The sequence below is a fragment of the Gymnoscopelus braueri genome (genome assembly GCF_963280865.1).
Source record: "Gymnoscopelus braueri genome assembly, chromosome: 16".
In the NCBI taxonomy this organism is placed as follows: domain Eukaryota; kingdom Metazoa; phylum Chordata; class Actinopteri; order Myctophiformes; family Myctophidae; genus Gymnoscopelus; species Gymnoscopelus braueri.
Window position 1 is genome coordinate 47,376,560 of NC_137616.1, and position 72,089 is coordinate 47,448,648.

Sequence of the window (72,089 nt, forward strand, 5' to 3'; positions counted from 1 at the left end):
AAATCTACAAAGTAACTAAATTGTAGTGGAGTAAAAGAACAATATTTGCCTCTGAGATGTAGTGGAGTAGAAGTAAAAGTACTGAAAATGTAAGATAATCCAGTAAAGTGAAAATTCCTCAAATTTGTACTTAAGTACATGTACTTAGTTACATTCCACCACTGACTGTCAGATGTTCTGTCTTAAGCAGTCTGTTACACTACTAACTCACCATCAAGCAGCCTACACTGAATGTCACATGATGCAACAGCTGGATAAAAAGGAATAGATTATCTATCTATCAGCAGCATAAAAAATAATATTATATATATCTATCTATCAGCAGCATAAAAAACGAATATAATATCTACATATATCTATCTATCAGCAGCATAAACACTAATATTATATCTATATATCTATATATCTATCTATCTATCAGCAGCATAAAAACGAATATTATATTTATATCTATCTATCTATCTATCAGCAGCATAAAAACGAATATTATATCTATATCTATCTATCTATCTATCAGCAGCATAAAAACGAATATTATATTCATCTATCTATCTGTATGTAGTCTGTCTGTGAACACATTAATTAATAAGATATGATGATTCATTATATTATATAATATAATGATTATACGTGCCCCATGATCATATCTTATAAACATTTTATAATCATATAATATAATTAATCATCATATATGTTATTAATAATCATAAAATAATAATACTCCTAAAAACGAACATTAAAAAAAATATGGTGATATATATCGTCAGAATCAGAATCAGAATCAGTTTTATTGTCACATCACAGGTTTACAAGGTAAAAAAGTGGGTGAAATTCTTTTTTGTACATCGTTCCCATCGCAACGTTAGTTTCCATAGAAAGAAGAGGGGGGGGGGGGGGAGAAGAAGAGGGTGGGGGGCAGGTGGGAAGGAGATCAAAACAAGAGAGCAACAGAAGGCCAGACAAGTTATCTACATATTTACAAATTACCTGAGATAATAAAAAAACAAAAAAAACTAAACTAAGGTGCCTGAGCAATGTATTGTATACTGTGCATGTTATACTTATACTGTGCATGATAGACAATGGACGTTAAGGTGCTTAGAGGAAAAGGAGCACAATAAAAAAAAGACCCAAAAAAAAGTCAGTGCGTTATACAAGGGATTAAGGTGCAAAAGGTCAGTGCGTGTCCACCTAGAGTGGACTGACCCTAGTATAATCCGCAAGTAGCTCCATGAGGGAGTGCAACAAAAAGTCATTTGTACCTGGTGTAGTCCACAGGTGTGTCCGAGGGGGGGCTAAAGTCCAAGTCATTGTCCCTGGTATAATCCACAGGTGTGTTCAGGAAGGGCCAGAAAAGTCTGCGCCGCCTGCTGTCAGGCTGCTGAACAAGGCCCATGCCTCATCCAGGCTTATGCCCCATTCAGCATTCTGACAGCAGCTGGATTGAAACTACACCAAAACCTGGTGGTGGAATCGTCTATCGTGATATTTCTTGAAAAATATCGTGATAGTATTCTTTTCAATATCGAACACCCCTACATAGACACCAGTAGGACTACAATACATGACACAAAACTCCACCCGGTTACATTAAATTAATTTAATTAAACGAAGCACTCAGAAAACAGCCACAACTGTTCACATTATCATTTTGATCTATGGTGCGTTCGGAAATAAGCACCGGGAGCGCACTCGCATATTAGTCTGTATGGGCCAGTGCGCTCAGTGCTTAATTTCCAAACGCACCCTATATTAGGCCATTAAGAAATTTAAAGGCTTAATATAATAACGAAAATGTATTTTAAATGCAGCTGAGCACTTTGGTCAACTTCATTATGTACTTGCATAATACAACATGGTCTTTTGGTTGCAAAAAATGGCCTTAAATATGCACACTTTGCAGCTGTTGCACAGATATCTCTTGTATCCTCTCATTATGTTTTTGAGCTCGTAGACCGGCTTGTTTTAGTGAGTGACACGGCGCTCAACCAAGTATAAATCAGGCATTATTTTATAGCAGCGTGTCCCGTTCTGTTTTAACTTTACATTGTCAGATTGCTATTTATATAGCAATAGAAGTAGATATGTCATCTTTGATTACTTCTAAATGAAGTTATTGGGTCAATTAATTCATTGACATTTTCCCCTCTAGGCTGTGTCTTTGCAGTGGCACCTTTATATTCTGAATGATTACTTGAAGTTGAGATTGCTTATAGGGATATTTTACTTTCAAACATGATTGGGTTCATTTTATGGTCAACTCAGGCTTTTGTGATCACCCCAGACAGTTTTTCAGTTGCTCGATTCAGTATTTAGATATTTGATATTCATCTTATCAGTGCCTGATAAAATGAATATCAAATATCCTATACAAACCCATTGTAACTTCAAACTCTATTTTAATCATGATAGATTCATCAAAAACACCCATCCTTGGTTCTGGTGACTGATATTGTCCTTCTAATGCGTGAGGGAGCCATGTTTTTTCTTTTACTTTTTACATGTATTTTTAAAAAATATTTGTGAAAATGAAAAAATCTGCAATAGGTTTGTATTTAGATATCAAATATCTAAATACTGAATCAAGCAACTTAAAAACTGTCGGGGTGCTCACAAAAGAATTAATAAATGATAAAATTACACCAAATATCTTTGAAAGTGAAATATCTTTTACATTCCGTTTACATTCCGTTGTCTTTCTCTACATCCGTGTGAGTCAGCATCTGTTGGATATGTATACCTTTTAAAATGTAATTAAAAAAAAATATTTGAGAAAATAATATGCGACTGTCAAGAAAGGCTGTTGGATGTTTAAAAATTGTCCTGAGTGACAGACAATAAATATATTTGTTAAAAAATTACAGGTCAAGTGAATCCAGCCTTAATTTGCATAAATTGCGATTAATATCGTGAATCGCTCTTATTTTGGCCACAATAATTGTGATTTTCATATCGTCACATGTGTAGCGACTAATCTGCCTGCTGGAATGTCTGGATAGAGAAAATTACTTTGGTGTCCTTTCTTAATTTAGCTTCCTTAGTGGCGGGGCGCATCAGGTGAAAGCCGGTATTACACTCAATTTAAAGTAAACAAGGGGGGGGGAATGGGGTTCTTGCACAGAAGGGATTAAAATGCATATCAATTGAAAAATACGGACTAATACAGTGCACAAAGATTCCAAATGCCTAGTTAACATCCTTGACTACCAGGTTTTGCATTTGTAAATGTTCGGAGAAATACAGACTTTACGGGCCGATGTTCACTCCAGTGACAATTGGGGAGTAATGACCAAGACGAACATAGATTTGCAAATGTAAAAATCGATAAAATACATGTATGATCCAAGGCTAGCATGTTGCATACACACCACCAAACTACACGCTGCAGGTTTGTAAACACGTTTTACGTACGTTAGGGTGACCATATTTCGAAAAAAAAACACAAACCAGGACCAATAAAGTCACTTAAAGGAGGAGTTCACCCAAAAAAAATCTTATTTTCTATCAGTTGCACACCCGATGAAGCCTTGAATTCATGGATTTATTTTGGTTTTTGTGGCATTCCTAAGCCAATAATTTGATGACCGGGTGTGTATCCGGTAGGAGACACAAATAATCTACTTTGTGTCTCCTACCGGATACATTAGCCTGTAGGAGACGGGAATCAAATTATTGGCTTAGGAATGTGACAAAAACAAAAATAAATCCATGGATTCAAGGCTTCATGGGGTGTGCAATTGATAGAAAATAAGTCATTTTTTGGGATAACTACTCCTTTAAATAGCCGATCCACAAGCTCACAATGATGATGTTGAGATCGACAATTTTTAATTACTGAGATTTTTTTTTCCATTTATTTAAATTAATTTACATTTTCACCTGGTGTTTACATCAGGATGGGGACAATTATTTTAGCACTTACTGTAGCACAACTAGTGACTGCACCTTTCAACTGAACAGAACATGGTAAACGTCTAGTTTGATTTGATTACATGGCATAATGTAAGGTTACTGAATGATAACCAAAAGTAATTTCTACTGGTGATTTCCACAGAGCACCACAAGGAGAGGTCTACCGTATCTAGAGAGATGGCCTCCCAAACATACTCAACCTTGTCAAAGGGACAGCGAGAGACAGACCAGGGACGTGGACTGTTTGATGCAACGATGCAACCTGTATTAAAGTTGCACAGGATAGGTATGTACTGTTTAATTTACAACATTTAGTAAAGTTGTACCGGATAGTTATGTACTGTTGTATGTGCTAGTGGTTTAGACCTGTAGTGTACACGATAGGTTTGTGGTGTTTTATTGAATACAAGCCCCAAAACACGCTCGCTCCCAAATCCGCCGACCTTGGAGCGGTCGCAACTAGGTATTCCAAAGCGTAACCTCAGTAAAACAAATATAAGAATACAAGAACCGCTGGGGGCAAGCGGTCCATGAAAACAAATCGGGCGAGTCTGTTTACTTTCAGGATTTAAATACCCCGTCGGGTTTATTTTTCAACAATGACCGAATCGCCATCAATTATCCTTTGCATAAAATAAATCACTTTTGTTGTATAACCTCACAAAATATACAAAAGATCATTATGAATATGACCATACAAATCCCTGCATTAGAATGAAAAAACAAAACAAAAAATTGTCTTTCTGCCCAGAACAAAATCTCAAAATCGGACACCTAGATCTAATAATTTTAAGGATTAGTTTGATTAATTCCCCCTCATCAATTTCAGGCCTCCACCTATGGCGCAAAGAGTGAAAACTGTTAACAAAATCCCTTATACTTTCATTGTCTCCTTGGACACGATTCCACACTCTGCCTCCTAGTTCCTCTGCCATAACTCCAGTTCCCAGCATGCTAAACGCCCCAAACTTGGTAGGTGCTCTTTGGTGAGCCCCACGACTTCGGGGGCAGCGAAATCCAATCATAACCAAGCGGGGCCAGACCAAATCTGCTAAGAGCTTATTTTTTTAAAACTTTTCGCACTGTCAGATTTGTCTCATTTCCAGGCTAGTAATACTGTATGGTGGCGTATTGTTATGGTGCGCGAAAGAAGCGAGAAAGCGTGCGAGTGTGATACTCAAAATATTTTCCCAATGTTGGCAGGTCTGATTGCCAGGTGTCAACCATCATTAGTCAATTGGTGATGGCTCGTTTAATTTGAGTCAAATGCCTCAGATTGGGCTGGCCGTCACAGCCATTATTCATGTCACATCAATGTCCTTATTAATAAAGTCCTCATTGTACTTCATTGCAGACCAGTGTGCGGAGTCCAGCGTGAAGGTGAAGATGAGTTGGAGTGTTTATATTAAACAGGAACCTGAAAACCACCTGGACATCAGTACGTTTCATTTTTTCTCTCTCTCTCTCTCTCTCTCTCTCTCCTTTTTCTGTTTTATTGTAAGGCTATCCTCTTATCAACAGAGAAGTAGTATAGCATGCACATCCAAACTGGAATATGCTCTGAGCATGTGTTGGTAAATTAGAATGTTTGCAGCAAATGGCATTTTTTTAAGAATGAGAATAGACTAGAAAATGTATTTACAGCTGAATTTACAACCACCAAAGCTATAAAACAGAGGAAACACTGCATGAAATAATGTTAAGTTCAAACTTGTGTTCTTTCTCTCATCCCCCCCCCCCCCCCGCCCCCCAGACGACCTGCCCCTCCTTGTGTGTAAAGAGGAGGGTTTCCCTGAACTGCAGGAGAGGAGTCCCAGTCTGGTCCAGGAGGAACCACAACCACATATTAAAGAGGACCAAGAGGAGCTACTTCAAAGACCAGAGGCTGATGGATCAACGTTGACATTACCAGCAGTGAAAGGTGAAGATGATGATGACAACAGAAAGATAGAACCTGTAGCCAGCACCTCAACTGAACACATGAAAACACAAGCTGATGTAGAGGAGCCTGGTACATCACAACCAACTAGTGATGGACACATGAAAACACAAGCTGATGTAGAAGACTGTGGAACATCACAACCAACTAGTGGTGACCAGCTCCTCTCTCTAAACTGTTCTGAATCTGACGTCACTGAAGACAGTGATGAGTTGGAGGAGACCAGGGAAGGTCAGTCGGTTGTAAACGCACTGACTTCACCCAAGACACAAAATGCGGAAGGACAAACATCATCTTCAAGCCACAAGCTGTCCCAGGACTTGCCATCGTCAACACAAACTCACTCCATGAAGAGTCAAACATGGAAGAAAAGTTTTATTTGTACAGAGTGTGGCAAAATATTTAATCACAAGGTAAGTCTGAAAAGGCACACAGTTGTTCACACAGGGGAAAAGTACTTTACTTGTAAAGATTGTGGTAAAGGCTATGGTCGAAGTGATGAGCTAAAACAACACATGAGGACTCATACAGGGGAAAAGCCCTATGCTTGCACAGTTTGTGCTATAGGCTTTGGTCAAATGGGTCATGTGAAAACGCACATGAGGACTCATACAGGTATAAAACCCTTTACGTGTACAGTTTGTGGCAAAGCATTTTGTCAAAGTGGTTCGCTAAAAGGACACATGAATACTCATACAGTTGAAAAGCCCTTTACTTGCAAAGTTTGTGGTAAAGGCTTTAGTCAAAGGGGTGCTCTAAAAAAACACATGAGGACTCATACAGCACAGTCATAGGTTTTCAACATGCTAACACAATTGCACACTTTCACCATGATTTGTATTTACACATGAGGACTCATATAGGGGAAAAGCCCTTTGCTTGTACAGTATGTGGTAAAGGCTATGGTCGAAGTGATGAGTTAAAAAAACACATGAGGACTCATACAGGGGAAAAAACCCTTTAGTTGCAAAGTTTGTGGTAAAGATTTTAGTCGTAGTCATGATCTAAAAACACACATGAGGACTCATACAGCACAGTCATAGGTTTTCAACATGCTAACACAATTACACACTTTCAACCATAATTTTTATTTAGTTTGGATTAGAAGTTCTTACAGAGTTGCCATGTTATGGTTGAGATATATCCGCTAGCAATATTATTTAATACCTTATATATTATGTTTTTTGTAGAGTTGACAAAAATCCTCTTGGACACAACCAGATTTAATTTAAAACAAAGATGATAATAATTGTACATTCTTACACCTATGTTATCAATATACATGGTTAGTCTTTTCTTTGTTTTTTATTTTATTTTTATTTTTGCATTTAACAACAAAAAATGTTTCCAACAACAACGTTATATACACACACACACAAAAACACACACACACACACACACGTAACAAAGAATCACAAAACATCACAGACACTAATACTTAATACAACATAAAACCGGTAAACATACAAACCAATTTGTTAAAGCCTCACTATGTAACATTTTTTATTAATAAAATGTAATTTTGTCCAACCTGTGTGGTAGAGTATGTTCATACAATATAATGTATACAATTGGGGTGGTTGTATTTTGTCTCCATGCTCTTCTATTGAAACATTTAGATTGTGTCAAAGATAATATCTCACCTAGACACAGGATCTGAGACGAAGTTTGACTGATGGTCAAGATTGAATGTATCCCCTGAGCAAGCAGGCAAGGCTCTATTAGCTCAATGGTAAAAATGTCAGCACTTGCACAGGAAACCGGGCTCAAATCTGGGGTAGAGGAGTTACAGGGTGCTGCTTTAAATAACCAAGAATGAAAATACATTTTATTAAGCTAAATTGGCACAGAAAGTTAATTCAGCTCCAGCTCTTTAATAAACAGAAAATACGTTTTCTGGATGACAACATTACAACCAATCAGGAGAGTACCCATATATCAGCTTAAATGTTATATTGTTCCAGTTCCAATTGTATCTATGTATCTAGAGATGCGCGGATCGCGGTTTTAGCCGCGGTTGCCGCAGTTAACCGCAGTTTGGGTGGATTTGGGTCAATCAAATATAATTATTAATTAATATCGGATAAACCGCGGGTGAAATATTGCGGTAAATCTAAAGGCAACTCCGCACCAAACAGACTCGTCCAGACTATTGCAGACTACTCCAGACTGCAACAGACTGGTATTCGGTTGGCAAAAGTTACCATTTAAGTCTGTCAGCCGACTGGCCATTCATGTGCTAATTTGACTTTTAGCGTGCCAGCGTTGCCAGGTCTGCTTATTATAAGCGACTTTGGGCTTGTTTCCCTGCAAAGCCACTTAGGGATGTTCCCAGCGTTTTTTCTTCACTGACGTGCAGTGGTGTAAGTAACTAGTACATTTACTCAAGTACTGTACTTAAGTACAATTTTGAGGTACTTTTACTTTACTGGAGTATTTCCAATTGTCTATACTTGTACTCCACAACAATTATTTGAAATGTTTAGTTACTAGTTACTTTGCAGATATAAATCATTATGAAACATACATTAACCACTTTAGCCCTATTTTATACCTATAAGCTATTTGAAAATAGCAGATCTACAAGCTCACAACGTGTTGCGATGCACGCGTTCTGAGCTTGTAGATCTGCTATTTTCAAACATTTTTGTACTTTTACTTTTGGTACTTTAAGTACATTTTTATACCAATACTTTAGTACTTTTACTCAAGTAAATGTTGAATTCTGGACTTTTACTTGTAACAGACTCAGAGTACATCTATTGCATTCAAGCCTGGAATTTCGTCATTTTAGGGGCAAGGCCACTTGGCCTTTGGTGTTGTAATTTTTTGGAGGGCACAAAGGCCCTGCCCGGTCTTCCTGCCAGGGCAGGAAGGCCATCCAAAAAAATAATAATGATTTTTAAGTCCAAAAATGATTTTTAAGTCCACGGAAATAATGCATTTAACTTGAAGGTTAAGGATCATTGTATTTTAATATATTATAAGAATAGTATAACTATCTGTGAAATATAACCCATTTATTTCACAAAATAATGTGTTGGCAAATGACCAATATTTAGTTATATAGGTCTCAATATGTCACATTCAGCCCTGGACTTCACTGACTGAAGTAGGGGTCACATTAATCACATTAGATTCACAGAATGTATTTTACCCACAAGTTATTTTCATTCAAATGAAATGTGAATGAACTTGCACTAATAATGACTTTAGTTGATTTTTCACTCTTTAAAATATAGTATTTCTTAATTATTAATAATTACAGCTTGTAGATTGGCTATTTTCACGATTTTAAATTGTTTTTAAATAATAATAAAAAAGGAACATACAAGATTTCCACCCGACAGCCATAATATAATAGCCAATATATGGTTCTGTATCAGTATATGAGTCCGTTTTTGCGGATTTCATTCTAATTGGCTACTATGCCTGCATATGAATTTCATGAGCCTGGGTAGGTCACCCTGGCTTGGAGATATGCCCTGTAGCGCACACTCCGCCAGTGGTGTAAAGTAACTAAGTACATTTACTCAAGTACTGTACTTAAGTACACTTTTGAGGATTTTTTACTTTACTGGAGTATTTCTAATTTTCAGTACTTTTACTTCTACTCCATACATCTCTGAGGAAAATATTCTACTTTTACTCCACTACAATTATTTGAAAACTTTAGTTATTAGTTACTTTGCAGATATAAATTATTACATTATAAAACATACAGTAACCACTTTAGCTCTATTTTATACCTAGGCTATTTGAAAATAGCCGATCTACAAGCTCACAACGCGTCGCGAAGCGACGCGTTGTGAGCTTGTAGATCTGCTATTTTCAAACATTTGAGTACTTTTACTTTTGGTACTTTAAGTACATTTTGATACCAATACTTTTGTACTTTCACTCAAGTACATTTTTAATTCGGGACTTTTACTTGTAACGGAGTACTTCTACATTGCAGTATTGATGCTTTTACTTAAGTAAAACATTTGAGTACTTTTTCCACCACTGCGCTCCACACAGCAGCAGCAGGTGAAAGCAATTCACTTAAACGAGGGTTGTGTTGCGCACCAAAACTGCGCAAAACTAGGTCAAATCAATCAATCTCTCTCTCTCTCTCTGGGAGCAACAACGAGAAACAGTGAATGTAGGTTTTCATAGACATGGTCGCTTGTTTCTCTCACATAATCTGGCAACACCGACAGCCCTTTGTTGTCACTGCCACTGCTCTGCCAGTCGGCTAAAAAGCTGAACATGTTCGGTCGGCTCTGGGTCGGCAGAAAAGGTCCCGACGGACCCCTAACCGACTGGCCGACGGACCCCTAACCGACTGGCCGACGCTTCCCGAAGCCAAATCGGCCCAAAGTCGGGCCGATTTGGATTGGTCTGGAGCCAGCTTAATATATCTATCCATAAAATAGCTAAATCTCTGCGTGCTTGTGTCTGTGTGAGTGTGCAGAGCAGCCTCTGTGCGATCACAAAATGCATTGATTTAGCCTATGGAATGTATTTTTTATTTTTCTTTAACCGGTGCTGCTGTGCTGCGCTGAAGAGCAGTGCGCTCTGTATGTTGGATGCCGCACAGTTGGATGCCGCACCGACATTCCATAGGCTAAATCAATGCATTTTCTGATCGCATCGCACAACTAATACTAAAACTAACGGGGAATACCAGAAAATAATAATATTTTGACATACGGGAAAAACGGTTGATGCGGATATTAAAATTGGATAATATAATTATTGCGGTTGGATAACGGATGGATAATTAATTTGTACCGCGGATTCGGATGACCATGAGAGGCCATCCGCGCATCTCTACTATCTATGTATGTAATATCCTGTCTGATTTATCTATCCTGTTTGGAGAAAATTGGCATCCCGCTCTAAATTACTTTTTTTAATAAAGCGCTAAGAGACGGGGAGACTCCTGTTAATGAACAAACACTCTATATAGCAATGATTATTATCAGAATATAGAGCAATTTAACACTTATCTTAACGAAATAAAATCACTTAGGCCTACCCCACCTTTAAACATTATTGGAGTAAGTATTACTTTTACACTCTGAATACTATTACTATGACAAAGTTTAAACTGCAAAACAATTGTATACAACATAATGGGGTCCCTACTTCATCCTCATGCAGCTAAAGGGTCTTTCTTGGGCATGAAAAACATTTAAGTCCCCTGACTTGGTGAAATTATGTGAAATGTAATGTCAACAGGTTGGGGTTGTGTTGGCAAGATTTGTAGTCAAATGTGTATTTATTCTATTTGTATTCAACCTTGTAGAACACAGTCTAAATTAATTATCTCACACCAAAGTGCTCATTTAAATTTGACCACAGCTGTCAATCTAACAGCTGACTTCCCCCTATGGAATGTGACTTCTACTTCTGCTCTCTGCGTCAGCATATAATCTGTCCCAGCAAAAGTAGTTAACATAGCATCACGATCATTTAACCACTTTATCCATTTATACGTTGGCTATTCAAAAATATTTGAACAATATTGCAAATGTTTTTACATAAATCTTCTCTTCCCCTGGCACAAAGCATTTTCAGATGGGGGTCCGTGGGCTAATATGTGTCAGTTTGGGGGCCCTGGACATGTTTTTTTGAGAACCACTGGTTTAGTTGACGAAATTAACACTGCGCTGGTCTACACTCACTTTTGAAGAGGAAGTAAGCCCTTCATTGGCACCTTGCCATTAAATTAACATAAACATATTACAACAGGAGTGTGTTGTAATCTTCATACACATCAAGATCTCAGAGCAGACAATAATTCCATCATTCTGGTTCAGGTGTTTATATTAGAGAAGCTGTAAAACACCCATAATTCAGTTGATCATGATGAGTATTGGAAAAAGTTAAATCTAATATTGTTTATCCCATTAAGACCTGAGGCCAATTCTTCAAATGCCATCAGTAGTCTTCGAACTTTTCCGTGCCAAGGAGGACCTACAAATTGATATATATTTGGCCGCGGAGACCCCCATCTGAATATGTTTTGTGCCAGGCACCCCCAGAAGAGAAGATTTGTGTTAAAAAATGATTCAACATTTTCAAGATGTAATTTGTTTTGAATAACAAAAGATTAGTGGGAAAATGGGCAGCAATTCATCTACAAGCTCACAAACGACTCGCGTTGTGAGCTTGAAGATCGGCTATTTTCAAAATGTTTACCTCTTTCTTATGCTATTTGACAATTTGGCCAATGTTTGATCAGTTAGTTTGTTGATTACTTTTTATGCTGTAATGGTATTTTTCTTTGTTGTCTTTCTTCTTTTTATTTGGTATTAAAAAGGTCTTAAAGGTCCTTAAATTATCCCTTCACTGTCATCTGGGGACAGCCCCCCAAAATCACACACATGTAACAAAGACCCTGGGGGTGCCGACCCACAGGATGAGAACCACTGTACATAGCATACCGTATGAGAGAGATTTAATTACAGGTTTGATTAAATATTGTGACGCTGTAGTATGTATGTGTATGTTTAAGCATTATTTGAATTTTTAACTTTGCTGTTGTTTTAAATGACTCAATAATGTGAGCAGGTCGTCATGTTTCCCTCTGAAAAATTAAAAACCATATTGATTATACTTGCATATTGTAGGCTATTTTATTCACGTTTCTTTCTACACTTGTCTTTTCTTTTCTACAACATTAGCAGAAGCAGATCTACAAGCTCGACACGTACATTGTGAGCTTCCAGATCGGCTATTTTCGTAGATGGATGTAGGCTATTGTATGCATATATATATTTTTAACAACAGTCTGTCTGTCTGTCTGTCTGTCTGTATCATTGTGACAGTTACATATCTCCTCCCAGTGATGAGCTGTGGATTTTTGAACTAGGGGGGCTATATTTTCTGACGTCACGTGCACGCGCACGTGCACGCATGTGCACATAGCCAATCAGCTCAGTGCTAGTTGAAATACTGTATTCAACATGTGATTTTTAATGTAATTATATCTTATTATTTAGTTGCATTGTTAATTTGTTGTTTTTATTTTTGTTTCAATTAATTAATTATTTTATTTTCCTTTTAGTTTTATATAAAAGCCCTTTATATAGACTCACCCACACATAAGTACTTCAAATAATCAGACAACTTGTCTTTGTCTTGCCTCAGAGGACTGTGTCCTCTTCTAAGGATCCCCTTCACACTCTGCAGTGCAGAGACTGTTGTCTCTCATTGTGAGAGGAATGTACACATTCAATTCAAGTCCATGGCTTTTTTCGAGTAGCCTAATGTTATGCAAAGCAGCCAGGTAGACGCTATTGAGAACGGCTCGCCGCTGACGGCACGAACCTTGAGAGGCTATTGTTTAAACTTTAAGGTGTTAAGACCGCAGCTGACGGTGCGTGCTCGCACGTGCATGTGGAGCTCCCAGCCCCCCAGCCAGCGCCAGAACTAAGGGGTCGCCGACCCCCCATAGCACCCCCCTACAGCTCCTCCACCAGGTGGCGAAAGGCATTAAAGCAACAGTGCCTGGATACATTATTGCGCATGCGTTAAACACGTTGATCCGGAACTTCCGCAAGCAGAGCGTGTCGTTTTTCACAACAAAGGAAAGTTTGGTTCTTCATTGCATTGGAACATCATAGCGCCTGATGAAAACCGTCTCACAAAGGAGGTGAAAACCGTCTCATAATGGAGGTTTAAACCGTCTCACAAAGGAGGTGAAAACCGTCTCACAAAGGAGGTGAAAACCGTCTCATAATGGAGGTTTAAACCGTCTCATAAAGGAGGTGAAAACCGTCTCATAATGGAGGTTTAAACCGTCTCATAAAGGAGGTGAAAACCGTCTCATAATGGAGGTAAAAACAATGGAGTCTGTACGGCTGAAGATAAATGAACACATGACGTCGGTGGGAGAGGAGATATTGTGTGTTTTGGACAAACAGCAGCGTGGTGCTGATGTTTGTTGTGTGAAGCTTGTCAGAGTGTTTGTGTTGGAGCGCCTCAGTGCGGCTGCAGAGTTCATGTGCAACCTCTTCCAGAGAGAGATAGAGACACTACACAACACCGAACTACACACTGCAGGTATGTCTGTTACACACACAGCATCACACTACACACTGCATGTATGTGTGTTACACACACAGCATCACACTACACACTGCATGTATGTGTGTTACATACACAGCATCACACTACACACTGCATGTATGTGTGAGCGGGCCGACCCGTAACCCGCGGGTCAACCCGCGGCGCTGGTGGTCGAGTAAGGATTTCAGAGGCAATTATGCGGGCTGCGGGTGAGCGGGTCAGCCGCTCTCACATGCAAAAAAATTGTAATAATCACATGCTCTTGTTTTTTCTTTATTCCTAATAAGAATAAGAATAATAACAATAAAACAGTTTGAATACACTTGGGGTGTATACTTGAAGATTATTTTCTAACCTTCATGATTTTACAGAATTAAAGGTACAACCCGCGGGGCTGGGGCGGGTTGAGGCATAGATTTATTTATGGGTTCGCGGGGCGGGTTGAGGCGGGTTGGGTTCCGTGGCGTGGCGTGGCGGGGCGGGTCATGAAAACACCCAACCCGAACATCACTAATACACAGCATCACACTACACACTGCAGTTTTGTAAATACATTTGCAAACATTACGTTAGGTAGCTCTTTCGGAACCCTGTATACCAGTGGCGTAGAAGACCGACTTTATTTGCCGTGGGTTTTTGTATCAATTGGGCCCTTGATATGGATGCATCATATGCAGCAATTTCACTGGTTTAAACAACATTTACAGTAACCGACTAAGAAGTCTAAAATTAAGGACACACTCAGAAAACAGCCACAACCGTTCACATTATGATTTTGATCTAATGGTGCGTTCGGAAATGCGCACCGGGAGCGCACTCGCATATTAGTCTGGGCCAGTCAGTGCTTACTTTCCAAACGCACCCTATATTAGGCCATTAAGAAATTTTAAGGCTTAATATAATAACGAAAATGTCTTTTAAATGCAGCTGAGAAACTTTGGTCAACTTCATTATGTACTTGCATAATACATGGTCTTTTGGTTGCAAAAAAATTACCTCAAATATGCACACTTTGCAGCTGTTGCACAGATATCTCTTGTATCCTCTCATTATGTTTTTGAGCTCGTAGATCGGCTTGTTTTAGTGAGTGACACAGCGCTCAACCAAGTATAAATTAGGCTTTATTTTATAGCTGCGTGTCCCGTTCCATTTTAACTTTACATTGTCAGATTGCTATTTATATAGCAATAGAAGTAGAGATGTCATCTTTGATTACTTCTGAATGAAGTTATTGGGTCAATTAATTCATTGACATTTTCCCCTCTAGGCTGTGTCTTTGCAGTGGCACCTTATATTGTGAATGATTACTTGAAGTTGAGATTGCTTATAGGGATATTTTACTTTCAAACATGATTGGGTTCATTTTAACGTCAACTCAGGCTTTTGTGATCACCCCAGACAGTTTTTCAGTTGCTTGATTCAGTATTTAGATATTTGATATTCATCTTATCAGTGCCTGATAAAATGAATATCAAATATCCTATACAAACCCATTGTAACTTCAAACTCTATTTCAATCATGATAGATTCATCAAAAACACCCATCCTTGGTTCTGGCATCCTTCTAATGTGTGAGGGAGCCATGTTTTTTCTTTTACTTTTTACATGTATTTTAAAAAAATGTTTGTGAAAATGAAAACATCGGTATTTACATCTGTTGGATATTTATACCTTTTTAAAATGTTATTAAAAACATTTTTTTTAGCAAATAATATGCGACTGTCAAGAAAGGCTGTTGGATGTTTAAAAATTGTCCTGAGTGACAGACAATAAATATATTTGTTAAAAAATTACAGGTCAAGTGAATCCAGTCCGTTTTCTATCAATCGTGAATTGCTCTTATTTTGGCCACAATAATTGTGATTTTCATATCGTCACATGTGTAGCGACGAATCTGCCTGCTGGAATGTCTGGATAGAGAAAATTACTTTGGTGTCCTTTCCTTAATTTAGCTTCCTTAGTGGCGGGGCGCATCAGGTGAAAGCCGGTATTACACTCAATGTAAAGTAAAGGGGGGGGGGGAATGGGGTTCTTGCACAGATGGGATTAAAATGCATATCAATTGAAAAATACGGACTAATACAGTGCACAAAGATTCCAAATTCCTAGTTAACATCCTTGACTACCAGGTTTTGCATTTGTAAATGTTCGGAGAAATACAGACTTTACAGGCCGATGTTCACTCCAGTGACAATTGGGGAGTAATGACCAAGACGAACATAGATTTGCAAATGTAAAAATCGATAGAATACATGTATGATCCAAGGCTAGAATGTTGCATACACACCACCAAACTACACGCTGCAGGTTTGTAAACACGTTTTACGTACGTTAGGGTGACCATATTTCGAAAAACACAAACCAGGACCAATAAAGTCACTTAAATAGCCGATCCACAAGCTCACGATGATGATGTTGAGATCGACAATTTTTTGTTACTTGTATCAATTACTGGGATTTTTTTCTCCATTTATTTAAATTAATTTACATTTTCACCTGTTGTTTACATCAGGATGGGGACAATTATTTTAGCACTTACTGTAGCACACCTAGTGACTGCACCTTTCAACTGAACAGAACATGGTAAACGTCTAGTGTGATTTGATTACATGGCATAATGTAAGGTTACTGAATGATAACCAAAAGTAATTTCTACTGATGATTTCCACAGAGCACCACAAGGAGAGGTCTACCGTATCTAGAGAGATGGCCTCCCAAACATACTCGACGTTGTCAAAGGGACAGCGAGAGACAGACCAGGGACGTGGACTGTTTGATGCAACGATGCAACCTGTATTAAAGTTGCACAGGATAGGTATGTACTGTTTAATTTACAACATTTAGTAAAGTTGTACCGGATAGGTATGTACTGTTGTATGTGCTAGTGGTTTAAACCTGTAGTGTACACGATAGGTTTGTAGTGTTTTATTGAATACAAGCCCCAAAACACGGTCGCTCCCGAATCCGCCGACCTCGGAGCGGTCGCCACTAGGTATTCCTAAGCGTAACCTCAGTAAAACCAATATAAGAATACAAGAACCGCTGGGGGCAAGCGGTCCGTGAAAACAAATCGGGCGAGTGTGTTTACTTTCAGGATTTAATTACCCCGTCGGGTTTATTTTTCAACAATGACCGAATAGCCGTCAATTATCCTTTGCATAAAATAAATCATTTTGTTGTATAACCTCACAAAACATACAAAAGACCATTATGAATATGACCATGCAAATCCCAGCATTAGAACAAGTAAGACGCGCGAACGCGGGAAGCGAACGAAAAAAAAAATAATAATAATGAAAAAAAAATATTAAATAAAGTAACAAATAAAAAAACAACAAAAAAAAACAAAGAATTCTGCGTTAAAAGGATTATCTTAGAAAAATACAAATTCACAAAAAAAGAAAATTGAAAGTTTTTGAACAATTCAACAAAGTGTTTGAAGTGCCTGTTTCACCCACTTCCGGGGCGCGGAGCCAAAATCCGAGGCCGAAGTATTTGTTCGTAGACCCCCACTTAGGGGGGGTAGAAAAAGTTTGGGAGCGATTTGGGCACTTTTCTATATTGGACATTTACTTGGCTGCACACAGGCAGTGCAGACATACTGCACACAGAGACACACACAGAGACACAACCCAAGCACGGTTTCATAGTAGGCTCCACTTGCGCGGAGGCGCGCCTCCTTCCGCTGCGTTCGCGATGAAAAAACAAAACAATTTTTTTTCTTTCTGCCCAGAACAAAATCTCTAAATCGGACACCTAGATCTAATATTTTTAAGGATTAGTTTGATTAATTCCCCCTCATCAATTTCAGGCCTCCACCTATGGCGCAAAGAGTGAAAACAGTTAACAAAATCCCTTATACTTTCATTGTCTCTTTGGACACGATTCCACACTCTGTCTCCCAGTTCCTCTGCCATAACTCCAGTTCCCAGCATGCTAAACGCTCTTTGGTGAGCCCCACGACTTCGGGGGCAGCGAAATCCAATCATAACCGAGCGGGGCCAGACCAAATCTGCCAAGAGCTTCTTTTCTTTTCTTTTTCGCACTGGCAGATTCGTCTGATTTCCAGGCTAGTAATACTGTATGGTGGCGTATTGTTATGGTGAGCGAAAGCGGCGAGAAAGCGTGCAAGTGTGATACTCAAAACATTTTCCCAATGTTGGCAGGTCTGATTGCCAGGTGTCAACCATCATTAGTCAATTGGCGATGGCTCGTTTAATTTGAGTCAAATGCCTCAGATTGGGCTAGCTGTCACAGCCCTTATTTATGTCACATCAATGTCCTTATTAATAAAGTCCTCATTGTACTTCATTGCAGACCAGTGTGCGGAGTCCAGCCTGAAGGTGAAGATGAGTTGGAGTGTTTCTATTAAACAGGAACTTAAAAACCACCTGGACATCAGTAAGTTTCATTCGCGCTCTCTCTCTCTCACTCTCACTCTCACTCTCTCTCACTCTCTCCTCTTTTCTGTTTTATTGTAAGGCTATCCTCTTATCAACAGAGAAGTAGAAGAGCATGCACATCCAAACTGGAATATGCTCTGAGCATGTGTTGGTAAATTAGAATGTTTGCAGCAAATGGCATTTTTTAAGAATGAGAATAGACTTATGGTTTGGAAATGGAAAATTTATTTACAGCTGAATTTACAACCACCAAAGCTATAAAACAGAGGAAACACTGCATGAAATAATGTTAAGGTCAAACCTTTAATGTTTTTTCTCTCATCACCCCCCCCCCCCCCTCAGACGACCTGCCCCCCGCTGCGTGTAAAGAGGAGGGTTTCCCTGAACTGCAGGAGAGGAGCCCCAGTCTGGTCCAGGAGGAACCACAACCTCCAAAACATGAGGAGAGGAGCCCCAGTCTGGTCCAGGAGGAACCACAACCTCCACGTATTAAAGAGGAACAGGAGGAGCTACTTCAAAGACCAGAGGCTGATGGGTCAACGTTGACATTACCAGCAGTGAAAGGTGAAGATGATGATGACACCGGAAAGATAGAACCTGTAGCCAGCACCTCAACTGAACACATGAAAACACAAGCTGCTCTAGAAGACTGTGGAACATCACAACCAACTAGTGGTGACCAGCTCCTCTCTCTAAACTGTTCTGAATCTGACGTCACTGAAGACAGTGATGAGTTGGAGGAGACCAGGGATGGTCAGTCGGTTTTAAAGACACTGACTTCACCCAAGACACAAAATGTGAAAGGACAAACATCGTCTTCAAGCCACAAGCTGTCCCAGCACCTGCCATCGTCAACACAAACTCACTCCATGAAGAGTCGCACAGGGAAGAAAAGTCTTACTTGTACAGAGTGTGGCAAAATATTTAATCACAAGGTAAGTCTGAAAAGACACACGGCTGTTCACACAGGGGAAAAGTACTTTACTTGTAAAGATTGTGGTAAAGGTTTTTGTTGCAACTGTGATTTAAAAACACACATGAGGGCTCATACAGGGGAAAAACCCTTTACTTGCAAAGTTTGTGGTAAAGACTGTAGTCAAATGAGTAATCTGAAATCACACATGAAGACTCATACAGGGGAAAGACCCTTTAGTTGCAAAGTTTGTGGTAAAGATTTTGTTTACAATTCGGTTTTAAAAAAACACATGAGAACTCATACAGGGGAAAAACCCTATACTTGCAAAGTTTGTGGTAAAGGCTTTAGTCAAATGAGTAATCTGAAATCACATATGAGGATTCATACAGGGGAAAAGCCCTTTAATTGCAAAGTTTGTGGTAAAGGCTTTAGTCAAATGAGTAATCTGAATTCACATATGAGGATTCATACAGGGGAAAGACCCTTTAGTTGCAAAGTTTGTGGTAAAGGTTTCGGTTATAACTGTGATTTAAAAACACACATGAGGACTCATACAGGGGGGAAACCCTTTACTTGCAAAGTTTATGGTAAAGGCTGTGGTCAAATGAGTAATCTGAAATCACACATGAAGACTCATACAGGGGAAAGACCCTTTAGTTGCAAAGTTTGTGGTAAAGATTTTGTTTACAATTGGGTTTTAAAAAAACACATGAGAACTCATACAGGGGAAAAACCCTATACTTGCAAAGTTTGTGGTAAAGGCTTGAGTCAAATGAGTAATCTGAAATCACATATGAGGATTCATACAGGGGAAAAGCCCTTTAAATGCAAAGTTTGTGGTAAAGATTTTGGTCATAGTAGCGATCTAAAAACACACATGAGGACTCATACAGGGGAAAAGCCCTATGCTTGCACAGTTTGTGCTAAAGACTTTGGTCAAATGGGTCATCTGAAAAAACACATGAGGACTCATACAGGCGAAAAGCCCTTTGCTTGCATGGTTTGTGCTAAAGGCTTTAGTGAAACAGGTAATCTGAAAAAACACATGAGGACTCATACAGCGCAGTCATAGTTTGTCAACATTGCTCAGAGTTCTCTAAATATTGATACAATTACACATTTTTAACCATAATTTGTATTACGTTTAGATTTAGAAGGACTGACAGAGTTGACATGTTATGGTTGAGACACATCTGATAGCAATATTACTTTAACCTAATAACCTTTTTATAAACCAGGAAGTGAGACAGGGGACATTAGGAAATAGCAATCACTTTTTAAATAATGTTTTTGTAGAAATCTAAGGAGTTGAGAAAGATCTTCTCGGACACAACTTTAAAGGTTCTATGACATGCATTTTCACTTTTCTTATTTTTTATGTTTTTTGGGGGGGTTTATGACCTCAATTACACCCACAAAATCTGAACTTTGAACATTCAGTGGATTTTCTGTGGTCTGGGGTTTTCTGAATAATTAGGCTGAAAAGTAATCTGAGCTTGGCCCTTCGACAGTCGATTAATCCCACCCACTCTCCTCCTCGCCCCTCCCCTCGCCTATCCTTTCCTTTGGGGGGGGGGGGCGGAGCAGAGGCGATGATTGACAGGCAAAATCCCTCACCAGCGACACCCGCAGGCAAAGATTTCTTTTTTCATTGCAGTTGAAAAGGCTTTAGAAATGTGAGAGAAAAACACCTGCCATGGATCAATGGAGTGGAATTTTGTTAAAACTTTCTATACACGTTTGAAGGACCATGACAAAGACTTTTAATGTGTGGTAAAACTGAACGTCATGAAACCTTTAAAGTGCCAACATTATTACAAAAAATATATTTTTAAACAAAGATGATAATATAGTACATTCTTACACCTATGTTATCAATACGCATGGTTAGTCTTTTATTTGGGTTCTTTATTTTTTATTTTTTATTTAACAACAACAAATGTGTTTGAAGTTGTGATCCTTGTCTGAGACAAGGGTTTTTTCTGGTAGAGTGCAAGTTAAGATGGAAAAAAAAGGAAACCAGACCAAAACATTGTACAAATCATTATGTAATTCATATATATATATATATATATATATATATATATATATAAATGTTATAAGAATATATTTTCACCCAACATTTTGTGTTAATAAGTAATACATTTAGATGTTTTGGTACAAAATGATATTTCCCAATTCTTAAGAATGGGTGATAAACTGTTTCTCTGTTGATTATCTTTTTTTTTAAATATTTTTTTCTTTACTTTTCCCCCCTTTTTTATCCTTCAAGTCGATATTTGGTTGGTGTGAGAAAGACAGACGACATCATCACTGTTACGGCCCCTTTAACCTTGGCTCGAACACCCAAGGGACCACAACATAATAAAGGACATAGTCAGGTTTACTATCACTACAGGATACATTATTGGAGTAGGTATTACATTTACAGCCTACATACCTTGTACCCAAAGGTAGGATAAGGGATGTTTTGGTTAAAACAAAACGCTTTTTTTGTTAAAAGGTTAAAGCACCATATTCTGACAAGCAGGCAGGCTCTATTAGCTCAATGATAAAAATGTCAGCACTTGCACAGGAAACCGGGCTCAAATCTGGGGTAGAGGAGTTACAGGGTGCTGCTTTAAATAAACCAAGAATGAAAATACATTTTATTATGCTAAATTGGCACAGAAAGTTAATTCAGCTCCAGCTCTTTAATAAACAGAAAATACGTTTTCAGGTGGATGACAACATTACAACCAATCAGGAGAGTACCCATATATCAGCTTAAATGTTATATTGTTCCAGTTCCAATTGTGTCTGCTCATTTCTTTGTCATCACTTCCAATGTCACCTGTCTAATATGTATCTATGTATCTATCTATGTATGTAATATCCTGTCTGATTTATCTATCCTGTTTGGAGAAAATTGGCATCCCGCCCCGAAAAAAAAAAATATTTTTTAATAAAGCGGTGGAGAGACGGGGAGACTCCTGTTACTGAACAAACACTCTATATAGCAATTATTACTATCAGAATATAGAGCATTTTAACACTTATCTTAACTAAATAAAATCACATACCCCACCTTTAACCCTGTAAGACCCGGATATATTTGTACTTGCAAAAAAAAATTAAAAACCTTTCAGATGGTCTTGTAGGAGTATTTAGAAGAGGAAAATATAATGTTTTTAAAAAATATATGTTTTGGTAAGTTTTATGCAAATGTTGACATTTAGCAACGTTGGGTCCATCAGGTAGCAAAATTTCCTATAGGCCATTTTTATGGATAACATGGCAAATGTGTAAATACTTCACTAAAACAACTTAATGATTCATTTATATGGTTTATTATTTGGCCTCAGATCAATTATGAATAATATTTGGCCTCAGAACAGTATACATTATGAATAATAACACCAATAAGCCATATTTTTTTAGGCCTGCCCTTGTATTTTTTTGCAACCAAGAGGGCCCAACGTTGACCAAAAGCAACAAGTATGAATCATGCTATAATTTAAATTTGGGACATATATTTCACAATAATAACATATGTACATGTTCTAGACATTGTAATGTTCACCAAAACAAATATTACAGGCATATTACTTACGTTTTTGTGAGGAATATCTTCCAGAGAAAAAAGAGATCTGTTCCAACAGAGATTTTTCAAGTTGTGATGATTCCTGGCTCTGTGGGGGGTATTTATATGCAAATATCCTGGCCAATGTCATTGTAAGACTAAACAATAGGACCCAATGAGGATTTAGAGGTGAAAAAATTACAGAAAAACAAATTATTTAAACTCCTTTCTTTATAAAATATAATTGTTACTCTAAAGCGACGCTGGGTCTTAGAGGGTTAAACTATTACTACCGGGTACATTATTGGAGTAAGTATTATTTTTACACTCTGAATACTATTACTATGAAAAAGTTTAAACTGCAAAACAATTGTATACAACATATCTTGGGCATGAAAAACATTGAAGTCCCCTGACTTGGTGAAATTATGTGAAATGTAATGTCAACAGGCTGGGGTTGTGTTGGCAAGGTTTGTAGTCAAATGTGTATTTATTCTACTTGTAGGCCTATTCAACCTTGTGGAACAAGGTTGAATACAAGTAGAATAAATACACATTTGATTAAATTCTCTCACACCAAAGTGCTCATTTAAATTTGACCACAGCTGTCAATCTAACAGCTGACTTCACCCCTATGGAATAAGACTTCTACTTCTACTCTTTGCGTCAGCATATAATCTGTCCCAGCAAAAGTAGTTAACATACAGTAGCATCACGATCATTTTAACCACTTTATCCATTTATACGTTGGCTATTCAAAAATATTTGAAAAATATGACGAAATGAACACTGAAATGCTCTGGTCCACACTCACTTTTGAAGAGGAAGTAAGCCCTTCATTGGCACCTTGCCATTAAATTAACATAAACATATGACAACAGGAGTGTGTTGTAATCTTCATACACATCAAGATCTCAGAGCAGACAATAATGCCATCATTCTGGTTCAGGTGTTTACAGCAGAGAAGCTGTGAAACACCCATAATTCAGTTGATCATGATGATTATTGGAAAAAGTTAAATCTAATATTGTTTATCCCATTAAGACCTGAGGCCAATTCTTCAAATGCCATCAGTTTAGTCTTCAGACTTTTCCGTTCCAAGGAGGACCTACAAATTGATATATATTTGGCCGTGGAGACCCCCATCTGAATATGTTTTCTGCCAGGCACCCCCAGAAGAGAAGATTTGTGTTAAAACAAAATCATTTTCAAGATTTTTTTTTGAAAAAATAGCAGATATACAAGCTTGAAGTGCGGCACAAAGTGCCACGCTGTGAGCTTGTACATCTGCTATTTTTGAATAGCCAACAACGCTAAAGTCTAAAATGGCACGGATGCTTTCCCGGTTGTAATGGATTATTCACAGAGTGAATAGCAAGAAATTAAGACCACTGAGCAAATAAATATCTCATATACATTTAGGCGGTTTGTTCAGATAAGCAGACAGACATTAATCATTAATTATGAATATTTACATCAGCCCAGGTGTGTTTTCTATATGTGTTGCAGATGGGAGACTGGTCTTGGTCATGGTGTTGTTGTGTGCGGCTCCCTCTATTGGATTAAACACATATTGATTGTGTTGATTCATTTCAGGTCAGAAGCCTATAGCCACCACCCACCATTAAGGCAGACCGTTGCCTGCCCATGTGAGCTCTTGCCTGCCCCTGAAAGACTGACCGGAATAAAATTAAATAAAATCGTCTCTGCTTAACGATGGATGGACAGGAAGCAAATCACTGTGTTCCCCCCAACACCTCCAAAGGTGTTCATACTGTCGGAGCGTCACAAACTGCATGCACATTTATGTTTAAGAAGAGTGATTAAGAGTGATTAAGGAGCCATTGTATAACAAAAGATTAGACTACTGGGAAAATGGGCAGCAATTCATCTACAAGCTCACAACGCCTCGCGTTGTGATCTTGAAGATCGGCTGTTTTCAAAATGTTTGCCTCTTTTTTATGCTATTTGACAATTTGGCCAATGTTTGATCAGTTAGTTTGTTGATTACTTTTTATGCTGTAATGGTCTTTTTCTTTGTTGTCTTTCTTCTTTTTATTTGGTATTAATCTGGGGACAGCCCCCCAAAATCACACACATGTAACAAAGACCCTGGGGGTGCCGACCCATAGGTTGAGATTGAGAACCACTGTACATAGCCTACCTTATGAGAGAGATGTAATTACAGGTTTGATTAAATATTGTGACGCTGTAGTATGTTGATATGTTTGAGCATTATTTGATTTGTTAACTTTGCTGTTGTTCGCAATTTTGAAATAACTCAATAATGTGAGCAGGTCGTCATGTTTCCCTCTGAAAAATTAAAAACCATATTGATTATACTTGCATATTGTAGGCTATTTTATTCACGTTTCTTTCTACACTTTTCTTTTCTACAACATTAGCAGAAGCAGATCTACAAGCTCGTCACGTTGATAGCTTCCAGATTGGCTATTTTCGTAGATGGATGTAGGCTATTGTATGCATAGATGATATATTTTTTTTAAACAACAGTATACAGTATGTCTGTCTGTCTGTCTGTGTCTGTCTGTCTCTGTCTATCATTGTGACAGTTACACATCTCCTCCACCAGGTGGCGAAAGGCATTAAAGCAACAGTGCCTGGATCCATTATTGCGCATGCGTTAAACACGTTGATCCGGAACTTCCGGAAGTAGAGCGTGTCGTTTTTCACAACAAAGGAAAGTTTGGTTCTTCGTTGCGTTGGAACATCATAGCGCCTGATGAAAACCGTCTCAAAGGAGATGAAAACCGTCTCATAAAGGAGGTGAAAACCGTCTCAAAGGAGGTGAAAACCGTCTCATAAAGGAGGTGAAAACCGTCTCAAAGGAGATGAAAAACGTGTCATAAAGGAGGTAAAACGTGTCATAAAGGAGGTGCAAACCGTCTCATAAAGGAGGTGAAAAACGTGTCATAAAGGAGGTGAAAAACATGTCTTAAAGGAGGTGAAAACCGTCTCATAAAGGAGGTTTAAACTGTCTCATAATGGAGGTAAAAACAATGGAGTCTGTACGGCTGAAGATAAATGAACACATGACGTCGGTGGGAGAGGAGATCATTGTGTGTTTTGGACAAACAGCAGCGTGGTGCTGATGTTTGTTGTGTGAAGCTTGTCAGAGTGTTTGTGTTGGAGCGCCTCAGTGCGGCTGCAGAGTTCATGTGCAACCTCTTCCAGAGAGAGATAGAGACACTACACAACACCGAACTACACACTGCAGGTATGTGTGTTACATACACAACATCAAAATACACACTGCAGGTATGACACAGCGTTTGCATGATGAGGTGTTGTTTGGTTGTATATCTGTTTTTGGGGATCAATAGACCGGCCAGTAGGCTCCGTTTTGATGACTGAGATTAACTCCTCGTCTCACTGCTGTCACACACACACACACACACACACACACACACACACACACACACACACACACACACACACACACACACACACACACACACACAGAGTTATGGAATCTAATTGATGTAAATATGTCTCCACAATGTAGAATCTTAATCCATGTGGTCACATGAAGTCAGAGATCATCATTGGAGCCACATCGTTCCCATGTGAATCCTGAGATCTACATGATTCTCACTGTTCTATTACAGCAGCTGTGTTTCCTTTTTTGCATATGGTCGGGCAGATACCTTGTATCTCCATATTTTAACCCAGTTTTTTGGGGTAAATGAATGCCCTAATTCATCATACTACAATGTCACAAAAGTAGCAAAATCAGCTATTCTGAATTTGAATCCTGAAAAGTTACAGTTTGGACATGATAGATTTCCACCTCACAGCAACAATATTATTATACCTACTGATAAAGTAAATAAATATGTATAGTGTAGCCAGTTGCACAAGGATAACGGCTTTTAGTATAGACTAGGTTCGGTGGAGAGCTCAATGTGTGTAAAACCCAAGGAATGAGACAGAGACAAAGGTTCAACTTAAAGATTGTATTAGAACAGAATAATAATTCAGAGCATACATTGAATTTATAAGGAAAAAAAAATGGGGGCCCTTTAAAGTCTGAAGTGTCAGTGGATCTTTCAGGGGGGGTTTTCTCCTTTGGCTCGCCATCAACATTGGATCGGATCTCCAGCCGAATAAAAAAAACCTGACCTAAAAGGCCAGGTGAAATAAAGTAATCAGTAATCTATCGTTGTACAACAGGGTCAAGTTTCAACAAATTATTATTTCATGACTTTCATTAAATAATAAATTAGTGTAATTATTTCATGAAGTAATTATAGTTAGGGATGTCCAGATCACGTTTTTTGGCTCCCGATCCGATTCCGATCATTTGATTTTGAGAATCTGCCGATCCCGATTTTTCCCGATCCGATCTTAACGCTATGCAAAAAAAGGAAAAAAAAGCATTCAAGTTGTCCCTTAGGGTTATTTTTTTTATTTGAATGACAGTATCCAGTCTATCCAACATGGATATAGCTTCTTTTTTTCACAGCAGCATTGGATCAGTTGTGCAACATTGGATCAAAACTAAATAAAGCTTATCAGTGGTGCACCACAAAATAACCATGTAAGCAAATTGAGTGCATATAGTGCAGTAACATAACACAAATAACTACTGGAAAGAGGTAGCTTGACAGTCAGTGACAGTCACAAATAAGAAAAGAAAATAAAAATTCGGCTTAGTGCAGAATTCTAGGTTTAAGACTAGTCTAGAATTAACACATTGGGTGCCAGAGGTTTATTAAAATATTATACGTTGAGTGCCAGCATTTCTTCCATCCACTTGCGTTATACATTTCGTGCTGTGAGAAGCCCCGACGCGGAAATGCATGTAAACAAAGCGTGCGTGCGAGACGGCGGAGGGTCCCGACTAACGCCTGGAACAATAATATTTCCAACGCGACCCTCCATTGCAGCGTGATCGCCGATCGAAAACGGCTCGTTTCCACCACATTAAAAAGAAATGGAGATATTAAGCTTTTAATCAAGGAGATAACATTGAAAACGCCGACCGGAAGGATTTTTGACATGGAGCCAGATCCAGCCTCTTCTTCTCAGAAACTCCTTGGGTGATGTCAAAGTTTCGTTTTAGCGCCCCACGTGGCCCACATGTATAAAAATAGAATTGGGTCAAAAACGGTCCGGACCGTTTTCGGCACTTCTCGTTTGGACCCTCAAAAACGGTCCGGACCGTTTTTGGCATTCAATGTGTTAAATGAACAACAGCAGCTTAAAAGCAACATGAATAAACAAAGTATTATATTTCCATCTTACTGGAGTAACACAATTAAAATATAAAATGTAAACATGGACATAAAACTTCAAGGCACTGTTTTTCTTTTTTAATCAAGGGACGGTCAGCCCTTGAATGTGAGCTGCACTCTTACTTCTTAGTTCTTACTCACTCTCACTCTCCTGCTTCACAATGAAGTGGAGTTTTTTTTTAAGGAAAATCAGCATCTCTACCTTGTCAGGCAAGAGCCGGTTCCTTTTCTCATCAAGGACGTTGGACACTGCACTAAAGAGTCTCTCACTGTCCACAGAGGTGCAGGGGGCACAGAGGAACCTGGTTGCAACAGCAGCCAGTGAGGGGAACCGTGAAGCATTATCTTTCCAGTACTGTAGAGGATTGCTTTTCCTAGGGCTGGTTTGCTCTGAGAGATAGGTTTGTACCTGGACATCAGCTGATGTACTCACGGACCGGGTCTCTAGCTGATTCTCCTCCAAAATCTCGTCCAAGATGCAGCCCAGGCTGCTGCTTGCTTCCTGGCGTGGTGTCTTGCTAATAGGCTCTGCTGCCTCTGGCTCTACACTAGCAGCCCTCTCCCTCTCTATCTTCGCCACCTCCAGGATGAGGTTATCCTTGGCAAGCCTCAGGTTGTCACCGTCACCGGTGTCTGACTTTGTGAAGAATCTGAAAATAGATAAATGTAAGAATTACCCACAACAAAGAAAAACATAAGACAAGAGACATCACACAGAATAACAGTTAAGTCAGGCAACTGCCTTACTTTAAAAATCTAACCATTAACAGACCGAAATTTAAAGGACAGAAAAATAGAAATTGGCTTGAATAATGAATAGAATACTGGTTGGTTTGATATACATAATTCATAACATAATAGATACGATTATAGCATTCAAATTGTACATTAATTTACTGTACTTGCCTGTCTTTGTATCTTGGATCCACTAGAGTGGCAATGCTGTACAGTGGCTCCTCCTCTACCTCAGCAAAGCGGGTCTCCACTGCCTCTAGGAGCGTGCTCTTCATTGTCCTGACCCCCTGGTCAGTGGTCTTCTCCCGAGAGAGTAGACGCTTGAGGGCTGTTTGAATGAATTAAATTAATGGATGGATGGATGAATGGTTTATTTAGAACAGGGGTCTTCAACGTTTTCAGGCCAAGAACCCCCTAGCTGATTGAGAGATGAAGCAGGGACCCCCACTACACATTGTATACAAGAATTGCGTTGCAGATTAAACCTTTTCATAGATTTCATATAGCTTCATAGACTATCAGTGTTGTGTGAATAAATGGATTTAGTTGATTTCAGACATTTAAACACTGAAACCCTCAATACTTAGTCAACTTCACCGTTGGCTCTGTACTTGATCTGCTCTTTTTCCCTCTACACACAACCTCTTTGCCGAAAATAGCCGATCTACAATTGCCGATCTACAAGCACACAAGGCCTTGCAGCGCGAGGCCTTGTGAGCTTGACGCTTGACGTCCATCTTCAGATCCATCTGGATATCTGCCAGACGGGAATAGGCCAACGGGGAATGTTTGAAATGGCCTACAATTTTCCTCGCAGTGGCCAGTGCGTCTATGACGCTGCGCTGAGACAGTAGACCCTCATGGACAGCAAGTTGGAGCGTGTGCGCGACACAGCCCACACTCATTACTTCCATATCATCCATGGCTTTCACCATATTTCGCGCGTTATCCCGCAAAATTACATGGACCCGTGACTTATCTATTCCCCAACGGTTAAGCATCCCCTCGATCGCCTCTCTGACACGATCTGCCGTGTGAGATCCTCGAAAGTTCTGGGTATGCAAGGTCGCATGTTGTAAATTAAACTCGGAGTCGATCCACTGTGCAGTGAAGCTAAGGAGTGACATTGGACACACAGAAGAACTCCATATGTCTGTGGTAAATCCAAATGCAGGAACGTCTGTTAACAGGGCTTGCAGGTGGCCTCGAAGCTTGTTGTGAAGGGCAGGCAGAGCTTTCTCTGTAAAGTAGTGACGAGAAGGCAGTTCATAACGTGGCTCCAATTGCTCCATGAGACCCCGAAACCCCACGTTCGCCACCACAGATAACGGCTGGTCATCAAGCGCGATGAATTCTTCTATCTTGGCTGTTATCTTTTTGGCCTTTTCACTGTCCTGGGGCATTTTCTCTTTTCTTTTAAAAGTCTCTGAAAGTGTCAGCTGTTTCAGTGCCGTTACCTGAGTGGCCGCTGTGTACTCGTCGTGTTGTGGTTTGTGTTTGTTTTTCAGATGGCGAATTAGATTTGTCGTGTTGAACGTAGCTCTGTTCTTTCCACCGTGCGGAACGTCTGCCTTGCAAACATTGCATTTGGCTGTTAGACTGCCTTTACTTTCAACTTTATAAAACTTCCAAACTTCCAAAACTGACATTTTCTCTGTCCCGACTCCCGAGTCACCAGCTGGACGTAGCCTCCACATTAGCCTACTGCTTCTAGTACCGCGTTGCCAGATTGTGAGAGAGAAGTAAGAAACCAGGCCTATGAAAACACAGACGCAACACATATGCTGTCTAATTTTAAACCAAAACTAAGGCTCCAGGATGACTTTAAGACGTGAGCATGGTTATTTTTGTTTTGTAACATTAAATACAAATAAAAAAACATTATTAAAAAAATGTATATATAAAAAAAAAATGCATTAAATTAATTCCCGATCCTTATTCATGTGACATCATAGTCCTAATTATGAAAGTCCTTATTCATGTCACATCAAAGTTCTTATCATGAAAGTCCTTATTTATATCACATCAAAGTCCTATATCACATTAAAGTGCATATTGTATTCCTTCATTCCAGACCAGTGTGTGGAGTCCAGTCTGCAGGTGAAGATCAGTTCTCCAGCCAGGACTGTTTCTATTAAACAGGAACCTGAAGACCACCTTAAACAGGAACCTGAAGACCACCTGGATCTCAGTAAGTTTTAAGCACTTTCTCTTGATTTATTTTATTGGTGAAAGTGGGCCGGTACTTATGGGTGTAAAGATTTTTTCGATTTAAGCATTAACAATGTGACTACATCGATGCTTTGACCCCTGCATCTATCTAAATATACCATGAATAGGACGATGGTTCGGTTGTAATTTGTAAAAGTATTAATGGGTTCACTGAAGCTGTGCAGTTAATTCTACTTCAGTATTAACTAACCAGCTGCAGAAGACTCACTGATCTAACATTTACAAGTATTTACTTTAAAGATAATAGGGACTGCCTCTCATTCACCTCTCATTCAGCTTGTCTCGCATCTTCTATGAGAGCTGCAATGTAAACAAAAAACGGCCACTATTTGCAGTACAGATTGCAGTCAGCGCACCATTACATTACAGTCATTTAGCAGACGCTTTTATCCAAAGCGACTTACAATAAGTGCATTCCACATAGGTAGGGAACGAAACTACTAATCACCAGAAGCATTAAGTTCATTCTCTTATAAAACAAGCAACCAAGAGTATACCTAGCGCTAAAGTAAAAGTGCAATATATCAGCTACCTAATTTCATAAACAGATGAGACAAAATAGCTCAAAAGAGCAAGAGCTAAAATAAATACGTGTATCGAATAAACAAGATCCAATAAAACAATAAAACAAGAGTTTTTTACAACCATCACATAAAATATTTGTAAGATGTGGGCAAAGAGTAATCTTGTTGATACTTTTTCCAGCCACAACTGGTCACTGAGGTACTGCAGTGGAGGTCAAACCTTTTACAGAGTCTCATTTTATCTTTTTCCTAGACCTCCTGCATGTACTTGTGTGTAAAGAGGAGGTTTCACGTGAAGAGGAGCGGAGCCCCAATCTGGTTCAGGAGGAACCAGAACCTCCACAGATTAAAGAAGAACAGGAGGAGTTACATGAAAGACCAGAAGAGGCTGGTGGGTCAACATGACATTACTAGCAGTGAAAAGTGAAAACTAGCCGCCATTAATTCCGAAACACCGGGACTCACAAATCACTTAATTTGTTTTTTTTTAATAGCTAAATTAGTTGATCTACAAGCTCACAACGCATCACAAGGCGACACATTTTGACTATGCAGGATGGAGGCAATTATTCTAGCACTTAGCATACCTAGTGACTGCACCTTTCAACTGAACAGAACATGGTAAACATCTATAGTTTGATTCGATTACATGGTATATGTAAGGTAAAAGTTCTTTCTACTGGTTATTTCCACAGAGAACCACAGGGAGAGGTCTACAGTACCTAGAGAGATTGCCTCCCAAACATCTTCAACATTTCTAGAGGAACAGCGAGAGACGGACGAGGGACGTGGACTGTTTGATGCAACGATGCAACCTGTTGTAAAGTTGTATAGGATAGGTATATAATGTTCTATTTACTTTACAACCTGTAGTTGTATAGGATAGGTATATAATGTTCTATTTACTTTACAACCTGTAGTAAAGTTGTACGGGATAGGTATATACGGTTTTATTAGCTTTACAACCTGTAGTAAAGTTGTATGGGATAGGTATATACGGTTTTATTTACGGGTAGTTTAAACCTGTAGTAAAGTTGTACAGGATAGTTATTAAGGTTGGACGATATGCCAAAACATTCCTATTGGCCAATATATAATACATTGTCGGCCCAAAAAATCACAGATTGACGTCATTTTTGCTCTAGAAAAGCAATATTGTGAGATCATTGTGAGAAGATCCCCAGTCCTTTTAAGCATGAGTTATACTTCGCCGTACAGTGGGTCGCGTGTCGAAAATAGCAGATATACAAGCTCACAAGGTGTCGGGGATGCGACGCATTGTGAGCTTGTAGATCTGCCATTTTTCGTACGACAAAGTATACATTTGGCTGTGACATGTAACTGCCATCACACAGCTTGTGTACAATATAAGAAGCAAGGCAGAAACGTGTTTTAACAAAAGTACAAAAATGTTGTATTTAATTAACAGGTTATTTCATTCATAGGGTCTCATCATCAACATCGTTATCAATAAAAAGAGAATGCATCCAATCGGATGAATAATAACAACAGTGGGTTAACGATACAATATACTGGGCATATATGGGCCAGTGCTGGGGGAAGGGGGAAGATGGGCAGGCTGACGGGCCCAGGGTAGTGGCACCCCAATAGATCACAGCAAACCAAAGCAAAATAAACAAAATGAATTAAACGATAGCAAACACCACAGAAAAGGGGCATTACCACAACCATTAGGCGGCCGTCACCTGTTCCCAACGTGGTTCCCCAGTACCAGGCATGTAATGTAAATGGTCATTAATAACCCACAGTGAAATATATGAAGCACTCTCTCTTTATTGGGTGCTGAGGGTGTAAAGTCCGATATGAATCAGGTGATCGATTTAAGCGTTAACAATATGACTACATCGATGCATGGACCTCTGCATCTATCTAAACATACCATTACACACTGCGCAAAAAACCCAAGAATCCCTAGATATCGTTGCCCGAATATTACCAGATATGATGCAAATATGATGATATCCAAATGGGATACTCTCCGAACAGTATTTGAAATATATTTCATGGTCGGAGCATATCAACTACGGATGTGGGACCACTTTTATTCTTGATAGAATATGGAGTGTATCATCCCAGATACTGTATATTACCACATGCCATATTCGGGAAATAATTCTAATCAGTGTCTAAAATATCTCATCAGAAATGGACAGCTGTCATATGTGGAGATGATTAGTTACTCATATCCAATGTCAAGATATGACCACTATCCATATTTGAAGTCCAAACACCAGTTGCAGCTTATGTCAGGATATTGCATTGATACGATCGGTAACCATATTTGAAGTCCAAACACCACTTTCATTTTATGTCAGGATATTGTATCGATACGACCTGTAACCATATTTGAAGTACGACCTGTAACCATATTTGAAGTCCAAACACCACTTGCATTTTATGTCAGGATATTGTATCGATACGACCTGTAACCATATTTGAAGTACGACCTGTAACCATATTTGAAGTCCAAACACCACTTGCATTTTATGTCAGGATATTATATCGATATGACCTGTAACCATATTTGAAGTCCAAACACCACTTGCATTTTATGTCAGGATATTGTATCGATACGACCTGGAACCATATTTGAAGTCCTAACACCACTTGCATTTTATGTCAGGATATTGTATCGATACGACCTGTAACCATATTTGAAGTCCAAACACCACTTGCATATTATGTCAGGTTATTGTATTGATACGGCCTGTAACCATGGCCGATCTACTTTGAAGATAAATATTAAGCTAAAAATGACAACAAAAAATCACTTTCAAATGAGCAATATTTATTTTTTAACAGAGCTGGGGCCAAGACCTCCAAAACACACACACACCTCAAAACTCTTCTCCACACACACACCTCAAACTCTCCCTCTCTCCACACACGCACTTCCAAACTCCCTCTCCACACAACTAGGAACAAGGTAGGAACGACGGGTCAAGATTGGGCAGAAGTCTCTGGAGAACTGAACTGACTTTTTAAACGGAACGGGGTGTGAGTGATGCTAAAAAAATATTAAAATAAACATCCACACACACACACACACACACACACACACACACACACACACACACACACACACACACTACCCTAAACTGTTCACAACTGTACTCCTAAAAACAGTATTAAAATAAAAACATCCACACACACCACCGTTAACTGTGCACAACTGTACTCCGAAGCTTTTGAAAGGGTGCATAAATGTTTCGTGTTCCAGTTCAGTTCCCCATAGCTTTGTTTGATTGGCTCAGCATCAGATTTGAACCAGAAACATAATGACACCTTCACGTGTTTCCAGTCCAAATCTGCCGCTAAGCCAATCAAACAAAGTAAACTGAACTGGAACCATTTATACTCCCTTCCAAAAGCTTAGGAGTCCAGTAGCCTATACACAAATCCACAGAGCGCTGCCCTGTAGGTGGCGCAGCCATTGCTGCGGTGTCAGACTCGGTGTCAGTCAGCTGCAGTCACTGACGTTACTCTTGAGTCTTTTACCTGCTTTTTACTAACTTTTACTAACTTTTACTAACACTAACTTTACAAAGATGTATAGTTATTTAGTAATTAAACCAAGCAGGTAAAGAGTAACGTCAACAGACGGACAGAACCGCAACAGCTGCTGACTGAGTCTGACACCGCAGCAATGGCGCGCTACCTACAGGGCAGCGCTCCGTGGATTAGTGTATAACTAAAAGGCTTTACACTCCAGTGTCGCCTTCTTCCTTCTCACTCTCCTGCAGATAGTGATGCTTGCCCTCTGCAGCAGGGGGGTTTGTCTGGTGAAGAGTTCGTAGTTTGTGCGAACACGGTTGGACTTCGGCTCCACACACTTCCTTCGGTTTTCATCCAGGGCAGTTTGACATGAAGCCATTATTTTGGACAGCCGTCCGGCGCGCCACTTTGGTGAAGTTATTTTAAAGGCAGTCTTGTCTTCATCACTCTCGACAAAGTTCGCGTCCGCACCACTGAGGTAGTCCAAGTCCTCTCTCTCTCCTCCCTTCTGCCCAATCTTGACCCGTTTCTTGAAAAGCTGTGTAACAGATGAGAAGAGGAGGTTAGACTTTTAAAGCGATCAACAAAACTAAATAAGTAAATACAGTATGAGGGTTATATTATGGCTAGCTCTAGTCCCGAGCATTAGAAAGTTCTCGCTAACCTCTGGACCAGGAACAGTGCATTTTCCATTGACTGTAAAATGAACAGGTGTACATTATGACAAGGGCTCCCAAGCTTTTCAGGCTGTGACCCCCCTTCATAATATTTGAACTGGGGACCCCCCACCCTGACAAGCACTTGGAATTTTAGGAGTTGAGGCATTACATTTAGTTGACACGGTTCCACAGATAAATGTTGTGAAAATAGCTGATCTACAAACTCACAACTTGAGGACGTCCTCAGAGTTACTACAGGGGGTCCGCCAAATCTTTGTTTGATATGATTTTTTTTTTTTACATTAACCACTTGAACCCTAGCATCCCTTTTCTGAGGAGAACTTTAGCCAGAAAAAAGATCAGCAAAAGTTTATCTGAAACACAATTTTATACAATATAGAGGGGGTCCCTGCTTCAACTCTCTCTCAGCTTGGCCTGAAAACGTTGAAGACCCCTGCGTTAAACAGTATGTTGGTTTGTTTACTGTCGAATGAGAAAACAATGTTGCACTAAAGTAATTAAAAGGTCCCCGACCCCCAGTTTGGGAACCATTGAGAGTAGGATCACTACACTTGAGAAAACCTAAGTATGATTTTGATATTCACTGAAACAAGGCAGTTTTATGATGCTGAAAGCCTATTGTCTATGGTGGGAAGCCTTTTATAACCCCACCTTTTGTGTAAAATGCACTTTTTGGCCAGGAAATAAAACGTCCTGACAGAAAAGCTTTGATTCACTCAAGTGTGCCACCGATCTGGACTGGACAATAAAAAAATGCTATGACAGATCTGTAGAATAGGCTTAAAGGTAGGGTAAGTGATTTGCTTTGGTTAAAATAAGTGTTAAATAGCTCTATATTGTGATAGTACTCATTGCTATAGAGTGTTTGTTCAGTAACAGGAGTCTCCTTGTCTCTCCACCTCTTTATTAAACAGAAAATACATTTTCGTTTCAGTTCAATTTTATCCAACCAGGACAGAGAACTCAATCAGGATACAGATTAGGATACAGATTAAACAAGTGAAATGTGAAATGGAAGTGATGACACTAAGAAATGAGCAGACAAAATTGGAACTGGAACACTATACAAATTAAGCTAAAAAATTTGTACTTTCTCCTGATTGGCTGAGATTTTGACACCTACCGAAAAATGTATTTTCTGTTTATTAAAGAGCTGGAGAGACAGGGAGACATCTGTTACTGAAAAAACACTCTATAGCAATGATTACTATCAGAATATAGTATTTTAACCTTTTAACAAAATACTTTTAGTTTTAACCAAAAAATATCACTTACCCTACCTTTAAGATCAGAAACCCATGTTTTTGTTTTGGCGAGTAGTGAAACTAGTATATTGTTTATTTTTTACTACTAATATAGCTCTGGACCAGAGCTATATTATGGCAGCTACACAACCCAAGCTATAAACATTTGGACTGTATGACCCCTCTGCTTTGTCTCCTCCAGTGTATTTCTCAGTAATTACCACCTCACTGTTATATCCCTTACATAAAAAAGGTAATTGATAATTCACGTGATCAATAAAATGCAACAGTAATAGAGCAGGGCAATAACTCACCCGATCTTTCCTGCTGGTAAGGGTCTTTATCCAGTTCCATCTTCTGAGCGGCTTTGATGTTCTCATAAGCCCTGTTGCAGGCTCCTAGTGAATGAAAATTACAACACAAATACCAAGTTATGAACTCTAAATGTATTATAGTAAGGCATCTCAAAAGGATAGTGATCACAGATAGTTTACATTTTGTCTGCTCAAAGAAATGAGCAGACAAAATGTAAACTGGCAAACAAAATGGGGGTACTCTCCTGATGAACATTTATTTTCTGTTTATTTGAGAGCAAGAAGAGACCCCTGTTATTTAGCAAACACTATAGAAATTACCATTTGAATAGAAAACTTACCTTTTTAACAAAAACAACAATATAACATTTTGCAATATTAGATGGTTAGTGTGCCATCTGTTATCTTTAACAGTGTCAAATCAACACTAATCTACAATGTAGGTATTTAGCAGACGCTTTTTATCCAGAGCGACTTGCAGTAAGCAAGGTAACGCATACATAGAAAATACCTCACGATCACAGGTAAGCAGCAGGTCATCCAATTGTTAAAATTACAAGCAATTTAAGGACATAAGTCCCCAAATTAACGTGATATCAGACTTACTTCTGACTAGGCTGGTGGTCCACTGGGGCTCTGAGTCGTGAATAGCCTGCATCACAGCCTGGGTCACCACCTCATTGTGAGCAGTACGGAAGCTGTGGAAAATCACACTTTTAAGATACCCCTCATTAAGCATAATATTATTTTTTTCCTAAAATGTTTATCCCACGATTTTGTAACCCCATTCTTTACACCCAGTGCCAATTGTCTATGTAATCCTGGGCACTACCTTCCCTCTGCCAACCTAGGGAGGCCAGGGCCGAGCTCATGCCTCCTTCAATGCATGAGAGCCAACTGACCTTCTTATCACCTGACAGGGGAGAGTTTCCCTGGTTGGACGTAGCGCGTGGAAGGAACACGTTATTCCAACCAGTTCCTTTCCCCTCCATCAGGCGCCCCTGGCCAGGGGGAGGCAGTATAGTGACCAGGATTACTGCATGTTTTTGTGAGGGTATCTACCCTAGGAGACACGGGGAGAACATGCAAACTCCACACAGAGAGGCCCTTTCGCCAACCCCACCTAGGGTATGGGCACTGATATTTTCAGCATAACATGATACAAAAGTGTTATGTTATTTCACAAACAGAGGCATTTCAGAGGTGGGGGGGGGGGGGGGGTGGGAACATACCTGTCCTCCGGCTGGACCTGCCATCTCTCTCCGAGGCTTCTATAGATTTAACGGACGGTGGTCTGTAGGGACATTAATACAGTGGTGTCAGTCTAACTGTACTTTTCAGCCCTGACCCCCCAAAATAATCATATTTGAACTGGGGACCCCCACCCTGACAAGCACTTGGAATTGTAGGCATTACATTTAGTTTGACTCGGTTCCACAGATAAATATTGTGAAAATATCCGAACTACAAGCTCACAACGCCTAGCACTGCTAGGCGTGAGCTTGTAGATCGGCTGATTTCACAATATTTGCCTATTTTTTACATAATATTTGGCCAATTTGGTATTAAAAGGTCTTAAATTCCTTAAATTGTAACTTTATAAATGTGCAGATACCCTGTATACACTGTATGTTGGTGTGTTTACTGTTGAGTGAGAAAACAATGTTGCACATTAAGCTAATCATTTTAGATCGGCTATCGAGGTATTAAAAGGTCTTAAAAGTCCTTAAATTGTAACTTTATAAATGTGCAGGTACCCTGTATACAATTTTACTGTATGTTGGTTTCTTTACTGTCGAGTGAGAAAACAATGTTGCACTAAGGTAATCATCTGGGGACCCTCCAAATCATTTGGGGACCCCCAGTTTGGGAACCATTGCAAGTATGATCACTACACTTGAGTAAACATAAGTATGATTTTGATATTCGCTTAAACAAAGGCAGTTTCATGATGCTGAAAGCCTATTGTCTATGGTGGGAAGCCTCTCAGACCCCCACATTTTGTGTAAAATCCACTTTTTGGGAAGGAAATAAAATATGTCCACCAGACAGAGAATCTTTGATTCACTCAAGTGTGTTTATTCAAGTCCTGCATCACCCTGTTAGCGTATTTCTCAGTAATGACCACCTCACTGTTAATTATCCCTTACATAAAAAGCCAATTGATAATACACGTGATCAATCAAATGCAACAGTAATAGAGCAGGGCAATAACTCACCCGATCTGTCCTGCTGGTAAGGGTCTTCGTCTTTTTTATGTCCTCCGGTCCCGTCCAGCTCCATCTTTTCACTGCCTCCTAGTGAATGAAAATTACAACACAAATACCATGTTATGAACTCTAAGTGTATTATATTAAGACATCACATACATGCAGAGAGACAGTGTAGTGCCTCAGTAAAGTAGGATCACAGGTAAGCCAGGTCATCAAATTGTTAAAATCACAACCAATTTAAGGTCATATTACTACTCAGATTAACAGCCTGATATAAAACTTACTTTGGAGTTGGTGGAGGCTCAACTTTGGTGTCTGAAATCCTCTATTGTCTGGATCACAGCAGTTGTAACCTCCTCCTTATGAAGCGTTCGGAAGCTGAAGACAGACACACACACACACACACACACACACACACACACACACACACACACACACACACACACACGCGCGCGCACACACACACACACACACACACACACACACACACACACACACACACACACACACACACACACACACACACACACACACACACACACACACACACACACACACACACACACACACACACACAACAGATGCATTTAAAAACCAAGACCAGACCAAGGTCAGTGGACAGTGGTGTCCAAGGCAATTATGTGCTGTGGAAGGCAGATAATGTTAATTATAATTGGATGCTTGGTCAAACATATCAATAATAATTTAGAAACAAATATAGTCTGGGAAAGCCAGACGATCAGAGATCTCTGCCTACTGACATGTCTGTGGTCATCTAAATTCAAAATGGTCACCATTATGTTAAATATATGGACTCAAGGCAGACTGTCTCACGATTATAAACATTTTGATATTGACCATTTGAGTACATACTGTACAGCTACCTTCACCAGTGGAATGCAAGTATGGATTAAAATTGTAAATACTAGTAGCCCACCAATTTGGAATGAGTAAAATGATTTTTCTCAAAATCTGCTGCCTTTTAAAATTGACATGTTTGGGGGGTCTTTTTTGGATTGAGATGGTCCAGGGGCTGGGTCTGGCCCCCAGGCCCATGTAAAGACTACGCAATAAAGAGTGTATGAATGGTACCAATAAATGGACTCAATTACGCCCCATCATAGGTGTGCGCTGGTGTCACACAAAAATAGCTGATCTACAAGTGATGCAACACATTGTGAGCTTGTAGACCAGCCATTTTTAATACAGGCACCTTGTGCAACAAAGTATAAACCAGGCTTTATGGTTCATTTGTATCTCTGAGTTAAATTGTGTATCAACGCGTTAATCTTTGTATACAGTCAAATAAATTATTATGACATGACATCACAGAAATGTAACAGATGCCTGTTAAGTTGCACTGACAAGACTATTCATTCATATTCACACTTGATAGTGTAAATATACTCATAGTACTGAGTCATTATATTCACTGCTGATGGTTTAACACAGCCACAATTGGCACAGTGTACAGTAGGCTACAATAATTTAGATTACATTAGTAAAGGTCAATGGTATTTGCCTTATTTTCTCACTGTTTGCATTTGCCCAGATTATTACTATCTCTATTAATTACCTGTCTCTGCACCAAAAGGTAGACACAAACAAGAAATAGCATAAGAGATTGGATGACAGCTCATTTTGGTTAAAGGTAGGGTAAGTGATATTTTTGGGTTAAAACAAACAATTTGTAAGGTTAAAGTACTATATTGTGATAGTAATCATTGGTACTGTATAGCAGGGGTCTTCAACAGGGGGTCCTCAGAGTTACTACAGGGGGGCCAACACATGTTTGTGTGATAGGAACTTTTTTTTTTTAACCTGTTGAAACCTAGAATTCCTTTTCTGAGGGGAACATTAGCCAAAAATAGCAGATCTACAAGCTTGTAGATCGGCATTTCGGTTTGGTTAACAGTTACTGAACAAAATCTCTATAGCAATGATTACTGTCACACAATATAGAGCTACTTAACACTGTTACTGAACAAACACTATAGCTACTATCACAATATAGAGCTATTTAACACTGTTACTGAACAAACACTCTATAGCAATGAGTACTATCACAATATAGAGCTATTTAACACTTATTTTAACCAAAGAAAATCACTTCCCCTATGCCTTTAATTAAGTAAAAATACACACAGTAGATTATCAAAGTGGGGTCCAGGGAGGGACCACCAGAGCTTTCTGAGGGGGTTCCCTAGCTATATTAGTTAATATAGCATGAAAAAAACAGTTTAACCACCCTATTACATCAGCTATTTGAAAATAGCAGATCTACAAGCTCAGGTTGCAAATATTTTCAGAAGGGGGTCTGCAGCCAAATAGCCTCTATTTTGGATTTGGGGGTCCTTGACATGAAGGACCACTGCATTTTCATGAGAAAATATAAAAGCTGTGCATTACCTGTAATATTATCTCACTGCTCCAACCTCTGTGACTGTGCATGCCAAAAGTCTCCAAAAGTCTCCACAAATATATCAGCAGCTTGTAGAAACTTACTTTCTTGTCCAACAGTCTTTTAGTGCCTTTATTTCAGTTCGTTTGAACCTAAATCACTTCAGCTATCATAGAGCCTGCATCCTGCATGAGAGTTACTGACTGCGCGCACTCAGAGTTCATTCAAGGTTCACTGCTGCTCCAATGAGTCAAGAGCCAATAGCTGCCTGCAACGTCATGGCACTTTAGCACACAGCCAATCGCATTTGGTTTTTTCAAACTGAAATTTGGCGGGCATGCACCCACAAAGCAACAGACGTCTGCAATGCATTGTGGGACTTGTAGTTAATTTTGGAAGTGCTTTCCATTGACACGCTGTATGTGTCGTTTTTTTCAGAAACTACAACATGGCGTCTACATTCATTCACTGTTGATATGCAATATATTCAGTTAGTTTGGGCATTAAAATGTGTTTAAATCAGATTTCATTACAGCTGATCATTTGCTTATATAACCTGTCAATGAATATATGATGTATGTTGTATGATGTCGTTTTTTTTAACTTATTTCAAGCATGATTATTTGTGTTAGGCATTGATGAATACAGTAAATTATGTTTAATATCTGGTTGCCATATATTGTTCCAATTTTTTAAGTATTTTACCCATATTTGCATATTTATTTAAAAGGATTTTTTTTTTTTTTTCTGTGCCACTTTTCCCCAAAACAAGTGTATGTTGGGCTGATATATACACTGTAGCAAGTTCTGTCACATCTATAATGTGAATTGTAGTTTTTTCATTACATTAATATATTCCGCATGTGTGTGCGTGTGCGTGCGTGCGTTTATCATTAAATGGGTGATAATTGCCCCCATTTCCATAGTCCCCCATAGATGTTTAACAATGACCATACCTGACAGCTGAGGTCAAGACCTTTGCATAGTCAACAGTTTGCCATATGTATACAAGCCTTTAATCATGGAGTCTGGGTTCAAGACCCGAGGTCATTATTTCAAAGCAGTATGCTGCTGTATACTTTGTGCAACAAAATAACACCTTGTACAAGCGGCATGCACCTATTTTGTATGTTTGAAAAGCATCATACTGTGTACTCAACCACTGTATGTGTTTTGTTTACACACACTGTCTGTCTGTCTGTCTGTCTGTCTGTCTGTCTGTCTGTCTGTCTGTCTGTCTGTCTGTCTGTCTGTCTGTCTCGCCATTGCAGTCCCGAGTTTAGGCCTGCATTGGGGATTGTGTTCCATTACTCCCCCCACTAGAGGAATATAGGCCTATCCCTACTTGTCCTCTCAGTTTCTATCATTTCAGAATAGATACACTAGCCCTCCTATTTAGGATACAAAGCTAGTGTCCTCATGGAACTTATCAAGGAACTTTGATGTTCTTGCTAGAGGCCTTGATCACTTAGCATGGTCCTTACCAAGAGAGGGCCATAGACTCACTGATTATACACTGGTCTCGTTCACGTCCAAGATGATTAACTGAATGCTTACACTTACCTAATACCTACCATTAAATTCAAGAGAAACGCTGATAGAGTCCAATGTATGCCTTGATCAACATTCAGACTTCCCTAAATATAATGACAGCTTGCTGTCCCATAGCCAATTCAACTGCATACTTTCTGGGGGTCTTTAGTCTTTACCCAGAGATGTTCTGTTTTTATCCAGTTACCAGCAAAGCAGAATCATTTGCAATGCATACAGAAATAAGGACATGTACAAGCTTGCTGCCTCTGTGTTGTTTATGAAAGGTAAAAACAACAGATCTGCATGCTTAGCTTCCCTGGTAAGGATCCTTGGGCTCTGTGAGCCCCATCCCATTTTGACCCTACCTGTGAGACAGACTGTATCCACTTAAAGCTCTTGAGCTCGACCCATTGCATAACTTATACATCAGTTAAATATTTTACATAATATGAACCCAAGATAATTGTGACACACAAAGATATGCCATAGATGTAATCAGTACAGTACTAGTCCATACCCGGGGATGTGAGCACTGAAAGTATTTGCAGACTTTGGGTTATGCACTGCGTACACAGTATGCTTAGATCAACTAGGAGAGGAGGTTTCTCATTTGATCATGGCTGTGTGTAACAACTTGTCATTTACCTGACATTGAGTAGTCTTTACCATAACCTGACATTTCCAGACCAAAGGTCATATTTGGAACGCATATATGACACAAATAAGATGTAGCTGGAATCCTAGTATAATATACTATGTCCTCTGTAGGATACTGGGTCTATATTTGACTAGATATCATATGGCACATATCAACAAAACTCATTTGCATCAGCATTGGTCCGTATTCTGTAGAGAATCCAAGGAAATATACATTGTTATAAGTTAAGGATTCTGGACCTTTTCACTTAGTGATATGCTATGGATACTGTCAGTATTCTACACAAATTAATACGAATATCTTAATATTTTTGTATCAAAACATAATATGACAAGAATAACATATGTGTCATATGAAAAGGTTTTATATACCTCCCAAAGTCATATATTGAGTCAATATTTTATCAAATGTGGAGCCTACCGACAAAACTTCAAATATGTTCCAGAAATTATCCATATTCTCAAGATAATCAAGAAAATAGAAATCACCAGATTAAGATGTAGCTGGTATTTTGACATAATATATGTCCTCATGATGTATGTTGGGTTCACATTTGACCAGATACTCAGGATAAGTATCGGAAATGGTCCGTATTCTACAGAAAATCTAATGATATTTCTGGATAAATATTTTGGGATTTCACCTGGTAAAAATTACCAGATTCTGTCCATTTTCATGACCTATCAATATCAGGTAAAACTCTCACCCAAAACAGGCCCAATGGCAACATCTTTGGTATTATGTTATGACAAAGGGTGATGATATATGCTACAGATATTGCCATTATTCTACTCAAAATAGGGTATCAATATATTCCGGTATACTTAATTCTCTAGTGGCTCCAGAGTCAAGATATGACTTTAAGTGATATGAGCTTAACATAGACTGTATTTGTGACACATTCAGATATGCCATAGATTTGATCCGTATTCTAGAAAAAAAATTGTGCTCAGATATGTCCAGATAGGATATAAGGTGATATTTGGAACACACAGATGACACAAATAAGATGTAGCTGGTATCCTTATATAATATATGTCCTCATGAGGTATCTTGGGTTCATATTTGGCCAAATATGGCATATCAATAAACTCAGGATATGTATCAGAAATGTTCTGTATTCTACATAAAATCCAGTGACGTAGCCAATGAGATATTTTCGGATTCTGGCTCAATTTCCCCAGTATAAATCACCAGATTCTGTCAATTTTCATGACCTATCAATATCAGGTAAATATCTCACCCAAAACAGGCCCAATGGCAAAATCTTTGGTATTATGTTATATATGACAAAGGGTGATGATATATGCTACAGATATTGCCATTATTCTACTCAAAATAGGGTATCAATATATTCCGGTATACTTAATTCTCTAGTGGCTCCAGAGTCAAGATATGACTTTAAGTGATATGAGCTTAACATAGACTGTATTTGTGACACATTCAGATATGCCATAGATTTGATCCGTATTCTAGAAAAAAAATTGTGCTCAGATATGTCCAGATAGGATATAAGGTGATATTTGGAACACACAGATGACACAAATAAGATGTAGCTGGTATCCTTATATAATATATGTCCTCATGATGTATATTGGGTTCATATTTGACCAAATATGGCATATCAATAAACTCAGGATATGTATCAGAAATGTTCTGTATTCTACATAAAATCCAGTGACGTATCCAATGAGATATTTTCGGATTCAGGCCCTTTTTGCCCAGTATAAATCACCAGATTCTGTCCATTTTCATGACCTATCTATATCAGTTAAATATCTCACCCAAAACAGGTCCAATGGCAATATCTGTAGTAAATATGTTTTATATGACAAAAGATGATGATATATGCTACAGATATTGCCATTATTCTACTCGAAATAGGGTGTCATTATATTCCTATATACTGCGTTACGTCATATTCATACATTGTGTATGACAAGCAGATGAATATTTCATCCATATTTGTATGAATATGGCTTATGTCAACAAAACTTTCAATATGCATCGGAAATGGTCTGTATTCTTTAGTGGTTCCAGAGTAAAGATATGACTTTAAGTGATATATGAACTCAATATCTGACACATCCAGATATGCCATAGACTTAATCAGTATTCTAGAAGAATATTGTGAACAGATATATCCAGATATGATCTAAGGTCATTTACGGAACACATACATGACAAAATTAAAGTGTTGCTCATATCCTAGTACAATATATTATCTTCATGATGTATATTAGGTTAATATTTGCCCAGATATGTTGCATATCAACAAAACTCAGGATATGCATCAGAAATTTCCGTATTCTAGCGAGAATCAAAAAACTGATATTTGGGGATTCTGGCTCTTTTCGCCCAGTGAATATGGTTCTGTTGTAAAGGTATTAATGGGTTCACTGAAGCTGTGCCGTTAACTCTACTTCAGTATTAACTAACCAGCTGCAGAAGACTCACTGATGTAACATTTACCAGTAATTACTTTCAAAATAATAGGGACGGCGTCTTATTCAGCTTGTCTCTCCTCTTCTATGAGAGCTGCAATGTAATAAAACAACGGCCACACTATTTTCAGCACAAAGTGCAGTCAGCACACCATCAAATTAAACTGTTGGAAGATGTGGGCAAAGAGTAATCTTGTTGGTACTTTTTCCAGCCACAACTGGTCACTGAGGTACTGCAGTGGAGGTACAAGATTCAAAACCTTTATAGAGTCTCATTGAATATTTTTCCTAGACTTCCTGCACGTACCTGTGTGTAAAGAGAAGGTTTCACCTGAAGAGGAGCGGAGCCCAAATCTGGTCCAGGAGGAACCAGAACCTCCACAGATTAAAGAAGAACAGGAGGAGCTAATTGAAAGACCAGAAGAGGCTGGTGGGTCAACGTTGACATTACTAGCAGTGAAAAGTGAAGATGATGATGAAAACAGAGAGACAGAGCCTGTAGCCAGCACCTCAACTGAACACATGAAAACACATGCCGATGTAGAGGACTGTGGAACATCACAACCAACGAGTGATGGCCAACTCCTCTCTTCACACTGTTCTGAATCAGACACCGAAGACAGTGATGAGTTGGAGGAGACTAGGGGAGATCAGTCAGCTTTAAACACACTGAAAACACACAAGACACAGAATGTGGGAGAACAGCGCAAGCTGTCCCAGGACCTGAAATCATCGAAACAAACTCACTCCAAGATGAGTCTCACAGGGAAGAAAAGTTTTAGTTGTACAGAATGTGGCAAAATGTTTAATAGAAAAGAAAATCTGAGGATTCACACAATGATTCACACAGGGGAAACGCCCTTTGCTTGTACAGTTTGTGGTAAAGGCTTTTGTCAAATCGTTCATCTAAAAACACACATGAGGACTCATACAGGGGAAAAGCCCTTTAGTTGCACAGTTTGTGGTAAAGGCTTTGCTCTGAAAAGTCATCTAAAATCACACATGAGGACTCATACAGGCGAAAAGCCCTTTTCCTGTACAGTTTGTGGTAAAAGCTTTGTTAGCACAAGTCATCTCAAAACACACATGAGGACTCATACAGGCGAATATGCTTGTACAGTATGTGGTAAAAGCTGTTTTAGTGCAAGTCATCTAAAAACACACATGAGGACTCATACAGGTGAAAAGCCCTATACTTGTTCAGTTTGTGGTAAAGGGTTTGCTCTGAAAAATGGCCTAAAAAACCACATGATGACTCATACAGGTGAAAAGCCTTTTTTTTGTAAAGTTTGTGGTAAAGGCTTTGCTCAGAAAATGCATCTAAGAACACACATGAGGACTCATACAGGGGAAAAGCCCTTTTCTTGTGCAGTTTGTGGCAAAGGATGTAGTCAAAGTGGTGAGCTAAAAACACACATGAGGACTCATACAGGTGAAAAGCCCTTTTCTTGTATAGTATGTGGTAAAGGCTGTGCTCGCAAGGGTAATCTAAAAAGACACATGAGGACTCATACAGGGGAAAAGCCCTTTTCTTGTGCAGTTTGTGGCAAAGGATGTAGTCAAAGTGGTGATCTAAAAACACACTTGAGGACTCATACAGGTGAAAAGCCCTTTTCTTGTACAGTATGTGGTAAAGGCTTTGCTCAGAAAAACAATCTAAAAACACATATAAGGACTCATGCAGGGGGAATGCCTTTAGTTTAAAACACGATCATTCAGTCTAATCCAGGATGACGATGACAAGGATACTAAAGCAGAGGAATCACATAATCTGACAATATCAAAATGACTGAATAAAATAAACATTTATAGTTTCTTGTGATGGACTTTAGTTTTATCTTGTGTATGGATCTTATTTTCTATTCAACATGATGGAATGTCTTCCTTTTTTCAATGTATTAACTTTATAGCATTATTCCCTCCAGCTCATTTACTTACTCAGTTACTAGTAGTACAATATGAGCATCTCCTAATTGAAAAGGATCATGCTGTTCACTCCCCTTTTAGTATAATGGCCTAACTCGTGTGACTTAGGCCAAATTATTTACTGATTTAGGCCATTTTTTTGGGGGCCTAAGTCAGATGTAATCCTATTTAAACCTATTTAAATCTCTTATGTTACATAACTGACAGACAGTGTTATTTCTATTTAAATAGTCATAATTTGTTGTAAACATTTTGGGTGAAATGATTAAGAAATATCATATAGTTTTGTTTTGGATCAGTTTTAATGTTTCTGTAAAGTGCTGACACGCTGCTGGGTTTGTGTAGCTGTTCACTGTTTGTTGATGTGTGTTGTTTAGATTGTTACAATATCATAGTATATAATATGGTAGATACCAGGGAGACAGTGTACATTTTCACTTAGTTTGATTACATGTTTATTCTACAGAGTGTTGTGTCTTTATAGAGGTGTTTTAATAGACTCAGATCCCCTTTTATCCCTTGGGGGATCCCTTGATGTTTTTTTTTGTTTAATAAAGGTTTCACCATTACAGTTCCTCTGTGTGTGCTATATCGTTCAAATATTCAACTTGTTTATGCCCAGAATGACATGGATATCCACAGGTTCTAGCAATTGTAGTGTAGCGGTTACCACCATAAAAGGTCACATAATAAAGGTGTTAAATGCAATGAGTTTTGGTTAAAGAAAAAAACTCAGAACAATGTGTTGTAAGCTTGTAGATATTTTAAATGTTCACTATTACATAGTTTGTTCATAATGGATTCCAAGGGACCACAACATAATAAAGGACATAGTCAGGTTTACTATCACCACAGGATACATTATTGGAGTAGGTATTACATTTACAGCCTACATACCTTGTACCCAAAGGTAGGATAAGTGATGTTTTGGTTCAAACAAAACGCTTTTTTGTTAAAAGATTAAAGCACCATATTCTGACAAGCAGCTCAATGGTAAAAATGTCAGCACTTGCACAGGAAACCGGGCTCAAATCTGGGGTAGAGAAGTTACAGGGTGCTGCTTTAAATAAACCAAGAATGAAAATACATTTTATTAAGCTAAATTGGCACAGAAAGTTAATTCAGCTCCAGCTCTTTAAACAGAAAATACGTTTTCAGGTGGATGAAAACATTTCAACCAATCAGGAGAGTACCCATATATCAGCTTAAATGTTATATTGTTCTAGTTCCAATTGTGTCTGCTCATTTCTTTGTCATCACTTCCAATGTCACCTGTCTAATATGTATCTATGTATCTATCTATGTATGTAATATCCTGTCTGATTTATCTATCCTGTTTGGAGAAAATTGGCATCCCGCCCGAAAAATGTATAATTTTTTTAATAAAGCGCTGGAGAGACGGGGAGACTCCTGTTACTGAACAAACACTCTATATAGCAATGATTACTATCAGAATAAAGAGCAATTTAACACTTATCTTAACAAAATAAAATCACTTACCCACCTTTAAACTATTACTACCGGGTACATTATTGGAGTAAGTATTATTTTTACACTCTGAATACTATTTCTATGAAAAAGTACATATGTTGGGCATGAAAAACATTGAAGTCCCCTGACTTGGTGAAATTGTGTGAAATGATGTCAACAGGTTGGGGTTGTGTTGGCAAGATTTGTATTCATATTTTGAAAAATATTTCAAATGTTTTTACATAAATCTTGGCACAAAGCATTTGCAGATGGGGGTCCGCGGGCTAATATGTGTCAGTTTGGGGGCCCTGGACATGATTTTTTGAGAACCACTGGTTTAGTCGACGAAATTAACACTGCTCTGGTCCACACTCACGTTTGAAGAGGAAGTAAGCCCTTCATTGGCACCTTGCCATTAAATTAACATAAATATATTACAACAGTAGTGTGTTGTAATCTTCATACACATCAAGATCTCAGAGCAGACAATAATTCCATCATTCTGGTTCAGGTGTTTACAGCAGAGAAGCTGTGAAACACCCATAATTCAGTTGATCATGATGATTAATGGAAAAAGTTAAATCTAATATTTTTTATCCCACCTGACCTGAGGCCAATTCTTCAAATGCCATCAGTATAGTCTTCAAACCTTTCCGTGCCAAGGAGGACCTACAAATTGATATATATTTGGCCATGGAGACCCCCATCTGAATATGTTTTGTGCCAGGCACCCCCAGAAGAGAAGATTTGTGTTAAAAAATGATTCAACATTTTCAAGATGTAGGAAAAAAATGTTGAAAAATAGCAGATATACAAGCTTGCAGTGCGGCACGAAGTGCCACGCTGCGAGCTTGTACATCTGCTATTTTTGAATAGCCAACGCTAAAGTCGTCCCGGTTTTAATGGATTATTCACTGAGTGAATAGCAAGAAATTAACACCACTGAGCAAATAAATATCTCATATACGTTTAGGCGGTTTGTTCAGATAAGCAGACAGACATTAATCATTAATTTATGAATATTTACATCAGCCCAGGTGTGTTTTCTATATGTGTTGCAGATGGGAGACTGGTCTTGGTCATGGTGTTGTTGTGTGTGGCTCCCTCTATTGGATTAAACACATATTGATTGTGTTGATTCATTTCAGGTCAGAAGCCTATAGCCACCACCCACCATTAAGGCAGACCGTTGCCTGCCCATGTGAGCTCTTGCCTGCCCCTGAAAGACTGACCGGAATAAAATAAAATAAAAACGTCTCTGCTTAACGATGGATGGACAGTCAGCAAATCACCGTGTTCCCCCCAACAACACCTCCAAAGGTGTTCATACTGTCGGAGCGTAACAAACTGCATGCACATTTATGTTTAAGAAGAGTGATTAAGAGTGATTAAGGAGCTGGGGACAGCCCCCCAAAATCACACACATGTAACAAAGACTCAGGGGGTGCCGACCCATAGGTTGAGAACCACTGTACATAGCCTACGTACATAGCCAACGTTGCTGTTGTTCGCAATTTTGAAATGACTCAATAATGTGAGCAGGTTGTCATGTTCGCCTCTGAAAAATGAAAAACCATATTGATTATACTTGCATATTGTAGGCTATTTTATTCACGTTTCTTACTACACTTTTCTTTTCTACAACATTAGCAGAAGCAGATCTACAAGCTCGACACCTTGTGAGCTTCCAGATCGGCTATTTTCGTAGATGGATGTACTGTAGGCTATTGTATGCATAGATATATATATATTCACAGCGTGAAATAGACTACGCCACCCTTTAGTTAGGCTGAGTTAAAGGGAACTCAATAAACACCATATAAGGTTTCCCAGTCAGGCTGTCAAATGAACGACAAACACAGAGTGTATAAAATCATAGTACAATAGTACTGATCTTTATTTAGAAAAGCTATGAGGTTAGAAGAGCAATAGATAAAATAGCAAGACAATTATTGAGCAACACTAGGAACCTGGGCAGTCCAGTGAACCCTTTATAATATACACAGAACCCAGTTGGGTCACAGCAAGCTGCACATAGTAGTATACATAGGCTACTGATGTAATATGACTGAATGCTCTGTCATGATAAAACTGTGCTCAGATGGGAAGCAGCCAGATTAAACAAAACACAATAACTAAAAAAAACACAAAACCATATAAACTAATAGGGACAATAAACTATAGGGCAGCGGCAGACAACGCCTCGGCAATCTGTAAAATATCATATATCAGTTTCAATAACATACCATCATTATTAATAAGAATTAGAATATTGCCATGGCGTGTGCCTACCTACTACTATGGTCCACTGATCATAACCACAGCAGCTCAGCTCACAGCCTTTGCCAAGTCCTATATAAACAAATGCAATTTAAAATACACCACTATAAAATCAATAACTGTTACAAAATCGCACATATGTAAATGTTTGCCTACCACAGTTCCTCCCCAGCTCAGCGTACTGCGGTCACGCTGGCCGCACTTCAGAGAGAGACAGTCGCACTAGCCGTGCTTCAAAAATTGCTGCGCAACTACGTGGCCTTTTACGGTTAGGCGAACTGATGGTGCGTTCAATGAAATCGTAAATCCCATCCACTTCAATATATACATGTAAAAATGTAATAAAACTATCTAAAAACATTGTTTGTGTCTAATGTTCTCGTCTGTGATTATTACCAAAATGTTTTACTGCACAAATTATTAATAATAAAATATTGAAATATACCCTGGGGTGTCGGACCCACAGGTTGCGAACCACTGTACATAGCATACCGTATGAGAGAGATGTAATTTACAGGTTTGATTAAATATTGTGACGCTGTAGTATGTATGTGTATGTTTGAGCATTATTTGATTTGTTAACTTTGCTGTTGTTCGCAATTTTTAAATGACTCAATAATGTGAGCAGGTCGTCATGTTCGCCTCTGAAAAATTAAAAAACATATTGATTATCTTTGCATATTGTAGGCTATTTTATTCACGTTTCTTTCTACACTTGTCTTTTCTTTTCTACAACATTAGCAGAAGCAGATCTACAAGCTCGACACGTACATTGTGAGCTTCCAGATCGGCTATTTTCGTAGATGGATGTAGGCTATTGTATGCATAGATATATTTTGAACAACAGTCTGTCTGTCTGTCTGTCTGTCTGTCTGTCTCTGTCTATCATTGTGACAGTTACACATCTCCTCCACCAGGTGGCGAAAGGCATTAAAGCAACAGTGCCTGGCTGGATACATTATTGCGCATGCGTTAAACACGTTGATCCGGAACTTCCGCAAGCAGAGCGTGTTGTTTTTCACAACAAAGGAAAGTTTGGTTCTTCATTGCGTTGGAACATCATAGCGCCTGATGAAAACCGTATCATAAAGGAGGTGAAAACTGTCGCATAATGGAGGTTTAAACCGTCTAATAATGGAGGTAAAAACAATGGAGTCTGTACAGCTGAAGATAAATGAACACATGACGTCGGTGGGAGAGGAGATATTGTGTGTTTTGGACAAACAGCAGCGTGGTGCTGATGTTTGTTGTGTGAAGCTTGTCAGAGTGTTTGTGTTGGAGCGCCTCAGTGCGGCTGCAGAGTTCATGTGCAACCTCTTCCAGAGAGAGATAGAGACACTACACAACACCGAACTACACACTGCAGGTATGTCTGTTACACACACAGCATCACACTACACACTGCATGTATAATGTGTGTTACATACACACCATCACACTACACACTGCATGTATGTGTGAGCGGGCCGACCCGTAACCCGCGGGTCAACCCGCGGCGCTGGTGGTCGAGTAAGGATTTCAGAGGCAATTATGCGGGCTGCGGGTGAGCGGGTCAGCCGCTCTCACATGCAAAAAAATGATAATAATCACATGCTCTTGTTTTTTCTTTATTCCTAATAAGAATAATAACAATAAAACAGTTTGAATACACTTGGGGTGTATACTTGAAGATTATTTTCTAACCTTCATGATTTTACAGAATTAAAGGTACGACCCGCGGGGCTGGGGCGGGTTGAGCCATAGATTTATATATGGGTTCGCGGGGCGGGTTGAGGCGGGTTGGGTTCCGTGGCGTGGCGGGGCGGGGCGGGTCATGAAAACACTCGACCCGAACATCACTAATACACAGCATCACACTACACACTGCAGTTTTGTAAATACATTTGCAAACGTTACGTTAGGTAACTCTTTCGTAACCCTGTATACCAGTGGCGTAGAAGACCGACTTTATTTGCCGTGGGTTTTTGTATCAATTGGGCCCTTGATATGGATGCATCATATGCAGCAATTTCACTGGTTTAAACAACATTTACAGTAACCGACTAAGAAGTCTAGAATTAAGGAAACACTCAGAAAACAGTCACAACTGTTCACATTATCATTTTGATCTAATGGTGCGTTCGGAAATGTGCACCGGGAGCGCACTCGCATATTAGTCTGGGCCAGTGCGCTCAGTGCTTAATTTCCAAACGCACCCTATATTAGGCCATTAAGAAATTTTAAGGCTTAATATAGTAACGAAAATGTCTTTTAAATGCAGCTGAGAAACTTTGGTCAACTTCATTATGTACTTGCATAATACATGGTCTTTTGGTTGCAAAAAAATGACTTTAAATATGCACACTTTGCATCTGTTGCACAGATATCTCTTGTATCCTTATAAAAAAAAGGAATTAAAAATGCTATGAGCCTTCCTCAGAGCATGCTCTGAGGAAGGCTCATAGCCGAAACGCGTACTGTAAGCGTTCATTTTATTGGTGTGCCAATAAAAAAAGTGGAAATGTGAGTAATTTGTCCTCCATTTAATTGAAATTTTTGGATGTGCTACCTTTTTGGAATTTTTTTAATTCCTTTTTTTTGTATGTATACTGAATTTGGGTCTAGCACTCCACTGAGAACCCATTGTTGATGCGCAACCTCTATTTCTTATTTAATCTCTTGTATCCTTATGTTTTTGAGCTCGTAGATCGGCTTGTTTTAGTGAGTGACACAGCGCTCAACCAAGTATAAATTAGGCATTATTTTATAGCAGCATGTCCCGTTCCATTTTAATTTTACATTGTCAGATTGCTATTTATATAGCAATAGAAGTAGAGATGTCATCTTTGATTACTTCTGAATGAAGTTATTGAGTCAATTAATTCATTGACATTTTCCCCTCTAGGCTCTGTCTTTGCAGTGGCACCTTATATTGTGAAAGATTACTTGAAGTTGAGATTGCTTATAGGGATATTTTACTTTCAAACATGATTGGGTTCATTTTAACGTCAACTCAGGCTTTTGTGATCACCCCAGACAGTTTTTCAGTTGCTTGATTCAGTATTTAGATATTTGATATTCATCTTATCAGTGCCTGATAAAATGAATATCAAATATCCTATACAAACCCATTGTAACTTCAAACTCTATTTCAATCTTGATAGATTCATCAAAAACACCCATCCTTGGTTCTGGCATCCTTCTAATGCGTGAGGGAGCCATGTTTTTTCTTTTACTTTTTACATGTATTTTAAAAAAATGTTTGTGAAAATGAAAACATCTGTATTTAGATATCAAATATCTAAATACTGAATCAAGCAACTTAAAAACTGTCGGGGGTGCTCACAAAATAATAAATAGATGATAAAATTACCCCAAATATCTTTGAAAATGAAATATCTTTTACATTCCGTTTACATTCCGTTGTCTTTCTCTACATCCGTGTGAGTCAGCATCTGTTGGATATTTATACCTTTTAAAAAAAAAATTAGCAAATAATATGCGACTGTCAAGAAAGGCTGTTGGATCTTTAAAAATTGTCCTGAGTGACAGACAATAAATATATTTGTAAAAAAATTACAGGTCAAGTGAATCCAGTCCGTTTTCTATCAATCGTGAATCGCTCTTATTTTGGCCACAATAATTGTGATTTTCATATCGTCACATGTGTAGCGACGAATCTGCCTGCTGGAATGTCTGGATAGAGAAAATGACTTTGGTGTCCTTTCCTTAATTTAGCTTCCTTAGTGGCGGGGCGCATCAGGTGAAAGCCCGTATTACACTCAATGTAAAGTAAACGGGGGGGGGGGGGGGGAATGGGGTTCTTGCACAGATGGGATTAAAATGCATATCAATTGAAAAATACGGACTTATACAGTGCACAAAGATTCCAAATGCCTAGTTAACATCCTTGACTACCAGGTTTTGCATTTGTAATTGTTCGGAGAAATACAGACTTTACAGGCCGATGTTCACTCCAGTGACAATTGGGGACCAAGACGAACATAGATTTGCAAATGTAAAAATCGATAGAATACATGTATGATCCAAGGCTAGCATGTTGCATACACACCACCAAACTACACGCTGCAGGTTTGTAAACACGTTTTATGTACGTTAGGGTGACCATATTTCGAAAAACACAAACCAGAACCAATAAAGTCACTTAAATAGCCGATCCACAAGCTCACGATGATGATGTTGAGATCGACAATTTTTTGTTACTTGTATCAATTACTGGGATTTTTTTCTCCATTTATTTAAATTAATTTACATTTTCACCTGGTGTTTACATCAGGATGGGGACAATTATTTTAGCACTTACTGTAGCACACCTAGTGACTGCACCTTTCAACTGAACAGAACATGGTAAACGTCTAGTGTGATTTGATTACATGGCATAATGTAAAGTTACTGAATGATAACCAAAATTCATTTCTACTGGTGATCTCCACAGAGCACCACAAGGAGAGGTCTACCGTATCTAGAGAGATGGCCTCCCAAACATACTCAACGTTGTCAAAGGGACAGCGAGAGACAGACCAGGGACGTGGACTGTTTGATGCAACGATGCAACCTGTATTAAAGTTGCACAGGATAGGTATGTACTGTTTAATTTACAACATTTAGTAAAGTTGTACCGGATAGGTATGTACTGTTGTATGTGCTAGTGGTTTAAACCTGTAGTGTACACGATAGGGGTTGTAGTGTTTTATTGAATACAAGCCCCAAAACACGCTCGCTCCCAAATCCGCCAACCTCGGAGCAGTCGCCACTAGGTATTCCCAAGCGTAACCTCAGTAAAGCGGTCCATGAAAACAAATCGGGCGAGTCTGTTTACTTTCAGGATTTAATTACCCCGTCGGGTTTATTTTTCAACAATGACCGAATCGCCGTCAATTATCCTTTGCATAAAATAAATCACTTTTGTTGTATAACCTCACAAAACATACAAAAGACCATTATGAATATGACCATGCAAATCCCAGCATTAGAACAAGTAAGACGCGCGAACGCGGGAAGCGAACGCAAAAAAAATAAAAAATAATGAAAAAAATATATTAAAAAAAAGTAACCAAAAAAAAGAAAAAGAATTCTGCGTTAAATGGAGCATCTTAGAAAAATATAAATTCACAAAAAAAGAAAATAGAATGTTTTTGAACAATTCAACAAAGTGTTTGAAGTGCCTGTTTTACCCACTTCCGGGGGGCGGAGCCAAAATCCGAGGCCGAAGTATTTGTTCGTAGACCCCCACTTAGGGGGGGTAGAAAAAGTTTGGGAGCGATTCGGGCACCTTTCATTTAACATGGGGTTTCAATGGGGAGTTTTTAGGAGCCTTCTCCGGGGCGTGGCTTCCGGGGGAAGGGGCGGGCTTAAACACAACCTTGACAGGTGTGTTCAGTTTTCAAAGACCTTTCATTTGATGTATGGTACGTCTATATTGGACATTTACTTGGCTGCACACAGGCAGTGCAGACATACTGCACACAGAGACACACACAGAGACACAGAGACACAACCCGAGCACGGTTTCATAGTAGGCTCCACTTGCGCGGAGGCGCGCCTCCTTCCGCTGCGTTCGCAATGAAAAAAACAAAAAATTGTCTTTCTGCCCAGAACAAAATCTCTAAATCGGACACCTAGATCTAATATTTTTAAGGATTAGTTTGATTAATTCCCCCTCATCAATTTCAGGCCTCCACCTATGGCGCAAAGAGTGTAACAAAATCCCTTATCATTTCATTGTCTCCTTGGACACGATTCCACACTCTTGTCTCCCAGTTCCTCTGCCATAACTCCAGTTCCCAGCATGCTAAACGCCCCAAACTTGGTAGGTGCTCTTTGGTGAGCCCCACGACTTCGGGGGCAGCGAAATCCAATCATAACCGAGCGGGGCCAGATCAAATCTGCTAAGAGCTTTTTTTGTTTTTTTTCTCGCACTGGCAGATTCGTCTGATTTCCAGGCTAGTAATACTGTATGGTGGCGTATTGTTATGGTGCGCGAAAGCGGCGAGAAAGCGTGCAAGTGTGATACTCAAAACATTTTCCCTATGTTGGCAGGTCTGATTGCCAGGTGTCGACCATCATTAGTCAATTGGCGATGGCTCGTTTAATTTGAGTCAAATTCCTCAGATTGGGCCGGCCGTCACAGCCCTTATTCATGTCACATCAATGTCCTTATTAATAAAGTCCTCATTGTACTTCATTGCAGACCAGTGTGCGGAGTCCAGCCTGAAGGTGAAGATGAGTTGGAGTGTTTCTATTAAACAGGAACTTAAAAACCACCTGGACATCAGTACGTTTCATTCGCGCTCGCGCTCTCTCTCTCTCACTCTCACTCTCACTCTCTCTCACTCTCACTCTCTCCTCTTTTCTGTTTTATTGTAAGGCTATCCTCTTATCAACAGAGAAGTAGAAGACCATGCACATCCAAACTGGAATATGCTCTGACTCTGAGCATGTGTTGGTAAATTAGAATGTTTGCAGCAAATGGTATTTTTTAAGAATGAGAATAGACTTATGGTTTGGAAATGGAAAATGTATTTACAGCTGAATTTACAACCACCAAAGCTATAAAACAGAGGAAACACTGCATGAAATAATGTTAATGTTTTTTCTCTCATCACCCCCCCCCCCCTCAGACGACCTGCCCCCCCTTGCGTGTAAAGAGGAGGGTTTCCCTGAACTGCAGGAGAGGAGCCCCAGTCTGGTCCAGGAGGAACCACAACCTCCACAACATGAGGAGAGGAGCCCCAGTCTGGTCCAGGAGGAACCACAACCTCCACGTATTAAAGAGGAACAGGAGGAGCTACTTCAAAGGCCAGAGGCTGATGGGTCAACGTTGACATTACCAGCAGTGAAAGGTGAAGATGATGATGACAACGGAAAGATAGAACCTGTAGCCAGCACCTCAACTGAACACATGAAAACAGAAGCTGATGTAGAGGACTGTGGAACATCACAACCAACGAGTGATGAACACATAAAAACACAAGCTGATGTAGAGGACCCTGGTACATCACAACCAACTAGACATGGACACATAAAAACACAAGCTGCTCTAGAAGACTGTGGAACATCACAACCAACTAGTGATGACCAGCTTCCCTCTCCACACTCTTCTGAATCTGACGTCACTGGAGACAGTGATGAGTTGGAGGAGACCAGGGATGGTCAGTCGGTTTTAAACACACTGACTTCACCCAAGACACAAAATGTGGAAGGACAAACATCGTCTTCAAGCCACAAGCTGTCCCAGCACCTGCCATCGTCAACACAAACTCACTCCATGAAGAGTCGCACAGGGAAGAATAGATACATACATACAGGGGAAAGACCCTTTAGTTGCAAAGTTTGTGGTAAAGATTTTGTTTACAACTGTGATTTTAAAATACACTTGAGGACTCATACAGGGGAAAAGCCCTTTACTTGCAAAGTTTGTGGTAAAGGCTGTAGTCAAATGAGTAATCTGAAATCACACATGAAGACTCATACAGGGGAAAAGCCCTTTAATTGCAAAGTTTGTGCTAAAGGCTTTGGTGAAATAGGTAATCTAAAAAAACACATGAGGACTCATACAGGGGAAAAGCCCTTTGCTTGCACAGTTTGTGGTAAAGCCTGTGGTCGAAGTGATGAGCTAAAACAACACATGAGGATTCATACAGGGGAAAAGCCCTTTACTTGTAAAGTGTGTGTTAAAGGCTTTAGTCAAACGAGTAATCTGAAAAGACACATGAGGACTCACCACAGGCAAAAAAAACTTTAGTTGCACAGATTGTGGTTTGTGGTACATATTTTAGTCAAATGTATCCTCTAAAAACACACATGAGGACTCATACAGCGCAGTCATAGTTTGTCAACATTGCTAAGAGTTCTCTAAATATTGATACAATTACACATTTTCAACCATAGTTTTTTATTAAGTTTAGATTTAGAAGGACTGACAGAGTTGACTAGTTATGGTTGAGACACATCTGTTATATTTTTAAACAAAGATGATAATATAGTACATCTTACACCTATGTTATCAATACGTTTGTTAGTCTTTTATTTAGGTTCTTTATTTAATTTTTTATTTTTGTATTTAACAACAAATACTTTGTTTGAAGTTGTGATCCTTGTCTGAGACGAGGATGCTTTCTGGTAGAGTGCAAGTTAAGATGTAAAATAAAAAGGAAACCAGACCAAAACATTGTACAAATCATTATGTAATTCATATATATATATAAACGTTATAAGAATATATTTTCACCCAACATTTTGTGTTAGTAAGTAATAATTTTAGATGTTTTGGTACAAAATGATACTTCCCAATTATTAAGAATGGGTGATAAACTGTTTCTCTGTTGATTATCTTTTATTTTAGATATTTACGGGGCCAGAGCTCAGCTCTGGACCTGTTTTAATATTGCCTGTATTCTGTTTCTTCTGCCACTTTTCGCAGTTCTGGCTGAACCGTGCTGTCGCTTTTTACGAAACTCGGCCATATGGTAGATGGTCATGAAAAACTATCAAGAAATACATCTCACAATCTTTCGTCAAAAGGTGGCGCTATAGCACTCAATTGAAAATGCCAACTTTGAACAGGTACAACTCATGCCCTGTTTGACCTACAGCCATGAAACTTGGATACGCATATGCGTCTCTTCATGCTGAACAACTTTCATCCTCTGACTTTTGACCTCTGACCTTTAGATCTCCCACCATTTTGAATTATATGAAAAACAGTTAAAACCTATCTCCTCCTGGGATTTTTGAGTAATCTGCACGAAACGTTTTACACATGAACTTTGGACCTATGCTGACAAACAAGCTGCAAAGATTTTCCATAAGTGAAAAAATGAAGCTTTAATGAGCCAATGAATATTGCAGTTTTATGACAATTATTCATCTGCCCCTAACACATACATGCAGACTCACATTTCTTTGAAACTTTGCGTTAATGTTGAGGGTCATTCCAAATATTACTGAAACCAATCTTACTCCAATTGGTCAAAGGGGGGCGCTATAGCGATTTTTTGAAAGTGCAAACTTTAAACAGGCAAAAGTCATGCCTCGTTTGGCCGACAGCCATTAAACCTGCTTACACATGTGCCTTGACTCATGAGGAACACATGTATCACGTTGACCAGTAAGCTCCGCCCTTAGATTGTCCGCAATTTTGAGCAGTTTGAAAAACACTTAAACCCAGGATTTTTCAGCTATTTCCGTGAAACTGTATCATCTGTGTGATCTCCTTTTTCACAGGTTCTTGTCTGTTGGTCCAATGGCTTCTCCCTTAAACGTGTGCCTCACAACCTGAAGGTTGCCAGTTCAAGCCTCACTTGATGCGGACTTCATTAAAGTTGCATTGCGCACAACATGATTGTGTCAATTAATACATGTGCAATTGTTAAACATAACCTGAAATACTTATTTGAGAGGGTATGTTTTTGCAATGTATGACATACTTCATTCTGAAAATAGCCGATCTACAATCTCAAAACTTTTCAGATAGCAACGTGTTTCTGAGCTTGTAGATCGGCTGCTTTCACTGGTTCACTTTTATCTTCAACAGACAACCTCAGCCTGGTCAAAGCTATAGCACTATAGGTAGTGTTGCAGCCTGTCAATCCAAAGGTTGAGGGTTCGATTCCTGTTAATGGCAATAGGTTGACACGTCCAATCAATCCATTCTGCTTCCATCTTCAATCTATTGTTTCCATGTCTCTCTCTCTCTTCAATCTATTCCGTTTCCATGTCTCTCTCTCCGCCCTTAGATTGTCCGCAATTTTGAGCAGTTTGAAAAACACTTAAACCCAGGATTTTTCAGTTATTTGCGTGAAATGGTATCATCTGTCTGACCTCCGTTTTCACTGGATCAGGTCTGTTGGTCCAATGGCTTCCCGCTTAAGTGAATGTTTCATAACAACAAGGTTGCCGGTTCAAGCCTTACTTGGTGGAGACTTCATTTAAAGTGCATTGCAAACAACAAGACTGTATTAATGAATACATATGCAATTGATAAAGATAACATGAAATGCTTATCTGAGAAGGTATGTTTTTGCAATGTATGACATACTTCATTCTGAAAATAGCCGATCTACAATCTCAAAACTTTTCAGATAGCAACGTGTTTCTGAGCTTGTAGATCGGCTGCTTTCACTGGTTCACTTTTATCTTCAACAGACAACCTCAGCCTGGTCAAAGCTATAGCACTATAGGTAGTGTTGCAGCCTGTCAATCCGAAGGTTGAGGTTCGATTCCTGTTAATGGCAATAGGTTGAGATGTCCAATCAATCCATTCTGCTTCCATCTCTCTCTCTCTTCAATCTATTATGTTTCCATGTCTCTCTCTCTCAATTAATGCATGTGCAACTGTTAAAGGTAACATGAAATGCTTCTTGGAGAGAGTATGTTTTTGCAATGTATGACAAACTTCATTGTGAAAATAGCCGATCTACAATCTCACAACTTTACAGATAGCAACGTTTTGTGAGCTTGTAGATCGGCTACTTTCACTAGTTTTCGTTCCGAGGAGACACAAAAATGCCTTTATTGGTAAATGGTTTGTGAACCAGTGATCTAGAGTAGTTCGGGACACAGAGGCTTGGTTCATAATGGACGGAAATACTTATAAATATCAACGGACACTACCAGTAATTGTGTCAATTAATACATATGCAATTGATAAAGATAACCTGAAATGCTTATTTGAGAGGGTATGAAGTATGTATGACATACTTCATTCTGAAAATAGCCGATCTACAATCTCAAAACCTTTCAGATAGCAACGTTCTTTCTGAGCTTGTAGATCGGCTGCTTTCACTGGTTCACTTTTATCTTCAACAGACAACCTCAGCCTGGTCAAAGCTATAGCACTATAGGTAGTGTTGCAGCCTGTCAATCCAAAGGTTGAGGGTTCGATTCCTGTTAATGGCAATAGGTTGACACGTCCAATCAATCCATTCTGCTTCCATCTTCAATCTATTGTTTCCATGTCTCTCTCTCTCTTCAATCTATTCCGTTTCCATGTCTCTCTCTCCGCCCTTAGATTGTCCGCAATTTTGAGCAGTTTGAAAAACACTTAAACCCAGGATTTTTCAGTTATTTGCGTGAAATGGTATCATCTGTCTGACCTCCGTTTTCACTGGATCAGGTCTGTTGGTCCAATGGCTTCCCGCTTAAGTGAATGTTTCATAACAACAAGGTTGCCGGTTCAAGCCTTACTTGGTGGAGACTTCATTTAAAGTGCATTGCAAACAACAAGACTGTATTAATGAATACATATGCAATTGATAAAGATAACATGAAATGCTTATCTGAGAAGGTATGTTTTTGCAATGTATGACATACTTCATTCTGAAAATAGCCGATCTACAATCTCAAAACCTTTCAGATAGCAACGTTCTTTCTGAGCTTGTAGATCGGCTGCTTTCACTGGTTCACTTTTATCTTCAACAGACAACCTCAGCCTGGACAAAGCTATAGCACTATAGGTAGTGTTGCAGCCTGTCAATTCGAAGATTGATGGTTCGATTCCTGTTAATGGCAATAGGTTGAGATGTCCAATCAATCCATTCTGCTTCCATCTCTCTCTCTCTTCAATCTATTATGTTTCCGTGTGTCTCTCTCTCTTCAATCTATTCCGTTTCCATGTCTCTCTCTCTCCCTCTCTTCAATCTATTCCGTTTCCATGGCTCTCTCGCTCTCTCTCTCTCTCTTCAATCTATTCCGTTTCCATGTCTCTCTCTCTCTCTTTCTCTTCAATCTATTCCGTTTTTCCGTTTCTCTCTCTCTCTCTCTCTCTCTCTCTCTCTCTCTCTCTCTCTCTCTCTCTCTCATCATCATGTAGATCAGCTACTTTCACTGGTTTCTGTTCCGAGGAGACTTACAATTTCGGTAGATGGTTAGGGAACCAGTGATCTAGAGTAGTCAGCAAAACAGAGGCCTGGTCCATCAGGGACGGAAAGACATATATATCAACAGACACTAACAGGGTTATCATATCTATAGCTCAATGAGAAGAAAGGCAGCCCATGAGTCCGGAGGTCACTAGTTCGATCCCTGTCCCCGACGATGTGCTGAGGTGATCATGATTTGGCATTCTTGGGTTTACACATAGTGTTTCTTGAGGATAGGCTTAGGCGTTGTTTTACTGAGGTTAGGGTTAGTGATGGTTTAAAATGCTCATTTGTTAATTGCATGGTCTTCTTTCTCTCAAGTTCATTCTTCTATGTTTCTATGGCTTATTGTGCATATTACTTATCATTGCTTCTTTCTTTTTTCTTTCTGCATTCCCTGGCCCCGCTTATCGCTGCTTGCAGCTATATATTTTTTCTTAACTTTTCCCCCCTTTTTTATCCTTCAAGTCCATATTTGGTTGATGTGAGAAAGACAGACGACATTATCACTTTTACGGCCCCTTTAACCTTGGCTCGAACACCCAAGGGACCACAACATAATAAAGGACATAGTCAGGATTACTATCACTACAGGATACATTATTGGAGTAGGTATTACATTTACAGCCTACATACCTGTCAAAACGGTGAGACTGATGTACAGTTTCAGTACTCCACAGGAGCACCGGTTTATTTAGAACAACTCAATAGGATGGATAGTAGCATGAATGAATACAACAACACATGCGATCCGGGTCTACCAAGCTTGACTAGCCCCGGATGCCGGCTCTTGTTAGTGACGTCACATCTGGTTGAGGGAGCCTTGCTATTGGTTAACACGTCTGTCGTTCAACCAGTATAATCCAATACCTTGACATCTCCCTTTCAACTTATCATCCCTCTCAATAACAGGGTTACCATCAATCAACAAGAACTCTTATACAAAAGCATGTGACATCTGAACATCAATATTACTTTAGCAACTTGCCAAAATCAACTCAAGTCAAATCAACAGTTTAACTCTTCTGTCTTTCACCTTTTCCCCTTCTCCTTTTTTTTTCTCCAGGGAAACAAAATCAATAACAATGCATTTACCATAAATCTCACATTTCCTTCTTTAACATGCAATGTGTATCACAGTTTTTTTTTCATATTTTTTTTCTTTTCCACAAATCACATTTTGGCCTACAAATCCATTCTCAAAACGGGTTTGCACACTCTACCCGACCTCGTCACCACAAAACCTTCTGGTGTGTTTCTTTCAGGTCCATTGTTTTCACACTGTCCCTGGGAAGAGCTCTGGTTGTGTGTGTCAGCTCTCTCTGACTCTATGTTCAGTGACAGTCCAATAGTCTCTGTATTCCCTGTCGTTGCTTGCGGCACACGTTGTAGATGCCGTCTGTTCCTTCGCATTTCTCCTCCCCCAGGTGTGCTCACCTGATATGAGCGCTGCGTACAACTCTCACGGATGACAGATGCTGGTCCCTTCCATGTCTTTTCCCCGTCTAACTTCAGCAAGACATGGTCTCCAGGTTGTAGCTGTGGCAAGTCTTTTACTCCATGTCTCTTATTGAAGTAGAATGCCTGTTGCTGTTTGGCCTCTGCGTCTCTGCGTCTGATGGTCTTTATCAGGCCACTTGGGGACCAGATTGCTCTTGAGTGATGGCAGTGTAGTTCTGATTTTACGTCCCATGAGTAACTCCGCTGGGCTTACCCCTGTCGAAGCCGTTGGTGTCGCCCTGTAGCACATCAACGCTAAAACTGGGTCATCTTGTTTGAGTATGCGCTTAGCAGCTTGCACAGCGCGCTCCGCATGACCATTACCCTGTGGGTTGTGGGGACTGGATGTGATGTGCTCAATATCGTATTGTCTGCAAAAGTCCTTCCAGGCCTCACTAGTGTAACAAGGGCCATTATCACTCTGGATCTGTTCTGGGGCCCCAAATCTGGCAAAGGTAGCTTTCAGTACCCTAACAACCTGGTCTGTTGTGGTAGAGGTCAACTGTAAGATCTCCAGGTACCTTGAGTAATAGTCTGATACAACACAGTAGTGCTTGCCGTTATATTCACACAAGTCTGTACCTAACTTTTGCCACGGACGTTCAGGTAAGGGTGTAGGTTGCAGTGGCTCTTTACGCTGTGTACGCTTGTTTATCTGACAAAAGTGGCATGTTTCCACTCTCTGTTTAATATCCGCCGATATTTTGGGCCACCACACCGTTTCTTGGGCTCTTTCCCTACATTTTGACAGGCTTTGGTGTCCGTCATATATGCGCTCTAGCATTTCCTGTCTCATGGACTATGGAATCACAATGCGACATCCTAATGTCACAAGGCCCTCACATATTGACAATGAGTCTTTCACTGCATAATAGTCTTTTACACTGAGTGGTGTGCTACTCACTTTTTTAGGCCATCCTTCTGTGGTCAGCTTCCATACATTTTGTAGCTGCTCATCCTCCTGTGTAGCAGATCTGATCCTATCCAGTTTCTGCTGTGACACTGGCCAACTGTGAGTAACAGCATTAACATGACACTCGACGATCTTCTCTGTGGTGTTGTCCCTGTTCTCCACAGGAATGCGTGACAGGGTATCTGCAATGACCAGAGTTTTCCCTGGCGCATATTCAGCTCTGGCGTTGAACCTCATCAACCGCATCAGGAGTCGCTGACACCTCACTGGCACCGTATCTAGGTCCTTGCTGTTTATCAGTGGCACCAGTGGCTTGTGGTCTGTGATGAGTCGGAATTTGTCCATGCCGACTAGGTACTTTTGGAACCTCTCACAGGCCCACACTCCTGCTAAGCACTCCTTCTCGATCTGTGCGTATCGAGTCTCTGCATCCGACAGCCTCCTGGAGCAGTACGCTACAGGTTTCCATCTTTCACCACTGTGCAGCTGCAGAAGGACGCCCCCTATCCCATAGCTGCTCGCATCCGCTGAAACAGCTGTCTGTCTTTGTGGGTCATAGTGAGCCAAGACGGGTGAGGTGATAAGGTTTTCCTTCAGCCTCTGGAACGCTTGCTGTTGTGGCTGATCCCATGTCCAAATGTTTTTCTCTTTCAGTAGTTCATACAGAGGACTTGCTGCTGTTGCCAGGTCCGGAATATATTTGCTCATGTAGTTGATCATGCCTAACACACGTTTTAACTCATGCACATTTGTGGGCTCTTTTAGCTCACTGATGGCACTGACCTTTCTTGGGTCTGCCCTCACTCCACTGGCATCCACAATGTGCCCCAGGAACCGCAGCTCTGCTTGTCTGTAAACACATTTTTCCTTGTTGAGTTTAAGACCCGCCTGCTCCATTCTCTCTAGTGTGCTCTGCAGGTGTTGGTCGTGTGTAGTCATGTCCTTGCCATGGACAATTACATCGTCCATGTACACTTCCACGCCCTCAAGTCCCTCCAACAGTTCATTCATTTTCTGCTGGAAAATCTCTGGTGCAATATTTATCCCAAACGGCAGGCGCTTGAAACAGTACCTCCCACAAGGTGTCATGAAGGTTGTTAGGAGGCTACTGTCTTCATGCAGCGGTATCTGCCAGAAGCCGGATGCTGCATCCAGAGATGTGAAGACTGTGGAACCTGATAGCTTGGCCAGAGTCTCCTCTGTTGTTGGCAGTTGATATCTCTCTCTTCTGAGGTTCTCGTTGAGCTTTTGGAGTGCTACGCAGATCCTCACTGCGCCTGTTGGTTTCATGACTGGCACCATGGGTGCGCACCAGTCAGTAGGTTGCGTGACTTTCACTATCACGCCCTGCTCCTCCATTCGCTGTAGCTCCGCCTGTACTTTAGGTAGAAGTGGTAGAGGGACCCTTCTGGCAGTGTGTACAGCATATGGTACAGCTCCATCTTTCAGGTGGATCCTAACAGGGTCTGTTTTCAATGTCCCCTGAAGACCTGCTGCTGCTCTGACCTGCTGTACTCTTTTAACCAGCCCCATTTCTACCGCTGTCTCTCTGCCTAGTAGGTTGCTGACCGTAGTCCCTCTTGCTACGTATATATTGAAAATGTACTTCCTCTGCTTGTGAAGCGTACTGGCCGTAAACTGTGCCATTATATCCAGTGCCCCACCCGGACTGTTTAGTAGCCCCCTAGACTCTACTAGCTGTCTTTCCGGTCTGAGTGCGCTGAATGTCTCTTGGTTCATTACAGTAACATCAGCACCTGTGTCAATCCTGAACTTAACTGGAGTGTGTCCTATAGTTATCTGTTCTGACCAGTGATCTGCACTGCCCTGGTTTACTTTGTTCACTGCCCCCAGATAAAAGCTTTCCTCATCCTCTTTACTACTGTCCTGAGTGACCTCTCTCACTGACTTAGAAAAACACTGCCTTTCCCAGTGGCCTTTCTTCCCACATTTCCTACATTCTGTGTCTGATGCTGGGCATTTGGCTTGGGCATTATGCTTTTCTTTACCGCACCGGCGACATCTATTGTCTCCTGAGTGGGCTTGCTCCCGCCTGCCACCCATCTCCTTAGCAGGCTGTCTCCCACCTCTTCTCCGCGGCTGCCGTGTCACCTCCTGGACGTTGAGCGCCGATTGTTGCTGCATCTGCTCCTCGACGTCCTCTCCTTGTCTCACCATCTGTATTGCTTTGTCTAGGGTGAGTTCGGACATCAGTTGCATTCGCTTGGAGAGTTGTCTGTCGCGGATACCGACAACCAGTCTGTCTCTGATATTTTCATTTTTTTGTTGTCCAAAGTCACAGTTTTCACTCAGCTCGTAGAGCGCTCTGATGTATGACTCTGCTATTTCTCCCTGTTTTTGTACTCGTTGATGGAAGCACGCTCTTTCGTGTATAACGTTCTTTTTCGGTATGAAGTAGGCGTCGTATTTGGCTAGCACTGTGTCGTAATCATCGTCTTTTTCATCCGCAGCAAAGGTAAACGACTTGAAGATATTCTCCGCCTCATTGCCCATGGCGTAAATGAGAGTGCTAACCTGGACTTCTCCGTCTTCGGCCCCCAACTTTGTAGCCGACCGGTACCGTGTGAATCTCTGTCGCCAGGCAAGCCATTCTGACGGTCGCTCAAAGTTGAAGTTTTCCGGTGGATTAAACTTCGCCATTATCTTGGTTCTTTCTTCTCAGAGAACTTCTGACACCATGTCAAAACGGTGAGACTGATGTACAGTTTCAGTACTCCACAGGAGCACCGGTTTATTTAGAGCAACTCAATAGGATGGATAGTAGCATGAATTAATACAACAACACATGCGATCCGGGTCTACCAAGCTTGACTAGCCCCGGATGCCGGCTCTTATTTGTGACGTCACATCTGGTTGAGGGAGCCTTCCTATTGGTTAACACGTCTGTCGTTCAACCAGTATAATCCAATACCTTGACAATACCTTGTACCCAAAGGTAGGACAAGTGATGTTTTGGTTAAAAGAAAACGCTTTTTTGTTAAAAGGTTAAAGCACCATATTCTGACAAGCAGGCAGGCTCTATTAGCTCAATGGTAAAAATGTCAGCACTTGCACAGGAAACCGGGCTCAAATCTGAGGAGTTACAGGGTGCTGCTTTAAATAAACCAAGAATGAAAATACATTTTATTAAGCTAAATTGGCACAGAAAGTTAATTCAGCTCCAGCTCTTTAATAAACAGAAAATACGTTTCCAGGTGGATGACAACATTTCAACCAATCAAGAGAGTACCCATATATCAGCTTAAATGTTATATTGTTCCAGTTCCAATTGTGTCTGCTCAGTTCTTTGTCATCACTTCCAATGTCACCTGTCTAATATGTATCTATGTATCTATATGTATGTAATATCCTGTCTGATTTATCTGTCCTGTTTGGAAGAAATTGGCATCCCGCGCCGAAAAATGTATATATTTTTTAATAAAGCGCTGGAGAGACGGGGAGACTCCTGTTACTGAAGAAACACTCTATATAGCAATGATTACTATCAGAATATAGAGCATTTTAACACTTATCTTAACGAAATAAAATCACTTACCCCACCTTTAAACTATTACTACCGGGTACATTATTGGAGTAAGTATTATTTTTACACTCTGAATACTATTACTATGAAAAGGTTTAAACTGCAAAACAATTGTATACAACATATGTTGGGCATGACAAACATTGAAGTCCCCTGACTTGGTGAAATGATGTGAAATGTAATGTCAACAGGTTGGGGTTGTGTTGGCAAGATTTGTATTAATATTTTGAAAAATATTGCAAATGTTTTTTCATAAATCTTCTCTTCCCCTGGCACAAAGCATTTTCAGATGGGGGTCCGCGGGCTAATATGTGTCAGTTTGGGGGCCCTGGACATGATTTTTTGAGAACCACTGGTTTAGTCGACGAAATGAACACTGCTCTGGTCCATACTCACTTTTGAAGAGGAAGTAAGCCCTTCATTGGCACCTTGCCATTAAATTATTTATTAATAATAATAAACATATTACAACAGGAGTGTGTTGTAATCTTCATACACATCAAGATCTCAGAGCAGACAATAATGCCATCATTCTGGTTCAGGTGTTTACAGCAGAGAAGCTGTGAAACACGCATAATTCAGTTGATCATGATGATTATTGGAAAAAGTTAAATCTAATATTGTTTATCTCATTAAGACCTGAGGCCAATTCTTCAAATGCCATCAGTATAGTCTTCAAACTTTTCCGTGCCAAGGAGGACCTACAAATTGATATATATTTGGCCGTGGAGACCCCCATCTAAATATGTTTTGTGCCAGGCACCCCCAGAAGAGAAGATTTGTGTTAAAAAATCCAAAAGTATTCAACATTTTCAAGATGTAAAAGAAATGTTGAAAAATTGCAGATATACAAGCTTGCAGTGCGGCACGAAGTGCCACGCTGTGAGCTTGTACATCTGCTATTTTTTTAATAGCCAAGACTAAAGTCTAAAATGGCACGGATGCTTTCCCGGTTGTAATGGATTATTCACAGAGTGAATAGCAAGAATTTAACACCACTGAGCAAATAAATATCTCATATACATTTAGGCGGTTTGTTCAGATAAGCAGACAGACATTAATCATTAATTATGAATATTTACATCAGCCCAGGTGTGTTTTCTATATGTGTTGCAGATGGGAGACTGGTCTTGGTCTTGGTGTTGTTGTGTGTGGCTCCCTCTATTGGATTAAACACATATTGATTGTGTTGATTCATTTCAGGTCAGAAGCCTATAGGGGCCGGGCAAAAGGCGTGGCCAAGCTTAGGCGGAAGTAGTTCCGGTGGCCATATTAGGTGAGCTCCATAACAACAGCTCGTATCAACAACATTGACAGTTACCCACGAGTCACGACGTGTGCTGAACTACAGAATCAGAATCAGAATCAGTTTTATTGTCACATCACAGGTTTACAAGGTAAAAAAGTGGGTGAAATTCGTTTTTGTACATCGTTCCCATCGCAACGTTAATTTCCATAGAAAGAAGAGGGGGGGGGGGGGGAGAGAAGAAGAGGGGTGGGGGGCAAGTGGGAAGGAGATCAAAACAAGAGAGCAACAGAAGGCCAGACAAGTTATCTACATATTTACAAAGTACCTGAGATAATAAAAAACTAAGGTGCCTGCGCATAGCAGCAATGTATACATACTGTGCATGTTATACTTATACTGTGCATGATATACATATGGACGTTAAGGTGCTTAGGGAAAAAGAGCACAATAAAAAGACAAAAAAAAAGTCAGTGCATTATACATGGGATTAAGGTGCAAAAGGTCAGTGCGTGTCCACCTAGGGTGGACTGACCCTAGTATAATCCGCAAGTAGCTCCATGAGGGAGTGCAACAAAAAGTCATTTGTACCTGGTGTAGTCCACAGGTGTGTTCAGGAAGATCCAGAAGAGTCTGCACCGCCTGTTGTCAGGCTGCTGAACAAGGCTTATGCCTCATTCAGCATTCTGACAGCAGCCGGATTAAAACTGCACCAGAACCTGGTGGTGGAACTCTTGATACTGCGGTAGAGCCCCTTGCCCGGTCGCGGTCGTTGTAGGGGTTTGAACAGTCTGTGACTTGGGT

The 72,089-nt window shown here is 39.7% G+C and overlaps 1 protein-coding gene across 1 annotated transcript; it reads left to right on the forward strand.

Annotated features, from left to right (window-relative positions):
• Nucleotides 1-25,867: 25,867 nt before the first annotated feature.
• LOC308103027 (uncharacterized protein) lies at nucleotides 25,868-58,615 on the forward strand (the record flags this gene model as incomplete). The annotated part of the gene is made up of 5 exons (XM_080452879.1): nucleotides 25,868-26,031; nucleotides 30,861-30,977; nucleotides 46,838-46,975; nucleotides 58,412-58,495; nucleotides 58,608-58,615. Exons 1-5 carry the CDS (start codon nucleotides 25,971-25,973, stop codon nucleotides 58,613-58,615), a joined length of 408 nt encoding a protein of 135 aa, XP_080309005.1. The 5' UTR covers nucleotides 25,868-25,970.
• Between the last annotated feature and the right edge of the window lie 13,474 nt (nucleotides 58,616-72,089).